The sequence below is a fragment of the Rhinatrema bivittatum genome, chromosome 1 (assembly GCF_901001135.1).
Source record: "Rhinatrema bivittatum chromosome 1, aRhiBiv1.1, whole genome shotgun sequence".
Classification (NCBI taxonomy): Eukaryota; Metazoa; Chordata; class Amphibia; order Gymnophiona; family Rhinatrematidae; genus Rhinatrema; species Rhinatrema bivittatum.
Window position 1 is genome coordinate 376,408,131 of NC_042615.1, and position 72,089 is coordinate 376,480,219.

A 72,089-nucleotide genomic window follows, 5' to 3' on the forward strand; every position below is an offset into this window, starting at 1 on the left:
GAAAAGGAGAACCCCAGGTTTGGTGAAGGTATCCCGAAATATCAAGAGCTTCAGATTTATCAGTATTAATTTTTAGACCAGAAAAGCGCCCATACTGCCGTTGAAGAGACAACACTCTGGGTAGTGCTACTTGAGGACTTGTTAAAAATATTAATATGTCATCAGCAAAGGCGGCTGTTTTAAAATCTTTACCACCCACTCGTAGGCCAGTGACCAAGGGATCGGCCTCTATGTACCTAAGTAGGGGATCTATAGCTAAAATATATAATAAGGGTGACAATGGGCACCCCTGCCGTACTCCTCTCCGTCGTGTAAAAGCTTGGGATACTAGTCCATTAGCCAGGATATGGGAAGATGGATTAGAGTATAATAAAGTAATATAGGAAAGTAGTTCCCCCTGTCGAACGCTTTTTCTGAGTCAAAGCTGACTGCTATGGATGGTATGTTATTCGTCTGGCAATAAGTAACAGCTGCCAGTAATTTGACAATATGAGAACAGGGCGAACGCCCCTTAACAAAACCCACTTGAGATGAAGAAATCAGATCCGGAAGAACAAGGCTCAGTCGGTTCGCTAGTACATTAGCCAGGAGCTTTAAATCACAATTCAACAAAGAAATGGGCCGAAAAGAGGCCGGTTGATGGGGATCCTTTCCTGGCTTGGGTAGTACTGTAATATATGCTTTGTTAAAGTCGGAGGGAAATTTGCCTGTTTCTAAGGCATTCAGGTAAAAAGAGGTCAATGGTCCCGTAACACCCTCTCCCAAAAGTTTGTAAAAGTCATACGTAAAGCCATCCGGACCAGGGGATTTTCCAGATTTACTCTTTTTAATGGCCAGTAATAATTCACGCTCTGTGAGAGGGCTATTAAGGCAGTCTCTCTGACAACCAGTGAGCCTGGGGAGTTCCAGATGTGCAAAAAAATTGTTTTCTTCTAATGAGTCACCTTGCCGGTCCTCAGTGTAAAGTTGTGAATAAAATGTACGAAGGACTTCGCAAATCTCCTCCCCTTTGTTTGCCCATGTACCTACAGGTGTCTTAAGTTTTTCTATATAAGATTTACTATGCCTGGTGCGGACCAGACTTGCCAATGTCTTTCCCGCCTTATTTCCAAAACAAAAAAAAGAGTGTTCCTTAAACTGAAAGGACCTTATCACCCTCTGTTGTAGGTGTGCTTGTAGGGTACCTAGCGTTTTATGATAATGTGCCCAGTTGGCTTGGGAAGGGTCATGTGCCAAGGCCTGTTTGTCTTGTTCTAATTGTTGATCAAGCTCTACAATACGAGCATTGAGGACTTTATTCCTGTGACGTAAAAAGGAAATTATCTCCCCTCTCATGACTGCCTTTCCCGTTTGCCAAAATAAGGCTGGATCGTCCCGGTGCTGGTTGTTGTGGGACTGATATTGATCCCATTTGTCTACTAGATAATCTCTAAACACCGTATTATCCTTAATATAAGTAGGGAATTGCCAGCAGTTACTTTTGGGAACATTATCTTCCCAATTGAGGTCAGCCCAGATTAACGAATGGTCCGATACCCCCGGGGAGTCGATGCCAGCAATGGCAATGAGAGGAAAAAAAGACGCATCTCCCAATATGTAATCTATTCTGGAAAGAGTGCGATGAGCCTTAGATATATGCGTGTAATCTTTTTCCTCCACATGGAGGACTCTCCAATAATCCATAAAGTTTAAATCTCGGCAGAGTTGAGCAATTAATGAAGGTTTAGTGGCACGGCTGTCTTGTGGCGGATGACTCTGCGATTTGTCTAAGAGAGGGTCATGCACACTATTGAAATCCCCAACCAGGAAGCGCTTTCCAGTACCAACTGTATGAAACAAATTCACAATTTTCGCAAAGAAAGCAGAGGAGGGAGAATTGGGACCATAAATATTGCCAAGACAAATATCTTTCCCATTTAGTTTCCCAGTGATTAATATGTACCTCCCTTCAGGATCTGTTAACTCTTTTGTCAATTGAAAGGAAAGACTTTTGTGTATTAGGATGGCCACTCCTGCCTTCTTCCCAAGGGCTGCAGAAAAATAGCACTGTCCAACCTAGTCACGTTTTAATTTTAAGGTTTCCAAGACTGTCAAATGCGTTTCTTGTATACACGCAATGTGTACTTTGGATCGTTTTAGAAATTGTAAGACCTTGGTTCTCTTAATTGGGTGTCCCAACCCATTCACATTCAAACTTGCTAATTTTATGTAATTCCTACCCGTCTCTTCAAGAAATCTACTTGGTTATAGTGTATGGCAAATAATGGATGGCAGGCTCCCCAGCCTAAGCCTACCATCCAGACTTGTAGAGACACAACGAAGCTTCCAGATTTCCCAGGTAACCAGATCAGGATACGTAAACATGAGAAAATGAACATCAAACAACCCACGCTGCCAAAACCACCCCTTCCCCAACCTTCTTGCCCATTCCCCTTAATCCCCCCCCTATCCCTAGACCTCATACTGTCTTCAGTAGAATCCCCGCTAAGCAAGGGAAACATTGGAGGCCGCTACTGATGCGTCGTGCCCTCCACCCCCCCCCCCCCCCGCAACAGCAACAATTTATCTGTTTAATGAAAACATCACAAACACGAGTTAAGCATCTCATTACCAAACAGTGCTCCTGTCCAGCTTTCCCGGTCAACATTCCTATCGAATGCTCTCTCCTCTCATTAAGTCACATTGTCTAGTGAAGAAGCTGAGTTAGATGAAGGAATTATGCATGTAGACCAGCATATGTCCAGTGACTGTTCAGTATCCAACAAGAAATGATTGAGACAGATCAGACTGTGTACGTCCCTCAGCTGAGATCATGAAAGCCGGTTTCTGTGCGCAAGCCACCCGGGCCACGGTTCCATATGCCACCATATCATGCGATCAACCAGTGTCTTTGAGGGTCTGGAATCCGTTCCCCATAGGCATCATATATCAGAAACCATAGGTCAAACACAGTTGGTTGGTAGCCCAATAGTAATAAATCCCGTGGCCAGCCAATGTTTCCCGGAGGCCCCCGCACTGAAGAGTCGGCTCAGAATTGAAGCTGTGTAGGAAACATCCATACTTTAATTCTCATGCGGTGACGCCGTTTCTCTACTATATGTACAGCCCCGAGACTAATCCATTTAGGGGATACCATCAATGGATCGCACGGTCCATGGTCGTGTGATACAGTTCAGCGATCCCGTGGGCGAGACATGCCGTCCTGAAACCCCAGAGAACAGAGGCCCTCTTGCAAGATCCATATCCTTTGGGGAGCAGTCATAGTATATTTGACTAAGCCTCACACTCGAACGCCACTGCAAAGGAAAAAAACAAAGCAAAGAGTCCAAGCTCGCTACCGGTCAAAGTTGCAGCAGTCATCTCGGCGCGTTAGCTTCTTTTCCTAAGCACCCCATTACTTCACTTTATTATGAAGAGAAAACTGTTTCGAGGAGGAGGTACCCACGAGGCTGAGAATGCTGCCGTAGTGAGAATCAGGTAATAATAATCAACAATAAGTAACAATCAGTAACAATCAACATCGGGCAAAAAAGAAAACAGACACTTGCCATTTCTTTACATCTTGGCCATAAATTCCTTCGCTTGCTCCGGAGTAGTAAAAGTATGGTCCTTGTTTTCATACCGGAACTTCAAAGTAGCGGGGTAAGCGAGCTGGAACCGAATGTTTTTGTTAAAAAGGTCTGTGCACAGGGGGCTAAACAGCTTGCGTTTTTGAGCTAAAGCTGCTGAATAATCTTGGTACAGCCTTATTTCCGCATCTTTATATTTCAGCGCTGGTCGTGCTCTATATGCTTGGAAGATTTTCTGCTTCTGTGACCAGTTTAACAGTTTAGCAATTATGAAACGAGGACGTTCATCGCCGTCTCTCCTCCTTCCAAGACGATGCGCGCGTTCTATGTGGAAAGCGCCACCCAGATCCTGTAGGCCCAGGGCCTCCGGCAGCCATGCTTCCAATAAAGATTCCAAATTAGTTTCTCCCACGGATTCTGGGAAGCCGGAAAATCAGATGTTGTTTCTCCTGGCTCTGTTTTCCAGATCATCAATTTTTTCTGATTGCGCTGCTACCGTTGTTTCAAGGGCCTGCACTTGACTCCGCGTGGTAAGAGAGGAGTCTTCCAGCTCTGAGACCCTATTTTCCATTTCCGCCAATCTCGGAGGTAGTTCTGCAAAGGACTCTTTAAGTTCCTTAAGTTGCGTGGATATGTCCACAAACCTCCCATCTAAAGCAGCCACTACCGCATTGGTGACGTTTAGGGTAAGGTCTTTCGATAACGCTGTTGTATTTGGAGTGCCCGGAGGAGTAGGTTTAGTAATCACGTCCGCCATTTTGGGCGCTGCCGGGCCTGTTTTTTCTTTCTCCTTTTTTCCTCCCTTTAAGGGCATACTACTCGCGGTTTTGAGCATAAACGTGTCTATAGACATTAACGAATATTACCCGATGTCGATGGCTTGTCTTGATGTTAGTTTCTAGGAGATGGTTGCTGATTGCAGAGGGGTGAGGCACGGAGCTGGAACAGGAACGTCCGTTCAGCTACATCACATCACGTGACCCCCTGTATAGAGTTTTAACTCAGCTTTCTATATCAGTCTGTTACTTTCTCTGAAATGTGGACACTCAAACACAGACTCATTTTTGTTGCTGCTCATGGGCTCATTTAGATGGTAATTTTTAAACTAGTGCATGGGTGCACATGTGAGTGCATTTGTAAGTCCACGCCCAGGGACATGGTCATTTTATAACTCATGTGCGTATATGCGCATAGGATTTCCAGTGCCACATTCTGATTTAGGAAAATCACACAGATAAATCATTTCCCTAGAAGGCACTTCCTGGTCTCCTGCTTCCATAACTTGGAGTACTCTCCTATGAGACAAATTTCTTTGGTAAAAGCATTCTGAAATGCAGATCACCTGTGATCCACTGTCTAGAAAACAATTCTTTCCACATCATCCACATGCACTGTAGGATTTTCTACTACATCTGGCACCAATTTCCCATATGGCTTCTTCTTCTTTAGTATTTGTCATATGGTTTTGCCCTGCCTCAGTAACCTTAGAATCTCTTAGACCATGCTCTTTCTTATTTTGACTTTGAGCTTCCAGCTTCTACAACATTAATGCTAAGTTTTCTAGTATAGGGCATTTTATAGAGAGATGTCCACTCTCTCCAACATGATAACAAAAGACTTGATGCTCTTTGAATTTTTAACTACTAGCAGCTGGATTTCTTGTATACCGCTGAGGCTCCCTTCTGTTCCAACTGCTTGATTGTAAACGTTAAACTTCAGAAGCTGCAGAACCATTTTTTCCTGCTGCCACTAATTTCTCTAGTTGAGACATTCCCTCTTCCTAAAGGGCTCTTTCTGTCCTCAGTTCACTATAGAATATGCACTGCAACTTTGGCAAGATAGATAGTCCTTGCTTATCACCAGTTATTTTTCTTTTCTCCTTAGCAAATATGCCTTCTTCCCAAATCCTAACTTTTAGTAGTAATTCTGAATAAGAGATCATCTTACCTTAATGCTTATCCAAGTAATCCTGCAGTCTCAGTTGAGTGATCACAATTTCATCCCAACATCCATTTATGAGTTGTTGTACCATCTATAGTTTCTGATTTTGGCCTATTAAACAAGCACTTTCTATTGATTTTTTGACATGTAATCAAATACTAAGAGAGTCCGTCCTGTGCAAGTTGTTGGCTAGACACAAGCTGTGTATCTATAACATCTCCATATGTCTTTTTCAGCTGACTAACACATTTTTCAGCAGAAACAATAACACCCAAAAACAAGGAAGTGTATACTGTTGGTGGCAAAAGATTTTCCATCAGTTTTCTTTTTCTTCCACTAGAGTTCAGTTTGGGGTCTGTCAATACCTGCTGGATCTGCATTTTCTAGAGGTCAAATTCAACCTCCCTGCCCCCCCCCCCCCCCCACACCATAGATTTGGGGTTGTTTAAACCAGAAACACTACAATTTGTAAGAATCAGTATTTAAAGGATTAACATATTGAGTTTTAACCACATGCTCTACAATTGCTTTTTCCACATTAGTAACAATTGGTGTAGAATGAGCAGGTAATTTTGTACAGCTCTAGTTTCAGCTTCAAATCTTGGAGTTTTACATTTCATTTTATTTCACCTGTTTTTATCCTAAATGTTTGGGGTAAGAGCTAAGCCATGTGAAAACCCTTCTTTATTTCCCAATTTGTTAATGACTGCATTATTTTCCTTAATAGCTGTAACAATGTCCTCTGCTTTAGAAAAACAAAGAGGCACTACAACTTGCCATTCACCATTTGACTTGCTGTGAGAAAGATCAGCTAATAATAGAGACACTGCATTTGGATCATCATACTGACAAAAAATTCTTGATAACATTGCATTTTTCAGATGTTATAATTGGCTTACATTTCCATATGGTTTAAGAAAATTATGAATATCATATACTAACAAATCAGCTGAGACCTCATGTACCATTACAGATTTTATTTGATCATAGTTAAAATGCTTACAGGCACCATAAGCCTCTTTTCCATGGTAATTCTCATTATTACTTCACAGGCTATCACTAAAAAATCTGGCAATGTAAAATGTAAAAATAAGTTAAAATATTACAATACCAGTCCCTGCTGTTCGGGTGCCTCTTTTTCTATCAGGTACTTAGAGTTCAATTCAAGGTCTGGCTTGTTTTCATTCTCTCTTTGGTAACTACTTACCAGCTTCTCAGAAAAAAAACAAAAAACAGAGAAAGGGAGACAAAGTTGTTTTCATCAAAGATATTTATGTAGCTTACACTTAAAAGCAAAAGTATTTCTTTATCAACCATGAAAACAAGCTGCCTTGGAGGAAGAAGGACTCATGATCGGAGAGCATCAACCTGGTGCAGCAGGAAAGGATCCTGTAGCAAGGACCTGCTCTCCAGGTGGTGCATTGTCCTTTCGCACCAAGGATGTGTCTCTAAGGCCTACTGCCCAGGAGGGGAGGTTTAAGTCGGCGATCATAGTTGGTGATTCGATTATTAGGAATGTAGATAGCTGGGTGGCTGGTGGGCGTGAGGATCGCCTGGTAACATGTCTACCTGGTGTGAAGGTGGCAAACCTCTCACGTCACCTAGATAGGATTTTAGACAGTGCTGGGGAGGAACCAGCTGTCATGGTACATGTGGGCACCAATGACATAAAAAAATGTGGGAGGGATGTTCTGGAAGCAAAATTTAGGCTCTAAGGCAGAAAGCAAAAATCCAGAACCTCCAGAGTAGCATTCTCTGAAATGGTCCCTGTTCCACGCGCAGGTCACCAGATGCTAGCATTGGCGGCAAGCCGCGACCGGGACCGGGTGTCATGGCCGCCAGCCACAGCCGACCGCGACTGAGGCCGGGCCAACAGGGGCAACAGACTTAGCTTACCCGGGACACTGGGTATGGTCGAGGGTGCCTGCGGGGGCAGGCAGCCCTTTCCTCTTCTTTCTCTCTGCCGCTGCCATTGCTGAATCTGCAGCATGGCTCCGCAGCGATCCAGCTCCTCCCCTTCTGTTCTCAGGAGCCGCGCGCATGGCTGAAGAAAATTCTTAAAGAAGTCATGACAGGAAGTGTCATGGTCTCCCCCGAAGCTCCTCCCCTGACTTCCTGTATTTAAGGCAAGGGCTGAGCATTCAGTCCTTGCCTTGGTATTGAGGTTCCTGCCTGAGTGTGTTCTTGGTTCCTGGTTCTTCGTTCTTCGTCCCACTCTTCTACCCTGCTCCGTGGATTGATTCTTGGCTTCTGATCTCTGGACTGGTGGACGTGTCTTCTCCTGGCTTGATCCTGGTACGGCGTTGGACCCTTCTCCTGGCTTGATCCTGGTACGGTTTTGGACCCCTCTCCTGCTTTGACCCTGGACTGGACTCAGACCCCGCTGGTGTACCAAATCTTGGAATGGCTTTGGACTCTTCTACGACTCCGTCCTCAGAATGCTTCGACCTGCTGGAGGCGCCAGCTGTCTGGAACCCACGACCTGCAGGAGGCGCCTGCATCCAGACCTTCTACAGTCTTCAGAGGAGTCACCTAAGTCCCAGCGGCTGGATCCCTACAGGCTCCTCCTGGGGGGGGTTTGCGTATTTCCAGGGTGAAGTCTTCTAGCAAGCCTCTTCAGTCCAAGCGGCCTCGCCCTTCGACGGTAGCTATCTACCTCGAAACAGTGGTCCACTTCCATAATACCAGAGGCAGGCAGAGCTCTGGAGTCTCAATTCGTGGATGAGACGATGGTGCAAGGAAAAGGGATTCAGATTTGTAAGGAACTGGGGAACCTTTTGGGGAAGGGTGAGTCTCTTCTGAAAGGATGGGCTTTACCTTAACCAGGGTGGAACCAGACTGCTGGTGTTAAACTTTAAAAAGTAGATAGAGCAGCTTTTAAACTAGAACAAAGGGGAAAGCCGACAGTCACTCAGCAGCGCATGGTTCGGAGAGAGGTATCTTCAAAGGATACTAATGATGCATTAGAATTAGGGCATCCTGACAGTGAGGATCCAATAATAAGAAAAGTAGTCCAAGTAGTCCAACTCACCTGAGCTAAAAAATTCTAACTTATCCCTGTCAATTAAAAAGCAGAATGAAAATACAAACAAAAAACAAACTTTGAAATGTTTGTATGCTAATGCCAGAAGTCTAAGAAGTAAGATGGAAGAATTAGAATGTATAGCAGTGAATGATAACATAGACTTAATTGGCATCTTGGAGACATGGTGAAGGGAGGATAAACAATGGGACAGTGCTATATCGGGATAAAAATTATATCACAATGACAGAGATGAGCACCTAGGAGGTGGTATGGCGCTTTATGCCCGGGATGGCATAGAGTCCAACAGGATAAACATCCTGCATGATACTAAATGCACAATCAAATCTTTATGGGTAGAAATCCCTTGTGTGTCGGGGAAGACTATAGTGATAGGGGTATACTACCATCCACCTGGTCAAAATGGTGAGATGGAGAGTGAAATGCTAAGAGAAATTAGGAAGCTAACCAAATTGATAGTGCAGTAATAATGGGAGATTTCAATTACCCCAATATTGACTGGGTAAAAGTATCATCAGAACATGCTAGAGAGATAAAGTTCCTGTATGGAATAAATGACAGCTTTATGGAGCAATTGGTTCAGGAACCGACAAGAGAGGGAGCAATTTTAGATCTAATTCTCAGTGGAGCAAAGGATTTGGTGAGAGAGGTAACAGTCGTGGGGCAGCTTGGCAATAGTGATCATAATATGATCAAATTTGAATTAATGATTGGAAGGGGGGCAGTAAGCAAATCCATGGCTCTTGTGCTAAACTTTCAAAAGGGAAATTTGATAAAATGAGAAAAATAATTATAAAAAAACTGAAAGGAGCAGCTACAAAGGTAAAAAGTGTGCAAGAGGCGTGGTCATTGTTAAAAAATACCATCCTAGAAGCACAGTCTGTTGCGCTCGGGGGTGGACCCTTGTCCTGGAGCAGTGGAGAATGGCTCCCTGGTAGGGATCAGGAAGCACCTGCCCCCAGGAGGCGGAGCACTGGAGGAGACAGAGGCTAGGATGAGCTTCACCACTGGAAGCCCGAGATATTCCCTGGAGGAGCCCTTAGGGACCTGGGCCGCTTGGACTTAGGTGGGCCTTGCAGGATCTCACGGAGAGATGGAAGTACGGTGTTCCCACAGACAGGAGAGGAGCGCGGTCAGGTTCGAGACTGGAGGTCAGATGGAGCAGGAAGGACCAGAACAGTGAGTTGACGACAAGGCTAAGAACAGAGCCAGAATCTAGACGTGGTCAAGCAGGCAGGGGTCAGAATCTGGGGGTCAGTCTGAGGAGTGGTCAACAAAGAAGGGGTCAGGTTCTGGAGGTCAGATGAGGTCATAGGCAGGCTGTGGTCCGAAGGCAGGCAGCAGGCAGACAAGTCAAGGAGCAAGCCGAGGTCAGTACCAGTAAGACAGTCTGGAGGTACTACCTGGGGAGGTGGACAGATGAACAGGAACAGAAGGACAATGGAGAACTAGGATGCAGGAACAAGGCAGGAACAAGACTGGAACAAAAGGATCCTGGAACGAGACTTGGAACAAGACTGGAACAAGGTTTAGATGCAGTGACGATCTAGCAAGACACTAACCCGATTGCCAAGGCAAGGAAGTACAGGCAGGGACTTCCTTATATCAGGGAATCAATCAGGGCACGCCACAGAACTAGGACCCACCCCTGGCCCTACAAGAGCCCGGGCGGTCCGCGCGCATGCATAGGGGTGTGGCCAACGCCAACGAGAACGCCGAGCTCCAGCGTGAGGCCTGATGTGCAGTGGAAGGCCCGGCGACTGCCACTGCAGAACACTGAGGCCTGGAAGCGCTTGCAGCTGCCGCTAGGGAAGCTGACCCGGGACCTGCTGTGGAACCAGAGAGGTGAGCAGGCCCGTGAGTGGGCTGGGCCGGGCACGGACAGGGTGCGTAACACAGTCCAGATGTATTCCACTCATTAAGAAAGGTGGAAAGAAGGCAAAACAATCACCAGCATGGTTAAAAGGGGAGGTGAAAGAAGCTATTTCAGCTAAAAGATCTTTATTCAAAAATTGGAAGAAGGATCCAACAGAAGAAAATAGGATAAAGCATAAGCGTTGGCAAGTTAAATGTAAGACATTGATATAGCAGGCTAAGAGAGAATTTGAAAAGAAGTTGGCCATAGAGGCAAAAACTCAGTAAAAACTTTTTTAAATATATCCGAAGCAGAAAGCCTGTGAGGGAGTCAGTTGGACCGTTAGATGATCGTGGGGGCCCCGATGGATCTATTTTTTTTTTTTTTTATAATGAAATGAAACAAAATAGGAAATTTCATCTAACTTCCTATTTTTTTCCTCCTGAATGCCCATCCCTATTAAGAACAGTAGAAACTTTTTAATTATCCTCCTTACCTTATTTTGCAGTCTCAAAATTTTACACATAAGTCATATCTGTACACTCTAACATGAATATTCTGTGTGTTTTCAATATAATTTGTTTCCAAAATAGATAGTGGTTTTATATCAATGTCAATTAATTCCAGTCTTTCCTCAAGAACAGACTTTATGTACTGCTATTCTATTTCTCAAATCAACTGTCATAGAAACATAGAAACATAGAAATGACGGCAGAAGAAGACCAAACGGCCCATCCAGTCTGCCCAGCAAGCTTTGCATTTTTTTTTCTCTCATACTTATCTGCTTCTCTTTGTTCTTAGTAACCTTTTGGTTCTACTTCCCTTCTACCCCTCACCATTAATGCAGAGAGCAGTGTTGGAACCGCATCTAAGTGAAATATCTAGCTTAATTAGTTAGGGTAGTAACTGCCGCAATAAGCAAGCTACACCCATGCTTATTTGTTTACCCTATGTAATTCAGTCCTTGTTGGACTGAATTACATAGATCTACTTGGTTGGTTGGTTGTCTGTATATAGATCCACTGTCTGTATATAGATCCACTCTTTTGTGACTGAGTCTTAACTTCCTTACAGTAAAATGAATGCTTTCAGTGACATTATTGTAAAAAAATAGTTCTTTCTATAGTCTCATACCTCTATTTACTCTTCCTGTATTCTTCTTCCTCTCAACTGTCCTGTTAATAAACAGTGATTTTTTTTTCTACAGCACAATGTTTCTCAATAGCGAAAAACTAATATTTGTGAAAATGCAAATTTGGTCTCTCCAAAGGAAGTACACGGAGCCTTTTTACTTCCTGTATACATTTCCATTTTTCCTTAGATTTCTATGGCATAGTTAATTTTCAAGATGTGGCACTATTAGCCTTTTGCTTTTAATTGTTTTAATAATCTTTATATTTACTTAAAAGTGTCCCCTCTCATCAAGCTTGGCATTGGTTTATTTATATTTTATATGCCAATTCCCTGCAATAATTTCCACATTTCCTTAAAAAAAAAAAAAAAAAAAAATTAGCAACAGCAATGAGAGCTTCCTTAAGGCCCTTGCTGCTCTTTTTACCTCACCAGAGACTCATTTTATTCTTAATACAGTGTCTGGAGTTGCTCATTGACTTCCGTTCACTTGCTCTGTCTCTTTCTGCCTCTTCTCAATCTGCCTGTGGCAGCAGACATCAGCAGCACAAACTGCTTTCACTTTCAGTCTCTCTCTGCTCTCCAGGATGCAGCATCTTCCATCAGACAGTGGGACTGCATATCCCCCACAGTGCTTGCCACATGCCAAGAATCATCATCAGGCAGTGCTTGCCACATGCCGCCTCCTGGGGGCAGGTGCTTCCTGATGATGATCAATGAAAGGCACCTTGGGAGGGATGAAGCAACCATGGGAGGCAGCTGCCTTCCCTCTCAGTCTTAGTCTATATGCTTAGCTACCTCCATCAGCTAAAACAGCCCTGTGTCAGCCAGGTTTGGGGATACATTTAAAAATACAAAAAGTTTTTTTTCCTAGCCATGGGCACTCAGAAGATCCTGAAAGAGTGAATATTTATGTATATATTTTTAAAAGTACATTTCTACCCTATTTACACCATAGGGTATAATCCTATTTCTCTATGATTCCACTGACATCCCTTGTTCTGCAAAAAAGAATCTCTGTCTACCACATCTGTACTCCATTATCTCAGTTATTTCTGTGAAATACAAAACTTTTTCATCCCTTAGTAGCCAAGGTAGCAATATTACAGTCAGTTTAGGAAGAGGATCTTCCTTTCCTTCAAGTAGTCATTCTCCAAAGAAGTCTGGGTGGGGGGAATGGAAAAGAGGAGGAGAGGGTGTGTACACATATTATAAATGACAGCCCTAGCACTGAGATATTATTGTTGTCAGGTCCAGCTGCAATTTTGGAACAGAAAGATACTTATACAGCAGGCACAGCATGTGTAGTTAAGCAAAGGTCATACTATTTGGAAGAAAAGATAGAGAAAGGAAACGTGACATTTCAGGTTCTCCTCCTGCCACCATCCTCATTATCTGCTAGCAAGGATGACATTGATACTGCCAATATGTCAACCCTCATCTGTAATACTCTTATTTTCTATAAAGTCTAATTGTTAAGGACCTACTATCAGCATTGATCAAACAGGTTTCTCATGGAAAAAATTCAGAGATGAGGTTATGAAATTTAAATTTTACTAATTGCTTGCTTACCAGAAAAACAGTCCAAAGCTGTTATGGAGTCTCAGTTTAGTGGACCCTTGGGCCGACCTGCAGGAGACTGGGAAAGGTAGTCAATGTCTCTAGAATGTGGCAGGCCGGGAGGCAGATGTTCAGGCAGGACGTAGAGGTGTTCTTCACCCTGAAAGCTGGTACTCCCCCGGGAGGAGCCCGTAGGAGCCTAACTGCTGGGACTTAGGTGGCTTCACCCTTGGAAGCCGAAGCCCGCCCGGGAGGAGCCCGTAGGGACCCGGCCGCTGGGACTTAGGTGGGTTGTTGATCAGGACTGAGAGCTGGAACCAGACTAGGACAGTAGATAAGTACTGTAACAGGGCTCGGGTACTGGAACCAGGCAGGAACTGTAGCAAGACTCGGGTACTGGAACCAGGCAGGAACTATAGCAGGCAAGCAGGAACCAAGCAAGTACTGTAGCAGGCAAGCAGGAATGGGGCGAGTAGCAAGACAACTCACTCCGGGGCATGACGCAACAGGGAACCAGGAGGAAAGCCTGTTGCAAGGCAAAGACTGAGTGACCGCGGCGGGCTTATCAAGGCCGCGGCGTCTGACGTCAGGAACTGGGCGGAGTCACCACTGGCGGGAAACGGCCTAGAAAAGGGTCCAAGTGGCGCGCGCGCCTAGAAGCAGGGCATCCATGAGAAGCTTCCCAGCAGTGCAGCCCCCGCGGGGACGCTGCCAAACAGGGCATAAACCAGGCTTCCAGAAGTGGGAGTAGGTCCAGGAGCATGGAGGTAAGGGTCTGGTTGCGGCGCTCGCGGCCAGCTCCGCAACAGTACCTCCCCTCTTACACCCCCTCTTAGCCGGTCCGGGTTTACTTGGGTGGTCCAGATGGAACTGCCGTAATAAGTCTGTCGAGGATGTTACAGGCCGGTTCCCAATAATTATCCTCGGGTCCGCAACCCTCCCAGGCAAGCAAGTACTCCCAGTGGCGTTGATGGAACCGGACATCCAAGACCTCACATACTTAATAAGTAACCTCGTCCAGTACTGAAGGGTCCGATGGTTCAGGAGCCCGGGAGTGGTATCTGGATAAAATAAGAGGCTTCAGCAATGACACATGGAACACGTCATGTATACCCATGGAGGAGGGTAGGCGTAATCAGTATGAGACTGTTCCCACTCGTTCGGCGACTCGAAAAGGCCCACAGAATCTCGGAGCTAGTCTTCAAGACGGAATACGTAGCTGTAGATATTTTGTACTAAGCCAGACGCGGTCTCCTGGGAGGAAGATGGGTGCTGGCTGACGATGCCTATCCGCCCATTTCTTGGCGGACTGGGCGGCTTTACGGATCTTTCCCTGGATAGACGTCCATAAGGAAAGAAGCTGGCGGGCTGAAAGTTGCACTGCCGGGAGTGCACTAGGTTCAGGCGAAGGCAAGGGTGGTCGAAGTTGATTCCCATAGACAACGAGGAAAGGCAAACTTCCAGTAGCAGCATGCGTGTGATTATTATACGAGAACTCCGCCCACGAGAGTAGCTTGGTCCAATTATCTTGTCATTCATTCACGAACGAATGGAGAAAAGTCTTCAAGGTTCGGTTAGTCCGTTCCGTTTGCCCATTACTCTGGGGATGGAATGCAGATGAAAACTAAGTTGCACATTGAAGAGTTTGCAAAGTGCTTTCCAATATCGAGCAATAAACTATGGTCCTCAATCGGAGACTATATCCTGCGGGAGACCGTAAAGTCTAAAGATATGCTGAGCAAAGAGGTTAGCTAGGTCAGGTGCAGAAGGCAACTTTGGCAAGGGGACAAAGTGCACCATCTTGGAGAATCGGTCTACAGTCACCCAAATGACCGAATTACCTCCTGAGACGGGAAGATCCACGACAAAGTTGGTGGAGATGTGTGTCCAAGGCTCCACTGGGATGGGCAAAGGTTGCAAGAGGCCCCTGGGCCTTCCGATGAGCAGCTTTTGAATGGCGCAGGTAGGGCAAGAACCCACAAAAGCTTGGACGTTCTGTCTCACCATCGGCCACCAGTAGAATCGGTTCAACAAGTCTAAGGTCCCTTTACAGCCAGCATGGCCCCCAGTGAGGGAGTCATGGGCCCAAGTGAGAACTGCTTTCCGGGAGCGACGTGGAACAACGGTCTTCCCTTGGGAGGACCCAAGGTTGCTGCAAGGCTCACTTTCACAGGATCCAAAATATACTGAGGAATGTCAGGAGTCTCTTCAACCTCAGAGGAGCGCGAGAGCGAGTCGGCTTGAACATTCTTAGAGCTGGGTTGATAGCGTAAGGTAAAGTCGAACCGATTAAAAAACAGCGACCACTGGACTTGCCTTGGGTTCAGGCGTTGGGCTTGCTTCAAGAATGCTTTTTGTGGTCGGTGTAAATCATAACCAGATAGTTGGCTCCCTCCAACCACTGTCTCCATTCCTCCAGGGCAAGTTTCATGGCTAGCAACTCTTTATCATCAACACAGTAGTTGCTCTCTGCCAGGGAGAATTTCTTTGAGAAATAAGAACAGGGTAACAATTGTCCAGAATAAGAGTACTGGCTCAGCATGGCCCCCACTGCCACATTGGAGGCATCGACCTCCACCACAAAGGGCCTGCTGGGATCGGATGACGAAGGCATGTGTCTAACAAGAACGCTTCCTTAAGGGCCTCGAAGGCTTGGCAGGTGGGAACAGGCCAATCCACCGCGTTGGCCCCCTTTTGGGTGAGGGCAGTCAACGGGGCCACAATACGGGAGTAGTTAGGAATAAAGTGATGGTAGAAATTGGAAAAGCCGAGGAAGTGTTGCAATGCTTTAAGGCCCTTCGGCCGGGGCCAATTCTTAATTGCCACCACTTTCTCGGGATCCATTTGAACGCCTGTTGTAGAGATTATGTAGCCCAGGAACGGCAGGGACGTCTTCTCAAAACTACATTTTTCTAGTTTCGCGTACAGACCATGCTCCCTAAGTATTTGGAGCACTTGACAGACATGCTGACGGTGTGAAGGCAGTAGACTAGCACATCGTCAAGGTAAACAATTAAGCAGGTGTTCAGAAGGTCCCGTAACACCTCATTCATAAGGTGCTGGAACACCGCCGGAGCATTACATAAGCCGAAAGGCATCACAAGATACTCGTAATGCCCGTCTCTGGTATTAAAAGTATAGATGTGCAGTCGTTTATCATGAATTAGGCAATTACAACGAAATTGCCTAATTCGTAGTGGTTCGGGGGCCCCGAAACCCGAAAAGGATTTTGCCCGAACTTCGGGGAAACTTCGTTTTTCGGGTTTGCATGGGGAGAGGGGCACATTTTTGTTTTTTAAATTAAAAACCACCCCAAACCATCCCAAACATTTAAATTAACTATAATACAACCCCCCCCATCCCGATCCCTCCCCAAGACTTACGAACATCCCTGGTGGTCCAGCGGGGTCCCGGGTTCCATTTGCCCTCCGTGCCCGGTGTGCTACTGCAAGCCGTGCTCCTCAAAATGGTGCCGTAGCCTCTGAACTACCATGTCACAGGGGCTACTGGCGCCATTGGTCAGCCCCTGTCACATGGCCATCGGCGCCATCTTGTGCTCCTATCATGTGACAGGAGCTGACCGATGGCGCCAAAAGCCTCTGTGACATAGTATGGGCAAAGGCTATCGGTGCCATTTTGATTACTGGCAGCCGACAACGAAATCGCTCCCGGACCCCCGCTGGACTTCCAGGGATTATTGGAAAGCCTTGGGGGGTCAGGTTTTTTTTTAGCTTCGTTTCCCGTTTCGTTTTTTGGCCCGGTTTCGGGTTTCCTCATTTCATTTTTCAAAAAAACTAAACAAGAAAACCCGAATTTTACCACGAAGTATCCAAGTCAAAAAACGACCCGGTAGAAAAAAACGAAGCACATCTCTAATTAAAAGTGGTTTTCCACTCGTCTGCAGGACAAATTCTGACTAAGTTGTAAGCACCTCGTAAGTCCAACTTTGTGAAAATCTTCCCTCCCTGGAGCCTATTGAGGAGCTCCGGGATTAATGGGAGCGGGTAACGGTCTTGCTTAGTAATGGAATTTAGGCCTCGATAGTCTATACATGGTCTCAGCGAGCCGTCCTTCTTGCTGACAAAGAAGAAGCCTGCCCCTGCAGGTGACTTGGACGGGCGAATGAACCCCTTGGCCAAATTCTCTGAAATATACTCAAACATGGCCCGGGTTTTGGGTAATGATAAGGGATACACCCCTCCTCGGGGGGGCATAGTACCAGATAACAGGTCTATAGCGCAGTCATACAGACGATGCTGCGGAAGGATCTCCACCTTGGTCTTGGAAAATATGCGAGTAAAGTCCTCATAAGGTGCAGGAGGACCTAGGGCAGAGTGCATCAACGGAAGTCCGGGAGTCCTAGGCACTTTCATACAATTAGCTAGGCAAAAAGGGCTCCACTTGACAATCTGTAGAGTATCCCACTGAATCGTGGGCGAGTGCTTCTGTAACCACGGCAACCCTAGCACCACAGGGTGGACAGCCTTATCCAACACTAGGAAGCTATCTCCTCTGAATGGATCGCCCCGGTGCGGACAGTAATGGGTGCCATGGACATCAGGACAGGTCCTGGAAGGAGCGTCCCGTGGATAGAGATAATTTGTAATGGGACCTCCGGTCTATGCGTAGGGATTCGCAACTGGGAGACTAAGTCCTGTAGGATGAAATTATCTCCGGCTCCAGAATCCAGGAACGCAGTCGTCTCAATGGACCCTACAGGGTAACAGGCACAATACATTGAGGAGCTGTAGCACAGCCTAGGAGTAGCTCCTCCTGTCCTCCTAGGCTTTGGCGTTTTCCGCTCGTTCCTGGCAGCGTGCCAAGAAGTCCCTTCTGACCACAATACAAACACAACTTCAATGAATGGCGACGTTGCCTCTCTTCAGCAGAGAGCGGGGTCCGTCCCAGCTGCATGGGTTCGCAAGGTGGGAGCATCTGGATGAGAAGTCTTAGGAGAAGACACAGGTCTCGCTGGCCCAACAGCAGAACTGTGGCGAGAGGAGCGCTGCTCCTTGGTCCGTTGTTGTAGGCGGCACTCAATGCGGGCGGCCATCTCTATCAAGGCATTGAGGTCCTTCGGCAGATCTCGAGCAGCAATCTCACCCTTTATGCGTCCGGAGAGACCCTCCAAGAAGATGGCCTTAAGACTACCATCCTGCCAACCAACTTCTTGGGCTAAAGTGCGAAACTCCATAGCATAATCTGCCAAGGAGCGAGCCCCCTGACAGAGTTGCAGCAGATCAGATGTAGCCGTGGCTACTCGGGCGGGCTCATCAAAGGCCTGTCGGAAGTTCGAGATGAACTGTTGTAAGTTTGTTAGCGAAGGATCATTGTTTTCCCAAAGGGGACAAGCCCATATTAAGGCTTTCCCATCAAGCAGGGACAGGATATACACCACTTTCACCGCATCTGAGGGGAACTGCCGAGGCAACAGAGAGAACCGTACAAAACATTGGTTCAGAAAGCCGCGGCAGGTCCTTAAATCTCCAGTGTAGTGGGAGGGTGCCAGTAGCTGAGTCACAGAAGAGCTGTGTCCCTTGGGAACCCGGCCAGCAGGAGGCAAGGACTCCAGGCGAGAGGATAGCCGTTCCACCATGGCTGCCAGAGTATCAATGCGGCTCTGGTGCTGTAGCATATGCTGGGCTATCCCAAGCAGATCCAAGGGAGCGGGCACAACCGCTGAGTCCATGGCCTTGCAATCTGTTATGGAGTCTCAGTTTAGTGGACCCTTGGGCCGACCTGCAGGAGACTGGGAAAGGTGGTCAATGTCTCTAGAATGTGGCAGGCTGGGAGGCAGATGTTCAGACAGGACGTAGAGGTGTTCTTTACCCTGGAAGCTGGTACTCCCCCAGGAGGAGCCCGTAGGAGCCCACCGCTGGGACTTAGGTGGCTTCACCCTTGGAAGCCGAAGCCCACCCTGGAGGAGCCCATAGGGACCCGGCCGCTGGGACTTAGGTGGGTTGTTGATCAGGACTGAGAACTGGAACCTGACTAGGACAGCAGATAAGTACTGTAACAGGGCTCGGGTACTGGAAACAGGCAGGAACTGTAGCAAGACTCGGGTACTGGAACCAGGCAGGAACTGAAGCAAGACTCGGGTATTGGAACCAGGCAGGAACTGAAGCAAGACTCGGGTACTGGAACTAGGCAGGAACTGTAGCAGGCAAGCAGGAACCAAGCAGGTACTGTAGTAGGCAAGCAGGAACGGGGCGAGTAGCAAGGCAACTCACTCCAGGGCACGACGCAACAGGGAACCAGGAGGTAAACCCGTTGCAAGGCAAAGACTGAGTGTCCGTGGTGGGCTTATCAAGGCCGTGGCGTCTGACGTCAGGAACTGGGCGGAGTCACCACTGGCGGGAAATGGCCTAGAAAAGCGTCCAAGTGGCACACGCGCCTAGAAGCAGGGTGTCCATGGGAAGATTTCCGGTGGCGCGGGCCCGGTGGGGATGCCACCAAACAGGGCGCAAACCAGGCCTCCAGAAGCTGGAGTAGTTCCAGGAGCACGGAGGTAAGAGTCTGGTTGCGGCGCTCGCGGCCAGAACCGCAACACAATGCAACCTCAATAAAAAGTATTTCTTTCAAAAAGCACAGGTCTTCCTGGAGACTCCAGTGCTGCCTTCCAAATCCTAGATACTTCACCAGTCCTCTCAGCAATAGAAGCAGTGCCACAGTCCTAGAGCAGTAGTTATGGTAGCACACAGGTTAATATTGCCACCCATCTGTTTTTCACTTTCTCCTTTCCCTGTTTCTGTGGATAAAATTGTCATCTTCTCAGACCCATCACCCATAAAAGTGTGCAAGAGGCGTGGTCATTGCTAAAAAAAACCATTCTAGAAGCACAGTCCAGATGTATTCCACACATTAAGAAAGGTGGAAAGAAGGCAAAGGGATTACCGGCATGGTTAAAAGGGGAGGTGAAAGAAGCTATTTTAGCCAAAAGATCTTCATTCAAAAATTGGAAGAAGGACCCAACAGAAGAAAATACGATAATGCATAAATGTTGGCAAGTTAAATGTAAGACATTGATAAGACAGGCTAAGAGAGAATTTGAAAAGAAGTTGGCCGTAGAGGCAAAAACTCACAGTAAAAACTTTTTAAAATATATTTATTTCATTTATTTATTTATTTATTTCATTTATTTATTTATTTAAGGTTTTTATATACCGGCATTCATGATAAAATCACATCATGCTGGTTTTCATTAAAACAGTGGTGCATAGAAAGAAAAAACAAACTGGAACTGTAGTGCGGAAGAAAGCAGTTACAAAAAACAGGGATGCTTAAACTGGGAGAGGAAGGAAAAAAGAAAAGGTTAATAGCATTTTAAATATATCCGAAGCAGAAAGCCTGTGAGGGAGTCAGTTGGACCGTTAGATGATCGAGGGGTTAAAGGGGCACTTAGAGAAGATAAGGCCATCGCGGAAAGATTAAATGATTTCTTTGCTTCGGTATTTACTGAAGAGGATGTTGGGGAGGTACCTGTACTGGAGAAGGTTTTCATGGGTAATGATTCAGATGGTCTGAATCAAATCACGGTGAACCTAGAAGATGTGGTAGACCTGATTGACAAACTGAAGAGTAGTAAATCACCTGGACCGGATGGTATACATCCCAGAGATCTGAAGGAACTAAAAAATGAAATTTCAGACCTATTAGTAAATATTTGTAACCTATCATTAAAATAATCCATTGTACCTGAAGACTGTAGGATAGATAATGTGACCCCAATATTTAAAAAGGGCTCCAGGGGCGATCTGGGAAACTACAGACCGGTTAGCCTGACTTCAGTGCCAGGAAAAATAGTGGAAAGTGTTCTAAACATCAAAATCACAGAACATAAAGAAAGACATGGTTTAATGGAACAAAGTCAGCATGGCTTTACCCAGGGCAAGTCTTGCCTCACAAATCTGCTTCACTTTTTTGAAGGAGTTAATAAACATGTGGATAAAGGTGAACCGGTAGATGTAGTATACTTGGTTCAGAAGGCATTGACAAAGTTCCTCATGAAAGGCTTCTAGGAAAAGTAAAAAGTCATGGGATAGGTGGCGATGTCCTGTCATGGATTACAAACTGGCTAAAAGACAGGAAACAGAGAGTAGGATTAAATGGACAATTTTCTCAGTGGAAGGGATTGGGCAGTGGAGTGCCTCAGGGATCTGTATTGGGACCCTTACTTTTCAATATATTTATAAATGATCTGGAAAGAAATACGACGAGTGAGATAATCAAATTTGCAGATGACACAAAATTGTTCAGAGTAGTTAAATCACAAGCAGATTGTGATAAATTGCAGGAAGACCTTGTGAGACTGGAAAATTGGGCATCCAAATGGAAGATGAAATTTAATGTGGATAAGTGCAAGGTGATGCACATAGGGAAAAATAACCCATGCTATAGTTACACAATGTTAGATTCCATATTAGGTGCTACAACCCAAGAAAGAGATCTAGGCGTCATAGTGGATAACACATTGAAATTGTCGGTTCAGTGTGCTGCGGCAGTCAAAAAAGCAAACAGAATGTTGGGAATTATTAGAAAGGGAATGGTGAATGAAATGAAAAATGTCATAATGCCTTTGTATCACTCCATGGTGAGACCCCACCTTGAATAGAATGTGTACAATTCTGGTCGCCGCATCTCAAAAAAGATATAATTGCGATGGAGAAGGTACAGAGAAGGGCTACCAAAATGATAAGGGGAATGGAACAGCTCCCCTATGAGGAAAGACTAAAGAGGTTAGGACTTTTCAGCTTGGAGAAGAGAAGGCTGACGGGGGGATATGATAGAGGTGTTTAAAATCATGAGAGGTCTAGAACGGGTAGATATGAATCGATTATTTACTCTTTCGGATAATAGAAAGATTAGGGGGCACTCCATGAAGTTAGCATGTGGCACATTTAAAACTAATCAGAGAAAGTTCTATTTTACTCAACGCACAATTAAACTCTGGAATTTGCTGCCAGAGGATGTGGTTAGTGCAGTTAGTATAGCTGTGTTTAAAAAAGGATTGGATAAGTTCTTGGAGGAGAAGTCCATTACCTGCTATTAATTAAGTTGACTTAGAAAATAGCCACTGCTATTACTAGCTATGGTAACATGGAATAGACTTAGTTTTTGGGTACTTGCCAGGTTCTTATGGCCTGGATTGGCCACTGTTGGAAACAGGATGCAGGGCTTGATGACCAGTATGGCATGTTCTTTTGTTCTTATAACCTAGGAGTCATCTTCAACTCCCTTCTCTCCTTCTCTATGCAGATCCAAAACTCTGCTAAAATGTGCCATTTATTTCTCGATAAAACAAAATATAAGCATACCCAGTAAATGATTTTTAAAGCACAATCAGTTCATATCTATATATATCAAACACATTTTTGCAAACAATTTTTAAAAATAGAAGGAAAAAGTCTTCAGGTGCCACAAATCTCAAGCCAGAAAGGCTTTTAAAATAAACACTAAATGCACCATCATTAGTAAAAAAAAAAACACTTTTCTTTTTTTATAATTTTTCAAAGTGTACGAATGACCACAAAACAAAGTCGGGGGGGAGGGGCACTTTTATTAAAAAAAACAAAACAAAACAAAATACCCCAACCCTTAAAATTTAATAAATTACAACCCCCACCCTCCTCTATAGGAGGCCCTCCTAGCTATTCGAGGTGAGGTTTAGGTATTAGTGTAGCGGTTAGGGGCCACTTTGACATGCAGAGTGCAAGGTACGAACAGAACAGTGCACTCTTATAAAGATTTGATGACCTTCGTGGTGATGAGATTTGTGCAATGTTCTCTCGACCTAGCCTGATGTTACCCAGGTAGAGAGTCCATCAAGCTAGGTTGAGAGAACATTGCACAAATTTCATCTTTGGGTGAATTTCCTCACTCCAAAGGTCATCAAATCTTCACAAGAGTGCACTTTTCCCCCTGCCTTTGAAGCAGAGAGCAACCCAGAGGTGCTGGTTTGATACCAGATGGAGCAGACACCTCTCCCAGGCTGAGAAATCTACATAAGATTTTCCTGCTGCAAGGAAACAAACTTAACACAGAGACTGTGTGGAAGGTATGGGTCCTTGTTTCCTAGCAGTGTTTAGTTCAGAATGCTACATTGGTACTTGAAGGTGCAAGTAACAGTTGGTTTGGTATGCTAGTCTTTCACTGGTTTTATAACCATAAGATATTTTTCTATTTTTATCTTTTCTGAATCCCTGACCCTTGTTACCTCTGACAAGTGATACGTTTATATTGGTGATATCATTGTCTTAGCTCTAAAGAAATCTCTAATAAAATTTCCATTATCTAAGACAAACAGAATGGTTTGTTTTATGATAAACTTGGACAGCTCTAGTCATATATATATGTATGTGTTATTATACATAGTCAGTTTACCATACAATCAAAAAATCCAAGATGTATTTCCTCCAACATGGCCCATTTTTCACTGGATGGCTATTTCAAGGAGGCTTATTCACACAATATGAAGATATAGTCCTCCATCAGAGGTTCATAAGGCCCATAGTTTTCTAATCACTAAGCTCAAAGAACCAATTGTTTCCTAAAAAATCAAGCAAATTAGTTTTAGGAAGCATATTACACTCACATGTAATATGCTTGCTAAAATGGCTTCTGTTCTCCAATCAGATCCCAGCTGGGATTAAGGTGGTAACTGTTAATATTCTACCACATACTACAAAAAATATTTATCAGCAACCAATGTTCATTTTATGGAAAAAAAAATTACTTTGTAAGTGAAACATTATTAAATGTTCATTAAAAAAGCTTTTCATTCTACTTAATAGTTAAAACCCTCTAGTTGGATAAATTGCCATTCAAAATTCCATGCTGTTCTTTCCAGAGTAGCACCTGAGAGATGTCTCCTACCCATGGCAATGCCATCACTTCCAAAGTAAGGAACCATAATTCCTCTACCTGAAGATTCATTGAAGCCATGATCAAACAGTGGCATTAATATGGGAGTTACGAAAGCAACTGAGATGTTCTATGATCCTAATTTTAACTTTTTTTTGTACTTCCAATATAGAATAAATCACATGGCAGGTAATCATATAGATAACCTGAGCAGTATTATGGTCATTAACATATTTTAATGTCCTGTGTAAAGATAAATGAGGATGTTGTATTGTTGAAATCTCCAAGCCATAAATGCATATTGACAGTTGCAGAACAGGAGGGTACATTAATTTCAGTTCTTGTGTTTGAAAATACTAGATACATCCAAACATTAAAGGCAAACCAAAGTGAGAGATGATGCCAATGTTGCAAAATAATCTTGCAAATACTGTAGAACTTATTTGAAAACTGGAGTTTACAAACTAAAGGGGAGGACTCATCTTGTGACCTTGATGTTAGTAACAAGTGCCAATGAGCATAAAATACTTCCTAGAAATGCCAATAGCCAATTGTTTATCATATAGCTCGATATCCATAACTAAAAATGTACCATTCATTTTTCTCTGTAATCTTGGAATGTGAGTTTATACTGATTTAACCATTTCAAATATATTTATGAGTTAGGAATAGATCCCATCCAAAACATGAATCCATCATCAATGTAATCTTTTCCATTATTGAAAACCCTTTCTAAAGGCACAATCATACATGAAATGTTCTTCAAAGTTATCTACATATAAATTAGCAATATCCTAGTCTCAACAGTAGTTTATTTAAATTGATTATAAACACACTTACTACCCCTAAATATAATTTTTGTCAAGGCAATTTCTGCTAGATCACAGAAAATGTTAAAAGGCATAGGAAAAATGTTACATTCCATATATGACAAATGACATGAACAACCAAATCCTATAGGATATTACTGCAAAACGACTTTGATGTCAAATGTGAAAAAAAATATTGGATATCAGAGATATAGTATATTGCATTAAATATCCTGAATCTAGGCGTCATAGTAGATAATACATTGAAATTGTCGGCTCAGTGTGCTGCAGCAGTCAAAAAAGCAAATAGAATATTAGGAATTATTAGGAAGGGAATGGTTAATAAAACGGAAAATGTCATAATGCCTCTATATCGCTCCATGGTGAGACCACACCTTGAATACTGTGTACAGTTCTGGTCGCCGTATCTCAAAAAAGATATAGTTGCAATGGAGAAGGTATAGAGAAGGGCAACCAAAATGATAAAGGGGATGGAACAGCTCCCCTATGAGGAAAGGCTGAAGAGGTTGGGGCTTTTCAGCTTGGAGAAGAGACGGCTGAGGGGGGATATGATAGAGGTCTTTAAGATCATGAGAGGTCTTGAACGAGTAGATGTGACTCGGTTATTTACACTTTCGAATAATAGAAGGACTAGGGGGCATTCCATGAAGTTAGCAAGTAGCACATTTAAGACTAATCGGAGAAAATTCTTTTTCACTCAACGCACAATAAAGCTCTGGAATTTGTTGCCAGAGGATGTGGTTAGTGCAGTTAGTGTAGCTGGGTTCAAAAAAGGTTTGGATAAGTTCTTGGAAGAGAAGTCCATTAACTGCTATTGATCAAGTTTACTTAGGGAATAGCCACTGCTATTCATTGCATCAGTAGCATGGGATCTTCTTGGTGTTTGGGTAATTGCCAGGTTCTTGTGGCCTGGTTTGGCCTCTGTTGGAAACAGGATGCTGGGCTTGATGGACCCATGGTCTGACCCAGCATGGCAATTTCTTATGTTCTTATGTTCTTAATGTAGAAGAGATTTTCAACTTTAAGGATGTCAATTTATTTTGTTTCATTTCTGTGTATGATTAAATGTTTTTCAAATATAAATTCATTTTGGGATAGATTTTAAAACCGCGGCACGCGTAAATCCCGGGATTATGCACATGGCCGGGCCTTAAGCGTGCCGGGCCAATTTTCAAATGGCCTGGCCATGGGCGTAAACCCTGGGATGCGTGTAAGTCCTGGGGCTTGAAAAAGGGGCGGTCTGGGGGTGGGGCGGGACTAGAGATGCCCGGCACAATAGCCATTTGCTGCTGAGCCAGGGGATCGCGTACCAGCAGGGTGCTGGTGCACACAACTTGCTCCTGCTCCGAGGCAGGAGCAAAAGGTAAAATAACAAAATTTGGGGTAGTTAGGATAGGCATAGGGGAAAGGAAGTTAGGATAGAGGGTTGGGAAGTTCCCTCCCAGGCTGCTCCTTAATTGAAGCAGACTGGTAGGGAACTAGGCAAGGCCCCGATGCATCGCCATGCATAATTGCATAAGTAGACCCCCCCCCCTTGTGTGCGCCGACTCGGCATTTTATAACGTGTACATCCATGTGTGCACGCCGGGTAGTGTGCGCACATGGACGCTCGCTCATAGGTTTTGAAAATCTACCCCTTTATGTGTGCAAATATGACTTTTCACACCCAAAGTAACAAAACAAAATGAAAAATGCAATGACAAAAAGGAAACACATTTTCTTCTATGCACATCCCTGATCAAAGTGAGCAGTTTAATGAAAACAAAATTACACATTCAGAGATTGTCTTCAATAAGACAAAATACATGAAATGAAATGAAATAAGATAGTCTGGTGTTGAAAAGAGGTTTCATGAATCTTAAGGAATGCATAGATTACTGGCACTCTAGGGTGGTCATTGTAAAAGAAGTAAAGTTCCTATTCCAAAATGAAACGAAGAGATATATCTTCTAACAAGACCGTATAACTCGATTTTCTTACTTTTAATGTAGAATCTTCATCCCAAAGTTTGCAGGAAGTTCCATCTACTAACTTTCTCTTGTTTGCAAAATGATGTCCTCGACCTTAATGGCCTGCATTTTGCAATTATGTCTAAGCTGCTTCCAAGCCACAACCTGTTGCATATTCATATTTGCAGTATGGCCTTTGGATTAGTTTAATCTGCTCATTACTGAGTGGATTTAACTATATGCCCGGTTTTTCTGACATTTTACTTTTTGAATAGGAACCAGAATATAAATTGCTCCTAAGATGCATAGCAGATTTGTATTTTCTGAGATAATGCATATAGCACTTAAATGTAATTTATAAATAACACTTTATTAGGAATTGTTATGTGGCACTTTATAATGTGTTTATTGCTTAACTCTAATTTATTATTTTGGTTTGATGTCTGTATTGTTGTTAGAAATAAAATCATAATTATATAGACAATTATTTGTTCAATTTGCTAACTTTAATTAGAGATTTTAATACATAGTTGTTGGTTGTTTAAAAATTCACACTGCTGTCACTACTGATTACTTTTAAACTGTCCTATGCCAGCATTTGTTAAATATAAATTAATTTTAAAAGGGTTTGCATCATACTGATTGAATGTCATCAGATAAACCCAATAAAACAAACATAAAAAGAGGTCTATGTTCAGGAAGCTGCATATACTTGCCTAAAGTTATCTTGTACTTGCAGCTGGATAACCTAAAAATCTAACCAGCCTTCAAACAATATCTGGTTAAGTAGAGCTATCAAAAAAACACAAAACAAAAAAGAAGTAAAGAGTAAGAATGTGGAGAGGAAAAAAAATTATTTTCATTTTCAGTTTTTTTCCCCAAGAATTTTGGTTCATGGATTGCTTGATTCATTTCATTTGTGTGAAAAATAAAAAAAACCCCAAACTGCCAAAATATTAAAACTAGGCCTCCTTCCCACCCTCCTGGAAAAAAGCTGAGGCCGAGATCCCCACCAGACTCCCACTTACCCAGTTTAGTGGTGATCCACAGGCTATGACTAGGTTAAAGCCTTGGACTTCCATAACCTGAGGTTGCGGTAGATTGCCCCGGCCTCAGCCTATTCAAGACTAATGCCTTGGCCTAGGCCAGAGCCGAGACCCAGGCGCAATGATGCAACCTGACCTGGAGGCTGGGTCCTGATGCTGGAGCCTTGGCCCAGACCCAGGCCTGATGCCACAACCCACCCCGGAGGCTGGGTCCTGATACCAAGGCCTAGGCCCGACTCAGGCTCAATGCCGGGGCCTCGGCCTGGAGAATGGGTCCATATACCTGTGCCTAGGTACAGGGTCAGGTCCAGTCCTTGAAGCCTAGGCCTTCATAGCTCCTCTTCTCTGTCCTCTTCTTTTTTTGTCTCTCCAATGCCAAATGACAGCATCCGCTGTGGTCACACCGGGTCTGAATGCTCCTGGCATTGGGAACTGATCTTCGGTTCATGCCATAGCATCTGCCATGGGTCTGAGCCCTGGCCTAGGCCAAATCCACAGCATTGGGACCCAGCCTTCATCAAATTACCTGACAGATCAGGTAATTGATTTATTTTATTAATATTACAGGGTCTCTGCTGAGGCCACATCTTCATCCCATGCCTCTGCCAAGACCCTGGCATCACACTTGGGCATAGCCCATGACCCCTGCTTTGAGCCTCGACGTTTAGCCTAGGTGAGGCACTAGCTTCAGGCCTAGACCTAGGCCTGATGCATTGATTTAAAACAAATGAATGAATATGGTTCATTTCATTTGGGGTGGGGGGAGAGGGGGTTTGGTTCGGGCCCCCCGAATGAAGCTAATTAGCTTTATTCTTCATGTTTTGCACTCTCATTTTAAATGAGTTCACATCCCTAATAAAGGTGATTGTGGCCTGATTCTCTCCCCTTCCCATCACTAATTTCACATATTGTCCTGTCAGTGCATGTAACACCTCTCCCCCCCCACCCACTGTTCAGTCATTACCTAAATCCCATTGCTCAGTCACCTAAATTTAAAAAATGTTCTAGGGTCTGCAGGTGGGGCCCTCCTTCCACAATTCTATTAATATAATGAAATTGTGCTGAGATCGGACCCTCCCATCCACCTGCAGACCTAATGTCCTATGCGGCAGCCCACACCTCCCTCATATCCTTCTGTACCCCTCATAATCATAAAAGTTCCTGGCAGGATTGGTATTTACTTACCTGCTCCTGGCACTCTGGTGCTGCTTCTGTCACAAGCAGCATTGGAAACATTAACTATGCAGTTTGCACTTCCAGCACTCTTTCTTTTAAAAGTATTGGCTCAATATTATTCAGAAACTTGCCATTTGTCAGGCCGCACTGACCAGTTATACTGTAACACCCAGAACAGAGGCAATGCTGGATTCAGGGAGAGCAGGCTTCTTCATGTGTGGGCTGTGCAGGACCAGCCTTTCTGTCCAGCCTGCCAGCTCCATCTCAGGTTGAGCCTTGCGTGTGTGGTGGGCAGTAGGAATTCACTGGAGGTGCAGGCAAGGGGGGGGGGGGGGGGCTAGAAGGCATCACTAAGATAGAGTAGGGCTGGAGCAGGGATAAAAGGTGGCCATAAGGTAGGACAAACAAACAAGAAAGCCAGCACAGACAGTAACCAGACAAGGACAAGAACGAACAAACAATAAGACAAATAGCACAGAGAATTATAAGGCTACTATAGTGGCCTAATCAGGACAGCAAACAAAACAAGGATACAAGGCAAGAACTATGGACGGCCACAACAAGGACCAAGATTAGATCCAAGCTGAAGCGAGGTAGTATGAGTGAGGCAGACTTTCATGGTTGTGGCACTGCTGATTCAGAGAGCCTTCAAAGCATAAGATTGTTTAGCTTAAACCATGGCCCACTGAGCATCCTTGCAAGTAGGAAGGACACACAGCAGCCAGTAGGGGTGTGCATTCGGATTGACCGCATTAGTAAAACGCAACTCATATTTTTTTTTTACTTAAAAAATTGATTCGACATAAACGATCGGATTTCCCACATATCGAACATAGATATGTTCGATATGTGGGAAATCGCGATTGTTGAGCCAAAATAAAAATTTAAACCCCCTCACCCTCCTTAATCCCCCCCCCAGACTTACCACAACTCCCTGGTGATCGAGCGAGGAGTGAGGACGCCATTTCTGCAATCCTTGGCGAGAAGCATGTGACGTCGGCGGCACGTCGAGTGACGCCGGCGTCACGTGATTCCCGGCTCGTTCGCGCCGGACGGCTCGTTCGGCCCAAAAAGAACTTTTGGCCAGCTTGGGGGGGTCAGGAGGCCCCCCCAAGCTGGCCAAAAGTTCTTTTTGGGCCGAACGAGCCGTCCGGCGCAAACGAGCCGGGAATCACGTGGCGCCGCGTCACTCAGACGCGACGTCACGTGATTCCCGGCAAGTTCGCGCCGGACGGCTCGTTCGGCCCAAAAAGAACTTTTGGCCAGCTTGAGGGGGTCAGGAGGCCCCCCCAAGCTGGCCAAAAGTTCTTTTTGGGCCGAACGAGCCGTCCGGCGCGAACTCGCCGGGAATCACGTGACGCCGCGTCACTCGACGTGCCACCGACGTCACATGCTTCTCGCCAAGGATTGCAGAAATGACGTCCTCACTCCTCGCTCGATCACCAGGGAGTTGTGGTAAGTCTGGGGGGGGGATTAAGGAGGGTGAGGGGGTTTAAATTTTTTTTTTGCACATATGTACATATACCCAACTCATTGGATTTTTTTTATGTCCATATTGGCCGCAAGTGGGACCCCCTTTCGGACATAAAAAATATGAACATAAAATTTTGCTCTGCACATCCCTAGCAGCCAGTACCCTCACTTTATGCCCCTAAAAAGGGCAGATACAAGACATCCCTAGGAGCATCTCCTTCCCCCAGATCCCACCTGAAGGAGAGGTTTTGGGCATCTGGTTCAGGGCCTGGAACAGAGTCAGAGTACACCTGGAGCAGAGTACCTAGTCTGGAGTCAGAATCTACTTGGATCAGAGAAGTGCCTGGATATGAGTCAGTGTCTGCCTGGAGCAGAGCAGTACCTGGATCGGAGTTGGAGTTCGCTTGGAGCAGATCAGTGACTGGATTAAAGTCAAAGTCTGCCTGGGGTGGAGAAGTGCTTCAATTGGGGTCATAGTCGACTTGGAGTGGAGCAGTACCTGGACCAGAATCTACCTGGAATGGAGCAGTGCCTAGATCAGGGTTTGCCTGGAGCAGTGCAAGATCTGAAGTGGATTCCAGAAGCAATTTCTACAGGCTGCAAGACCTGGAGTGGAATCTGGAAGAGGTATATGCAAGACTCCAAGACCTAAATGGAATGGGGAAGTGGTGACTGCAAGGCTCCAAGACCTAGAGGGGAATACGGAAGTGGTGTCTGCAGAGCTGTAAGACCTGGAGTGGAATCCATAAGAGGTGTCTGCTGAACTGCTGGTAATGGATCTGGATTCACTGAAGCTGATTGGGAGACAGCCACTTCTAACTGAACTGGATTCTCTGGAGCTGGTTATGAGGCAACTACTGCTGCTGGCTGGACCAGATATAGAGCTGACAGACCACTGTTGGCTGGAGCTGCTCTTCTGGAGCAAATCTGGCGACAGCTGTTAGTTGGACTGGATTAACTGAAGCTGACTGAGAGATAGCTACTACTACTGGCTGGACTGGTTTCTCTGAAGCTAGCTGAGAAGCAGCTGCTGCCACTTCTGGACTGGGTCCTCTGGAGCTGCTGGCTGTACTGAAGGCTTCAGGGTTGGACTTGGAGAAGCTGACTGGACTGAAGGCCATAAGGCTGAAATTGGAGCAATTGACTGGACCAGAGGCTCTGGAGCCAGGCTAGAAGCAGCTAACTGGAACAAAGCACAGAAGCAGAACTGGAACCAGCTGGCTGGAACACAGGCACAGAAGCAGAGCTGGAACTGGCTAGCTGAAACACAGGCACAGGAACAAGATTGCAAGTGACTGGCTGGAATAACAGCTCAGAAGCAGGATCTGGCCTGGGTTCTGGGACAGATTCAAGTTTGACTAATACTGATTTATTGAGGCTATGCTGACTTGACTGAAGCTGGAATTGTAGCAGGCTTAGGAGAAGCTAAGGTTGATACAGGTTTAACCAGGGAAGAATCAGCCAAAAAGACTGTGTGCAAAACAACACAGACTATCTTTCTTACTGCTATAGCAGGTTTTATTAATACAAGATTTGAATCAGTTGGCTGCATTGGAGTCTGTTCTTTGGGGCAGGAATCAGTTGGTTGAATTAGAGTCACCGAAGATGAAGTGAAAGCAGCTAACTGGATTGGAAGTCACAGAACCTGAAGGTAAGACACCCCTGGCTAATGCTGAAACAGGCTTGGCTGGAGGCTTAACTAGAGAAGAATTGGAAAAAAAAAGTCTGGGAAAGCAGTGGGAGCTGCTTTTCCTGGTGCTAGGGCAGGCTCCTTAACGCAGTACTGGAAAAACAGCTTCTAGGGCTGATACCAAAGCTGAATTCAAGACATGGCACACACATTTTACTCTAGATTGTCTATTTCTGACTAGGAGCTTCTTACAAACCCAAAAAGGAGTTGCAGGAGTTACTGGAGCCAGAGCCAGATTGAAGGCATCACAAACAGGACAAATAGCAATAGATTGCCTATTTCTGTGTAACCATACCATAAGAGGGTAAAGACATTTATTGTTGTTTTTTTCTGATCTGAGTTCTGAGACTGTGCAAAGCATTGCTGGGATGTGGCTTTCTTTCTTTCCTCTCTGTGTGTTTGCCTGGGGAAGGAGTTGTTGTGGCTCAAAGTTAAGAACCTGAAGCTGTGTGACAAGATTCTCTAAGTGACAGACTGCAGGGAATAACAAAATAACCAAGCAGCATTTTGTTATCAGTGCTGGCAGGAAAATAACACCTCCAGCTGACTTAGAAGCCTCCAGGGAGGTGGGGGAGAATCAGTTATGAAGTTTTATTTCTGTCTTCAAATCCAGTTACAGAAGGTGGGCAGGACTGAAGTAAAATTATTTCCACAGTAAGAGCAAGGCTGAAGATTCTGATTGTTCAGCTTGCTAGATCAGACCTACCAAATCTAAGATGCATAGGAACTCCATGCAGAGAGTTATGCTAATGATTAGCACCCTCGAGATAGGTTTTGCAAGTGGAGAGATGAGAGACAGAGAGAGAAGGGCAGATTGTTATGGCTCCTTTTATAGGGCTCTTTTATTTGTCTGAAAGGTTGAAATCCAGAGGGAATGGTTGAAATCCAGAGGGAATGCTCAAAGTAGAGGTTGTGTGACTGAAAGGAAGGAATGAGATTGTGATTTAAAAAGATACAAAAAATTTCATTGGCTTAGTTCAGTTAGATTATTGTAGTGAGAAAATTTACTGAATATGAGAAATTGATGTGTATAAAAACACTGTGTTAATATTCTTTTTACTTGTTAACTGAAAAGTGTAAATAAACTTTTCAGACTGACCTCACTGAACTTTTGCTGCATAAATTGATAGAACCTGAGAGTTAATTGACTGCTGAAGTACTACAGCACAAGTACTTAACTCAGATTCTGGTCTGAGAATGACAGTGCAATTTAAGTGACTATTCAGTGTTTCATATGAAACAGAAATAGATATTTCTGGGTCAGTTCTAAATTCAAAACCTCTGAGAACAGTAATATATCAGAGGAAAGGAACTATTAGTAAATTTAAACTATTTTTCTCTTAGGAGCTCTGGGTGAGCCAGTGTGTGTGAAAATATTGTTGAGCCAACCTGAAGCAAATCATTTCCCCTCCTTGTGAGTTTAGGGTGCTACTGATTATCCTTTATTTTACATACCAAGTTAGACCAGTTCAATAAGACATCAAAGATACCACATTTAGAAATATTATTTAAATACATCTTCGGAAGAGGGGTCACAAATAGTGTATTCAGGGGACACATGCTTTGATTTATTTAAACATTAACAACCAACCATCAAGGAAACTCCCCAATTCGTGGTAATGTGTGATTGCTATTTGTGAGGAAACCACTCTGTGATTCCCTCCTTTAATAGCTACCAGCTTTATTCTTCAAATATTTTATTTTCTTTTCCTTATTTTTTATTTTTTGATTCAACAATGTACTTCTTGTTCATCAATAAACTGTATGTTTCGTTTTAAATAAGTGTCCTCCCCCTGGCGGTCAGCTCGACCTTATTTAGCGTTCTCGCTCCTTTTTGTAAATACTTATCGGTTCTGAATGAACTCCTGCCACTTCTATGAGGTTGAAGCCGCTAAATAAGGTCGAGCTGACCGCCAGGGGGAGGACACTTACTTAAAACGAAACACACAGTTTATTGATGAACAAGAAGTACATTGTTGAATAAAAAAATAAAATAAAAAATAAGGAAAAGAAAAGAAAATATTTGAAGAATAAAGCCAGTAGCTATTAAATGAGGGAATCACAGAGTGGTTTCCTCACATATAGCAACCGTACATTACCATGAATCGGGGAGTTTCCTTGATGGTTGGTTGTTAATGTTGATAGTGGAAGGAAACAGACGTTTGCTTGGTGATTGATTTATTTAAAGTCAGGTATACTGCATAGGAGTGAAAATAGGGAAACAGTGCTATTACTGGTATTTTTTTCTTAGTGAAGCAAAGAGAACATTAAAGAGAAAAATTAAAAACCAACAAACATATTTACCTTCTTTGTCGTATCACACCTGAGGAAAGAAAGTTTTGAAAGGATCTTTTTCTTTTATAACTAACTTTGGAAAGAGTCACTCACACACAGATATGTGTGGAGTGAGGAAAAGTACATATATATATATATATATATATATATATACACATATCAATTATACTTACCTGATAATAGTTTCCTATTAGCAAGTACCTGCACCAGACAGGGAATAAGAAATCCTAAAAAGGGATAATCAAACAATGATTGCATTCTGTTGCTCAGTGCAGAAAATAAATGCTGCATTTTTCACTTTTTTTTACCCAATCTGCCGCTATTTGGCTGTCTGTGCAACTCCTGTTCTAGTCTTTCTCAGATAGCTATTCACCTCAGTCTCCTTTTTGCAAACCTTTCATTTTATATTTCTAATTTCCTTTCAATCAGCCATTCATTGTACAATCATCTACATGAACACCAATACTTTTTCATTTCCTAATTTAGACCTAGATTTATCATTTTGCTATAAATTTTGCATGAATAATGCCCATGATAAAAAAAAAGGGGGGTGTGGTTAGGGACATTTTTGAGAAACTGCAACAAGCATTATTTTACTGCTTCACATAGGTATTTTATTGCAATGCACATTACATTTATTGCAGCTGTGATAGTTTCAGTTTGCATGCTGAGAAGTGCCCAGACAGGCATTTCCATGTCTTGGGCTCTCTGAGAGAGAAAGACTCTTTATAAGGCTTACATATAAGTAAACGTTTTATACCACTGTAGGAGGGTCAACTAGTAATGCGAGTTGAGGTTTTGATGTGGCCTGGGGTTTCAGGGGGGGGGGGGGGGGGGGGGGGACAGTTTTACATGCACAGTCAGAGGTACGAACAACACAATACATGCCAATGAAGCTTTGATGTGATTTGGAGTGAGGAAAAGTACATAAAGATGAGATTTGTAAAATATACTCTCGACCTTGCTTAGGCTGCTATCTCTCTCCCTGCCCAAATTTGATTGCAAATCTCATTTCAGGCAATGATGATAATGTGTGTTACACTACTGCACTCAATGTTAAACACCCCTTATTTTCATAAACTCCTCCCTTTTCACTAAATTTAAAAAATATGCATACACATCTCGCAATGTGTTATTTAGCAAATGGCGCTATGGCATTATCATGGCATTAGGGCCCTAACACAATTTGAGAAATGACTGTAATATTTTGTTCATTCATATTATTTTGACTGCATGACTGATAAAGGATAATAAGGATCACATGTATTGTTATGCCAATGCCCATCTTTAAACTCCATGGAAAGTGGGTTTAATTGTTTGTTTTTTTTCTCAGATATTCAGGTCATCCTGAGCTGGATATTTTGAACATATTTATTTATATTCACCAAACACCTCAAATATGTTTTGCCATAATTGTTTCTAAACGCCAAATTTAGTGAATTACACTCTAAATCTGTACAATGAGCATGTTAATCTTTTCATTCAGTGCTATGAAAAGGTTAACTCAGCGAATCCAATTCTGTTACCAACCCAGCGAATCCAGTTCTGTTACCAACTCAGCGAATCCAATTCTGTTACCACATTCAGGGATAGGCAACCTCTAGACCTTGTGGTCACCAATCTGCTTGCTTTTTGGGGGGTATCCTTAATGAATATGCATGATATAGATTTGCATGCTTACTGTTTCAAATCTATGCTGATCTATCTCATGCTTCATTAAGGATATCTTGAAAACTCAAAAAGGATCGGTGCCCCTGAGGACTGGAGGTTGCCTAACCCTGCTTATGTTACTTGAAAAAAAAAAAATGATGACTGTAACTCCCAGATGACAGGTACAGTTTCAGAAAACTAGGACAAGTTTAAGGTTTCTCTGATTTAAATGCCAAAAAATAAAAAATCATTTGCAACAAAATATTTATGCTTTGCAATGCCCTAGCATCCTATAGACCACATCTCTACTATGTACGTTTGAAGCCCAGTGCAGACTATCACCTTTGTAAAAACATATCCATGACCAAGCACCTTGTGATGTTTTACTCTTGCCCTTCCATCTGAGCTTCTCTATCACTAAATATTTCTCCTTGAAGAATTGTTTCAATTTCTTTATCTACTGCAAACCCCTCCCCCCAACCCCCCCCCCCCCCCCCCGAGTAACGAATGCAGAAATCTTTTCCCAGCTCAGTGAAAAGTCTTCTTATAGCATAAATGGTGTAAATATATGTGACCAGTAGAGGGAACAAGAAGACCCTGAGAATTTATGTGGAGAGTTGTTGGATCCAATTTGAGCTGGATTTTGTTAACTGCTAAGAGAGGCTGTGTATTGATTTTTCTTTTCTTTTCAATTATTTTGTCATTTGTTTCATTTTGTTTAGTTTCTTTTGACATTAAAAAAAAACAACAACAAATAAAATGAGAAACAAAAATAAATATTATCCCTAGGTCCCTATCTATACTCCCCCCTCATAATTTCTAAATTTAAAAAAGCACTTTAGCTTGTGTCTGGCCTTAACCCCCCCCCACACACACACCTTTCCCATGTCAAGCTCCATCTATGGGTCTTCACAGGACAGTAGCGATCCTCGGCTTCTCCTGCCCCAGTAGTGCCATTTCTCATGATAGTGCTGAGCAACCCAAAGCCAGCACCATTCTCTTGTATGGCAAAATTTCAAAATGGCTTCAGTCTCAGGATCTGCTGGTACCATTAGGAGAAACCAAACACCAGTAGGGCAAGAGTGAATGGGGGATTGCATCTGCCCTGTGAAGAACCACAGATGGGGGGAAGAGATGGGGAGAGAAGGGGAGCCTTGAGGAGTGGCCACAAGATTGGTCAGAGGTGTTATTTCAAAGGTGTAGTAGTAGGAGGGATTGGCTGGGTCTGACAAAATTAGTTTTGCAAAGAAAGCAAATGAAAATGACCAAATTTCATTTGGCTTTCTTTTGTTTTATTTTCAAAATGAAACAGAACATTTTGTGAGGCAGGGCTTTATGCTAAGCCTTGCAACTATTGAGTATGGATATTGGAGATGTTCTGCATGGGTAAGTGCCATGACCCCTTTTCTGGGGTTCTTTCAAATGACTGATAATGTTTCTGAATGTTTGCTTAAAAAGTTAGGTTTCATGGAAAAGAACTGATAAGACAGTAACCTTGAGCAATCACCAGATGTCAGAGTATATGGCAGAACTTGATGTATGTTAACTAATGGGAAGCTTATGAATGAAATTTATATTCACTGTTTTATTTTGTGACTCCTTTAAGTAGGTAAGTAGGTTCCACTAGAAAGAGTATTCTGTGGATTATATAGGCCTCTGTTAAAGGTTTGGTTGGAAGAGATTGGGGGGGACCCACAAGACATCTGGGGTGCCCATAGTGCATCTCAAGAAGAGAGCTCTGCAGGGGCTTTTCCCCTCAAGCGAAAAGGCCTGAGGTTGGAGTGGTGTTTCTCCCCAAGAGGAAGCAACTAGAAGATCAAGCTTAGGTCTCAAAATGTACAGATCTGAGGTTCCACCATCTATGGAAGATCAAGAAGTGGAGAGGTGCACAGTGATGTGAGCTTTGGAAGCCATGGAATCCCTTGCAAATATCCTAAGGAGAATTCTGAAGTCTGTCTGGGAAGGATACAGAGCTACCTTGTGTGGTGAGGAGACTCGTACTGTTTCAATTCAGTGAATACTGATATAACTAAAATTGACATGAACATTAAGAGGAATGTGAATAACATTTTACTAGTGTGGAGAGTTGGGGAATGCATTTTGTATTTCTTTACATAAAAAAATAAGTGCATAGCTGAAAGAAAACTTTTCTTTAATAATTATTGTGGTGTTGCTGAACTGCTGCAGCCTTGATCAAATCATTGTTTTTTAAAAACATTTTGCTGTCTCTGAATACCAGAAACCTCCAAAATAAAAATGTTGTTTGTTGAAGTTGTCTTTTTGTGTGAGACCTTCCTTTTCTCATGGTTTGAGTTCATTGGAATCCGGCATCAGTTTTGAAGGAAAGTGGGGAGACGTCAGAGGTAATAACACAGGGGAGACAGATGGGTTTAGGTTTCCCTTTTCAGCTTATTAAGAATAAGTATTGCCATTGCCTTTGCCTTTGTCAGGTCCACTAGTTTTAGTTTAGTTTAATAAAACTTGATATACTGCCTTACAGCATCTGTTTGATCCTTAATCTTGTAAACCCACAGAAATACTGGTGCTCCGCTCATAAACAGGTACTAGGCACCTCTCAAATTTTATGGGCCCCTTTAGGGAGTTACATTCATTAACATTTTCTGTTTTATTTCAAATGAAAGCAAATCCCCATTATTAAAAAAAGACAGTATTCTTGCTATTATTGCTCCAAGAAAGCTTGTAATTCTGAATTTAATCATGCCAGAGGACTCTGGAAGTTATGTTAAGGTCTATTGTGCTTCACCTTACCAGTATTCTGGATTGGCTGTTTCACAAAAAAAAGCCCCTCATCAACAGTAAGATAGAATTGTGATTAAACTGAAACTGCGCTATTAAGAATTTGTAGTTTTATTTTCTAACTCTTTTTTTTTTCAGCATATTACAATGAAATACATCATGGAGGAAGGTATGCAATTTAGAGTAAAAGGATGAAAAATTACAAAAAGGAGCATTAGAGAGACAAGAACCAAAGAAACATGTTAGGCAGCCAATAGAGCAATCATAAACAAATACATTTTACTCGAGTCCATAAAAAGTATGATAAATATCCCAGTCTTTGTCATTTTGGAAACCTTCACCTTATAAGTCATAACACAATCTTTCAATAATTTGGTCTCACCAATAACCTGTAATGGGACTGAGCAACCAAAATGTGGCAGTAGTAAACCCAGCCACTAGTAGGAGCTGGCTAACTAAGGTTCTGTACTTTGGAGGAATCAACAATCAAGCATCCCTTCCAGCAGCCCAAAAGGCTCAGCAAAGGTTCTACATGTACAGTGACACCCAAGATGTCTGCAATTTCTTGCATTAACTGAGGCCAGAACTAGCAAATCCCCTGGTAGTGCCACCACATGTGCATGTATGTACTTATCTCCCCCATCCTCTCCAGCAAGAGGCAACTGAGTCAAAAATAAATTAAGAATAAAAAATGGGAGTATTGTGTAGTAACTTATCCATAAGTTCTTCTTGCATACCATAAATAGAGATAGGGAGAAAAGCTTTAAAATGTGCATGAGCTGAAATTTTATATCCTGTGTGCACGTATACACACATGATATATAATAAGCCTGGCGCATGTATGTGTGCTCCTAATTTTAAGCATGCACATGAATAGCAGGGAAATGAATACATTTAGATGCACAAGTTAGGGAATTTTATAAAATGCACATGTCCAGGAAATGAACAGTTTAACTAGTTTACTCACCAGTTTGCCCTGCCTATAGATATATCCTCAAGACCCCCCTGGTTCTTTAGCCTGTACTCCCCCCAGTTGAGCCAGACTCCTCAGGCAGTTCATATATGACTAGAAAGAGTTTTATTCAGACTTAATCCACATCAGTATCAGAAGTAACTTTACCCTGAAATGGACAAGGATGCATGCTCATGCATGTAACTACATATGCACATATCTCTTGGCCCCCATCCCGGAATACCCATACCCCACCCACGTTCTCCTCCTTTTTTTCCTGATGCGAGATATTTGCGCATTGGTACTTGTGTGCATATTAGGCAGCTCTTCAAAACGAAGGAGCACACAAGGGAAACATGTGCATGCCTCTCCCAAAGCATCATCACTTTTTAAAATCACCTTATAGTGTACAGATAGCCAAATATTTTCCCAGTTTCAGAGTTTAAAGCAAACAGATCTGCATTACATGTATCCATTAATGATTGTAGTTTTGTCCCCAAACCTACCCCCTAAATATACTCTAGTACATAACCACTATACTCTTAGCCGAGGTATCTTCCATTCTGTTCAGTGGCCTCACGGGCATAGTCAGGTCAAAACAATCACTTTGTGCCTGTCTTTATTGTAGCTACTGTGTGAGCTAGCACTTAAACCAAACTTCTGACCAAACATTTGAAAGTTTTGAAACCTATTATTCTTCCAAAGCTAGATGACAAAACTGAGACCTTTGTCCCTCCTACTTCTTATCAGCAGGAATGAAAGTACATCCCGATATGCAAGGGTTCTCATATAGGAAAATGGGAGATAAAGCCTCATGCTCTCTATCTTAAAACCTACTAACCTGCCTCCAGATCTGCAGAATATGTCAAGAATAGGGATGTATCTCCACATCCTTTAGCTAATAGAAGAATCTGGGTAGAAAAAAGTGAGCGCTGTTAGATTGACACCATCTGTTTGCTCCTTTTCTATGTTTTCAAAGAGATTGGTTTGGTTGCCCAGTATAACAAGGTAGCCCAGACACCCATGGGCTCCTATCCACCCCCATCGCAGCCCCTCTTGACTTCCCATTTACACACAAGGAAAATGCAACACACAATTTGGATGCAAAGGCTGCAGCCGTTCATTAGAATCCCTAACATGGGAGTCTAAATAGGTGCCGAGTCCGTTCAATAATGTTTACAAAATTGCAGCTGGGCAGGTGTCAATACCCTAATATCTGCCCAAGTGGAACCACGGGGTCTTGTGCTCAGAGAACCCCTGGAACAGGCATCGTGACTGCCAAGCACCGGATGGGATCATGGCTTGGACTACCACAAAGCAGGCCCCCTGCCATAGCCCATCTGCTGGCAGGGATCCCAGCCCGACTGCCACTAAACAAATCTTGCCAGAGCCCCTTTCCCATATATCAGCCTTCGATCCGTCAAGGCCCCGAGCACAGGCCTGACATTGATCATCTGTGGCAAACCACTAGGCCTCTCATGTACATATTGGCACCTCCCAGCTACCTTCTAATGCTGGGGGATGCCAATATGCACTTTGATGGCATAGAGTCCAGCAAGATAAAGATCCTGTATGAGACTAAATGCACAATCAAATCTTTATGGGTAGAAATCCCTTGTGTGCTGGGGAAAAGTATAGTGATAGGAGTATACTACCATCCACCTGGCCAAGATGGTGAGATGGACAGTGAAATGCTAAGAGAAATTAGGGAAGCTAACCAAATTGGTAGTGCAGTAATAATGGGAGATTTCAATGTAACATTGGGACATGATAGAGAGATAAAATTCCTGGATGGAATAAATGACAGTTTTATGGAGCAATTGGTTCAGGAACCGATGAGAGTGGGAACAATTTTAGATCTAATTCTCAGTGGAGCACGGGATTTGGTGAGAGAGGTAATGGTGGTGGGGCCGCTTGACAACAGTGATCACAATATGATCAAATGTGAATTGACTGGAAGAGGGACAGTAAGCAAATCCACGGATCTTGTGCTAAACTTTCAAAAGGGAAACTTTGATAAAATGAGAAAAATAGTTAGAAAAAAATTGAAAGGAACAGCTACAAAGGTAAAAAGTGTGCAAGAGGCATGGACATTGTTAAAAAATACCATCCTAGAAGAACAGTCCAGATGTATTCCACACATTAAGATAGATGGAAGGAAGGCAAAACAATTACCAACATGGTTAAAAGGTGAGGTGAAAGAGGCTATTTTAGCCAAAAGATCTTCCTTCAAAAATTGGAAGAAGGATCCAACAGAAGCAAATAGGATAAAGCATAAGCACTGTCAAGTTAAATGGAAGACATTGATAAGACAGGCTAAGAGATAATTTGAAAAGAAGTTGGATGTAGAGGCAAAAACTCACAGTAAAAACTTTTTAAAATATATTCAAAGCAGGAAGCCTGCGAGGGAGTCAGTTGGACTGTTAGATGATCAAGGGGTTAAAAGGGCACTTAGAGAAGATAAGGCCATTTTGGAAAGATTAAACAATTTCTTTGCTTTGGTGTTTACTGAAGAAGATACTGGGGAGATACTCACTCTGGAGAAGGTTTTTATGGGTAATGATTCAGATGGACTGAACCAAATCATGGTAAACCTAGAAGATGTGGTGGGCCTGATTGAAAAACTGAAGTCATAAATCACTTGGACCAGATGGTATACACCCCAGGGTTCTGAAAGAACTAAAAAATGAAATTTTAGATCTATTTGTAAAAATTGTAATCTATCATTAAAATCATCCATTGTACCTGAAGACTGGTGCGTGGCTAATGTAACCCCAATATTTCAAAAGGGTTCTAGGGGTAATCTGGGAAACTACAGACAAGTTAGCTTGACCTCAGTGCCAGGAAAAATAGTGGAAAGTGTTCTAAAGATCAAAATCACAGAACAAATAGAAAGGCATGGTTTAATGGTACAAAGTCAGCATGGCTTTCCCAAGGCAAGTCTTGCCTCACAAATCTGCTTCACTTTTTTGAAGGGCTTAATAAACATTTATTTATTTATTTATTTATTTATTTATTTATTTATCGGTTTTTTATACCGATTTTCCTGCATAAAATGCATATCAAACCGGTTTACAATGAAACAGAATAAGCAGGAAGTAAAATTCCTTAGTCTAATACATTTAAACGTCAATAATGAAATAATTTTAAACAAAGCAAAAAGCTAAATAACATTAATAAAAGTTAAATTATTAACATAAACATAAATATAATTATATTAGAAGATATGTAGATAAAGGTGAACTGGTAGATGTATGCTATGCTTTTGGGCCTACCTGCCAACTCTACAAGACCTTTGCAACTACTCCAAAACTCTGCTGCTAGACTCTTAACTGGCACTAAAAAATCTGAGCACATTACCCCCATACTGAAGGACCTCCACTGGTTACCCATCAGATACCGAATTCAACATAAAGCTTTATCTCTAATACACAAGATACTTTATAACAACAAGGTTGAATGGCTGACATCGGCCTTACACTTCCATATTCCTTTAAGAATGACAAGATCAACCGGTACTGGGATCCTGCCAATACCATCTCCTAAAATTGTACATTTGAATACTGTTCTCAAAAGAGCAGTATTGATTGCCGGGCCTAAATTGTGGAACTCCCTGCCACAAGATCTAAAGATGGAACCAAATGTAAACATTTTTAAGAAAGGCTTAAATACATGGCTGTTCCAGCAAGCCTTCCAATAACCTACCCTGACTTATATGTTCTTTTAATATTTATTACTTTGCTTCTTACTAGTTTTTAGAATTTTTAAATCTTTTAGTTTTCATCTGTTATGATTTTTATTTTAATAATATTATGAAACTATGTTTTTATAACTTTTCTTTTATTCTTTGAAATGCAAATGTTTTTAAATGGATATTTGCCTCCAATTGTAAACCGGTATGTTATGTGCACATGAATGTCGGTTTATAAACACCAATAAATAAATAAATAAATACAATTATATTACAGTGTCTAGACATGTTTTCAAGATAATTATGTTTTTCCAAAATTGAGAAATAATTTCTTTGCATTTTCTGAACTTTAACACTCAAGGAAGTAAGTGAAGTCTCTAAATATGTGATTTTTATTTTAGACATCTATATGCACAGTTTTGTCCTGTGCCATCTCAACTAACTGTACTGCTTTCTCTACAATAACCCCAGTCTAGAGTCCAACTTACCTGAAATTTTGTCAGCTAACTTTTCCATAAGATTTATTCATTTTGTATGTTTTATATTATTTTGTATTGGAAATGTATTTTATTTATTCTAAAATGTTATATATATAAAATTTGTAAACCACCTAGTTTGATGATAGGTGGTATAGAAAAAATGAGAAAATAAAAATAAATAAATAGACTTTTAATTTATATCGTGTGCTCACCAGAGTTTGTCAGTTCAGGCCCATCATCATCATCAGAGACCCTCTTCTCCATGTGCAGTTGCTTGTCCATGCCAAACTTTTTCATACTTTCTTTTTACCATTCTGGTTGGCTCAAAGCAAGGAATCAAACAATTATTATACTCTTTAGAGGCAGATATTGTGTGTGCAGAAATTCTAACTCATAACAGGATTGGTGATAAATATTAATTTTGGTAAGAATGTAGTCATACATCTAACTTTCTGCTCAGAGCAAAATGGGAAGTCCAAGAATTTGTACTTCTATGTCAGAGAGTGAAGCTGAAATTAATTTGCTGACCAGAACCTAATGGGGGCACTTTAGATTGATGAAAGATTGTTGGAGTTCATTGCAAGTAGAGAGAAGGTCTACTTCCAAAGGGACAGATGAGATAGGTGCTAGTCTGGGATGCAAGCATGCCATGCAACCACTACCAGCCTGCTGCAGAGATAGTCTTCCATACTCCATGCATGGTCATATCATAGAAGGAGGACTAGCTGGTCACATCAACAGAGGAAGACTTTTGCCAAGTCGGTTATGTCAATGGAGCTGACTCCCCATTTAGCTACCTGGAGCACTGTTTCTCCTCACAGTGGTCCTCTCTCTAGTGTAATCTGCAAAACAGAATTAAATACCAGTAAGTGCTATGTCTGAAGACTTTTAAGGTATAGTCAGATCCCAAAGTAATAAATGTGTGCAAAGTTTTGTCTTTTACCACATATTTTGTAATTGTACTCCATGTTCTCAATTTATGGTAATTTCAATTTTCCTTCTCTCCCCTCTGCATCTATATTCTCAGCTCTTTTTTTGAATTCTTATGCACCAGAAATCTCTTCCACTCCCCCTACTTGCAAGTGGTCTGTGACACTCGAATGCCCATCCTCGACATGGTCACCATGTCGAGGATGGGCCACAAATGATTCCTTTATACTTAAGCAAATGGCCCTGTTTGAAAATTTTGAGGGCAGCCTCTAAGGTGACAGTTGGCTCATAGGTAAGAGCAATGCTTTTTTATGGCTATGTGTTTCGGGCAAATGGCAATGACACGGGGGGCTATTGGGGATGTGACAACTTTGGTTAGGTGACAAGTGACTTGTACAGTTAGGTCTACCAGCCTTTGAGCCAGGTCCTGTCTTTCTTTCTCCATGCTAGAGAGGCCTATTAGTGTGGCCAGCCCAAACAATGAACTTGCCAGAAAGCTCTGTGTGTGACCAAGCTCTACACACTTTCTTCTGGTTCACTTTAATCAAATGGGTTAACACATTTGCCCATTTGGAGCTGTTGAAATGTCACTTGTTGACCCAACCTTTTAGTGTGCACTGTGCAGGGATTCCCAGATCAAGTGTGCCCTTTTAGTAATCAGACAGCCAGGATGTCAGCCTCAGTTTGTCTTGACCATCACACGGATTCAACAGAAGCTGAGAGCTGTGCATTTAGAGCCTATTATAGTCACTGTGTGTTATAACTTGTAGGTGTGTGGACCCTTGGGCCGAGGTGAGAGGTGGTACCACCCACACAGAGGAGCCCTGTGAGCCTCACCGTCGGGAGGCGTGGTCTCAGCAGATGTCAGACACAACTGTGGAACAGAGACTTTATTATAGAGGTAGAAAGGCACAGCCCACGGAGTGGGGGGTGCAGAAGAAAGTAACTAGATCAGAGCAGAGGGTATACCCAGAGGGAATACCTCAGACATGGAGATCTGGTAGTGGTCCCCTGAGCAGGGTATGCTAAAGAAGTCTCTCTGTAGTGGTGATGCGCTAGTGGCCTGCAGTGCAGGGTACACCAAGGGATTCCTCATTTGGAGATTGTATGGTAGTGACCCGAGGTACAGGAACACGGTGAGGGTCCTGTAGCAATGATGCAGTAGTGGCCTGAAGCGCAGGGTACACCGGAATAGTTCCTCACTTAGAGATGACACGGTAATGGCCGGAGGCACAGGGTACACCGGAGAGGGTCCCTCAATAAGGCTGGTAGTAGTAGTGGTCCGTGGAGTCAAGGTACTCACAAAGTGGTGGTTCCAGAAGAGGTCCTGGGAAACAGGAATAGACCGCAATCCAAGGCAGAAGGCCCTCCGAGAAGCAGATAGCCAGAGACGAGGAAAGGTCCCCGAGGAGCGGGTACCCAGAGCGTCTCACGCCAAAGTCTAGCAGCTGGAACAGGAAGTCTGGAAGGAAGAAGTAGATTCAGCAACGAGGGAACTCCTTGCTAACTCATCAATAGTCAGGGCCAGTCAGCTTAAGTACAGCAGAATGAGCATGTAATCCGGAGGGGACGCCCCCGAGGTTCCTGCCATGATGTGTTTAAGACTGGCATGTGCGCACGCACGCCTATGTGATCCCAAAGGCCAGATGGCAGTCGGCAGCGCCCACGCTGTCCCAGGAATTCCAGGAAGGTTGGCTGTAGCTAATGGAGGCCGCCATTCTCCCCAAAGGTGAAAAGGCAGCAAAGAAAGAGGTGAGCATCAGCAGTCGCAGCCATCTGCGACCGATGAGCGTAACATTACCCCCCTTCTTAGGGCCCCTCCCCAGGTGTTTTGGCTTCCTAGGATGAGAAATGTTGAACTGTTTAATCAGTTCCTTGTCGAGGATGTTGGTTGCGGGCTCCCAACTATTCAACTCAGGACCAAATCCTTCCCATGAGATGAGGTACTCCCAATGCCTTCCACACTTCCTAAAAAGCACGAAGGAAGGCGATCTATAATAGCCGTCAGGATGAAAGAAAAGAAATAGATGCCTGTAGTCTTAAAACAATCCTTTATTGCAGTGGAGACACAAGGGTAGCCCGACTCTGGCCGAGTTTCGCCGTTTCAAAACGGCTGCCTCAGGGGCTTACAATAATCTTCTTGAATTCATTAGTTATATATCGACTAAGAATATAATGTGATCATATAAAGAGCTGTATGATCTCTTATGTTGCGTCTTGAAGCATTCGCGATAGCAGAACTCCACTAGCAAAGGCAAACATGTTTGGTGTTGTTGCCACTGGATAAAGGTAAATCAACAATGAAATCCGTGGCTATATGTGTCCACAGCTCGCTAGGTGCCGGAAGTGGTTGAAGAAGCCCCCAAGGGTGGCCCGCCGGTGCCTTTTGATGAGCACAGGTAGGGCACGATTCTACGTATGCATGGATGTCTTTCTTCATGGTTGTCCACCAATAGTACCTTTGCAGAGTAGAAAGCGTTCTAGCTTGTCCGGGATGGCCTGCGAGCAGAGAGTCATGTGCCCATCTGAGAATCTTTTTTCTGAGTGATTGGGGAACCACCATCTTCCCAGCTGGAACCGTGTGTGTAGCGGAGAGGAATACCCTTGTAGGGTCGATGATGTGCTGTGAGGTATCTGGAACATCTTCTGTGGTAAATGAACGGGAGAATGCATCGGCTCAGGTGTTTTTATCAGCTGGCCTGTATCGCAAGAGAAAATTGAACCAGGTAAAAAATAAAGACCAGCGGTCCTGCCTGTGATTTAGGTGTTGAGCATGATGTAAGTATTTGAGGTTCTTGTGGTCAGTGTAAACCGTGATTTGGTGTTGTGCTCCCTCGAGACATGGGCGCCATTCCTCGAAGGCTAATTTAATCACCAAAAATTCCTTGTTCCCAATTCCATAATTTCTCTCTGCAGGGGAGAAGCATTGGGAAAAGAATGAGCATGGGTGTAAGGTGTGATTGGCTGAGTGTTGGCTGAGAACTGCATCAACACTGACATCAGAGGCATCCACTTCAACGATGAAGGGTCATCGAGGATCCGGGTGGCTTAAGCATGGTTCTTGCAGGAACGCCTCCTTGAGTTCTTAAAAAGCAGTCATGGCTTCAGGAGACCACTGGGAGGAATTAGCTCCCTTTTGAGTCATAGCTGTAAGTGGAGTGGTCAGAATTGAATAATGGTGGATGAACAACCTGCAGTAGTTAGTGAAACCCAAGAATCTTCGCAGTGCCTTAAGACCAGTGGGTTGCAGCCAATCCCGAACACTCTTGGTTTTATGTGTGTCCATCTGGAATCCCTGGCTAGAGACCACATAGCCTAGAAAGGGAACAGACTCCTGGTGAATAGAGCATTTTTCCAGTTTGGCATATAACTGGTTGTCCCTCAATCTTTGTAAGACGTTGGCGACATCCGAATGATGGCTCTGAAGGTCTTGCAAGAAAACCAAAATTTCATCCAGGTATACCACTACGCAGCTATAAAGCTTGTCCCTGAATATTTCGTTCATCAAATTTTGAAATACTGCGGGGCGTTGTAGAGGCTAAACGGCATTACTAAATATTCAAAATAGCCATCACAGGTATTAAATGCCGTTTTCCATTTGTCACCCCGGCGAATCCTGACCAAGTTATATGCACCTCTGAGGTGCAATTTAGTGAATATTTTGGCCCCTTGGAGCCTATCAAAAAGTTCAGAGATTAATGGCAATGGGTAGCGGTCCTTCAGGGTGATCTCATTTAAGCCGCGGTAATCTATGCATGGCTGAAGGGAACCATCCTTCTTTCCCACAAAAAAGAACCCGGCTCCAGCCAGAGTCTTAGAAGGCTGGATGAAGCCTTTTGACAAATTCTCTTTAATATATTCGGACATGGTCTTGGTTTCTATCAGAGAAAGTGAGTACACCCTTCCTCTGGTAGGTTCAGGGTTGGGTAACAAGTTTATGGCACAATCAAATGAGCGGTGAGGCGGTAGAGTGTCCGCAGCTTTTTTGGAGAATACATCTCAAAAGGAGGAGTACTGCAGAGGAAGACCCGGAAGAGATGTGGTGGTGGTCAGGCAAGGCATAGAATTCACAACCTCTAAACACTTTCCATGGCAGGACTTGCCCCATTGGGACAGTTGTAAGGTGCTCCAGTCAAATTGTGGTGTGTGCAATTGTAACCATGGCATTCCAAGCACCACGGGATGTATAGCCTTATCTAAGACCAAGAAGGAAATGGTCTCCATGTGCAGTGACCCAGTGCAAAATTGGATTGGTCTGGTGGAGTAGGTAACTTCACCTGGTAATGGCTCGCCGTGAATTGATGACAGAAGCAATGGCATAGGTGTCTGGATGGTGGGGATTCGTAGGTGCTCCACAAGTTGTCTGAGTATAAAGTTCCCACTGGCCCCTGAGTCGACCAGAGCTAGAGTGTGGAATTCTAGTGCATCTGAGTTAATGGAGACAGGAAGTGTTAGCAGAGGAGCTAGCACTGTGAGGCCTAGGAGGAGTCCTCCGGCAGATCCTAGGTCTGGGAGTTTCCTGGATAGAGTAGACAGGAGGGTACCGCATGACCTGGCTGGCCACAGTACATGCAAAGATCTGATCTTTGCCAATGACGTCTCTCCTTAGCAGATAGATGGCTGTCACCCATTTGCATAGGTTCCTCCTCTTCGATACTTGGTGCAGGAGCAGTCTAGGTGGTGGATGTTAGAGGAGTATGTGGAACTCCTGACGACATCCTCTTGGATCCCCTAGCCTCATGCGACCGCTCACGCAGACGACGATCAATGCGACCAGCCAGGTCGATGAGGGAGTCCAAGGTCTCGGGACGTTCACGTGCTGCTAGTTTGTGTTTGATGCATGAACTTAGCCCTTCCAGGAATATAGCATGTAGGCAGCTCAGATCCCAGTATAATTCTGAGGACAAAGTTCTAAATTCAATGACATATTCAGCCAGTGATCTGGAACATAGAAACATAGAAACATAGAAACATAGAAATGACGGCAGAAGAAGACCAAACGGCCTATCTAGTCTGCCCAGCAAGCTACGCACTTTATCCATTTTTTCCCCCTTTTTTTCTCTCCCACCTGTTACTATTGGCTTCCAGTACCCTCCAGCCCTAATTCCCCTCCACCCCACCACCAATTTAGAGAGCAGCGCCGTATCTGCATCCAAGTGAACGTCCAGCTCAATTAGGGGTAGCAACTGCTGTAACAAGCAACTGCTGTAACAAGCAGGCCACACCCTTACCCCATACTCTTACCCACCCCTGTTTTTGTTTTTTTGTTTTTTGTTTTATTTTTGGAGATAGCAGCCCTCCATCCTTCCGCTCCCTGAAGGTGGAACACCAACTACTGGCCACTGGCATCCCGCTCCGTGAATGCCACTGTGGCTACTGCCACTCCGTGCAGTGTTTGAATGCCTCTGTGGCTACTGCCGCTCCGTGCAGTGTTTGAATGCCTCCTCTTTATTCACGCCCTCTAGACTTGATGGATCCACAGTGTTTATCCCACGCCCCTTTGAAGTTGTTCACAGTTTTAGACTTCACCACTTCCTCCGGAAGGGCATACCAGGCATCCACCACCCTTTCCGTGAAGAAATACTTCCTGACATTGGTTCTTAGTCTTCCTCCCTGGAGCCTCAGCTCATGACCTCTGGTTCTGCTGATTTTTTTCTGACGGAAAAGGTTTGTCGTTGTCTTTGGATCATTAACGTTTTTCAAGTATCTGAAAGTCTGAATCATATCACCCCTGCTCCTCCTTTCCTCCAGGGAGTACATATTTAGATTGTTCAATCTCTCCTCGTATGTCATCCGATGAAGACCCTCCACCTTCCTGGTCACCTTTCTCTCTACCGCCTCCATCTTGTCCTTGTCTCTTTGTAGATACGGTCTCCAGAACTGAACACAGTACTCCAGGTGAGGCCTCACCAAGGACCTGTACAAGGGGATAATCACTTCCCTTTTCTTACTCGATATTCCTCTCTCTATGCAGCCCAGCATTCTTCTGGCTTTTGCTATCGCCTTGTCGCATTGTTTCGCAGACTTCATATCGTTAGACACTATCACCCCAAGGTCTCTCTCCTGCTCCGTGCACATCAGCCCTTCTCCCCCCATTGAATACAGTTCATTCGGATTTCCACTCCCCATATGCATGACTCTGCACTTCTTGGCATTGAATCTCAGCTGCCATATCTTCGACCATTCTTCCAGCTTCCTTAAATCCTGTCTCATTCTCTCCACTCCTTCCGGCATGTCCACTCTGTTGCAGATCCTAGTGTCATCCGCAAAAAGACAAACCTTACCTTCTATCCCGTCCGCAATGTCGCTCACAAATATATTGAACAGGACTGGTCCCAACACCGATCCTTGCGGTACACCACTTAAAACCTCCCTCTCTTCAGAGAGAGCTCCATTTACCATCACACATTGTCTTCTGTCCGTCAACCAGTTTGCAATCCAAGTCACCACCTTGGCACTCACTCCTAAGCTTCTCATTTTATTCACCAGTCTCCTGTGTGGGACCGTATCAAAAGCTTTGCTGAAATCCAAGTACATGACATCGAGTGCTCTTCCTTGATCCAATTCCTTGGTTACCCAGTCAAAAATGTCAATCAGATTTGTCTGACAGGATCTTCCCCTGGTGAATCCATGCTGCCTCTGGTCCAGCAATTCTCCCGACTGTAGATAGTTCACTATTCTCTCTTTCAACAGTGACTCCATTACTTTTCCCACCACTGAAGTGAGGCTAACCGGTCTGTAGTTACCAGCCTCCTCTCTGTTCCCACTCTTGTGAAGTGGAACCACCACCGCTCTTCTCTAATCACTCGGCACCACTCCCGTTTCTAGGGATCTATTGAACAGGTCACACAGCGGACCCGCCAGCACATCTCTGAGCTCCCTCAGTATCCTGGGATGAACCTCATCAGGTCCCATGGCTTTGTCTACTTTCAGTTTCCCCAGCTCTTCCCATACATTTTCTACTGTAAATGGAGTTACATCTACTCCACTCCCCTCCAGTATCTTGTTAACTAGGGACGGTCCTTCTCCAGGGTCCTCCTTCGTGAACACAGAACAGAAGTATTTGTTTAATATTTCTGCCATTTCTTCGTCTCTCTCCACACAATGATCCTTTCCACCTTTCAATTTCACTATACTACTTTGAACTTTTCTCTTTCCACTGATGTATCTGAAAAATGTTTTGTCACCTCTCTTTACTTCTTTGGCAATCCTCTCTTCTGCTTGACTTTTTGCTCTCTTGATTAATTTCTTCGTCTCCCTCAGTTCTACCAGATATTCTTTGGGATCTTTTGTATTTCTTGAACGCTGTTCTTTTAGCCTTTATTTTGTCAGCCACCTCCTTTGAGAACCAGATAGGTTTCATTTTTCTTTTGCTTTTCTTTACTTTTCTAACATATAGATTAGTTGACTTGGCAATTGCTCCTTTTAGATTGGTCCACTGTTGATCCACATCTCTCATATTCTCCCAGCCTTTTAGTTCTTCCTCCAGGTACTTCCCCATTTCATCAAAGTTTGTGTTTTTGAACTGCAGAACTTGGGTTTTTGTGCTTCTTTTCCTTATCTTTTTTGTGATATTAAACCATACCGTTTGATGATCACTGGTGCTGAGGTGGGCGCCCACCTGGACATCAGAGATATTATCTCCATTAGTGAGCACTAAGTCAAGTATTGCTCCTTCTCTTGTGGGTTCCATAACCATTTGTTTGAACAAAGCTACTTGCAGGGCATCCACTATTTCTCTACTATTATTAGATTCTGCAGATGGGATTCTCCAGTCTACATCTGGCATATTAAAGTCTCCAATGATCACCACTTCTCCCTTCTTTCCTATCCTGTGGATGTCACTAACCAGATCTCTGTCCAGCTCATCTTGTTGGTTTGGAGGCCTGTAAACCACTCCAATAAAAATGGATGCCCCATCATCTTTTTTTAGGTTGGCCCATAATGCTTCTTCATTGCCCCATCTTCCTTGCAGCTCCGATGCTTGGATATTGTTTTTGACGTAAAGAGCCACTCCTCCCCCTTTCCTGTCCTCTCTGTCTTTCCTTAACAAGTTATAGCCTGGTATTGCCGTATCCCAGTCATGAGATTCCGTAAACCACGTTTCCGTGACAGCAACAACGTCCAAGTCTGCCTCCACCATTAGGGCTTGCAGATCTGGGATTTTATTGCCCAAACTACGAGTATTTGTGCTCATAGCTTTCCAGCTTTCTTCATTCAGGTTACTGCTGTTTCTGGACTCCTTTTGTGACCTCTTTAGTTGAGTTTTGTTATCCACTTTTCCCTTTGCTTTTGTGCAAGGGAAAGGATTAGTGCCTCTGATGGCAGAGTCATCTATCACAGTGAGTCTTTTCCTTTGGTTTCTGATCTGGAATTTCTGTATGCATTGGGGTTTTTCTCTCTTTTCAGATAACATTTCAATCTTTTCCTCAAGAACTTCTTCAGTATTTAATACAGAGAAGGCATTTTGTACTTGTTGCACTTGATACAGTGTGTGTCTCCGGATCACAGGTCTAATTCTACCCGAGCCCGAACCTTGTTGTAGATACAAATGTGCGGATCCAGCGAAGGTCTTGTGACCGGGGTCATCAAATACGGAGCAAAATAGGGTAAGGAAGCCTGTTAAGTCATTGAGAATTGGGTCCAATCGCTCCCAAAGGGGTGATGCCCAGGCCAAAGCTTTCCCGTGCAGGAGGGATAAGATGTAAGTAGTTTTGGACACTACATCGGGAAAATATGCAGCTTGCAAAGAAAAGTGCATGCTGCACTGGTTCAAAAAGTCCCTACATAACAAGGGGTGACCTGCAAAGCGAAGGGCACAGGAGACCGGAACGGCAATGCATGGGAAGCAGAACTTGGCTTGGCAGGCATCAAGGTAAAGTCCAGTCGAGAGTTTAATTGATTGATGGCATTAGCAAGAGTCTCTAATAACTTCTGATGCTCTGAAATTTGCTGGGGCACGCCAGGGATGGCCTGAATCACTGAGACCTGTGCTGGGTCCATGGAGTTATCAATCTGTTATGACATTTAGGTGTGTGGACCCTTGGGCCGAGATGAGAGGTGGTACTACCCAAAGGGAGTAGACCTGTGAGCCTTACCGTCGGGAGGCATGGTCTCAGCAGATGTCAGACACAGCTGTGGATCAGAGTCTTCATAGAGATAGAAAGGCATAGCCCACGGAGCGGGGGGGGGGGGGGGAGGGAAGTAACTAGATCAGAGCAGAGGGTATACCCAGAGGAAATACCTCAGATATGGAGATCCGGTAGTGGCCCCCAGAGCAGGGTATGCCAAAGAAGTCTCTCTGTAATGGTGATGCAGTAGTGGCCTGCAGTGCAGGGTACACCGAGGGATTCCACACTTGGAGATTGTATGGTAGTGACCCGAGGTATGGGGACACGGTGAGGGTCCTGTAGTGATGATGCGGTAGTGGCCTGCAGTGCAGGGTACACCGGAGTAGTTCCTCATTTAGAGATGACACGGTAATGGCTCAAGGCATGGGGTACACCGAAGAGGGTCCCACAATAAGGCTGGTAGTAGTAGTGGTCCATGGAGTCAAGGTACTCACAGAGTGGTGGTTGCATAAGAGGTCCTGGGAAACAGGAACAGACCACAATCCAAGGCAGAAGGCCCTCCAAGAAGCAGATAGCCAGAGATGAGGAAAGGCCCCCGAGGAGCGGGTACCCAGAGCATCTCATGCCAAAGTGTAGCAGCTGGAACAGGAAGTCCGTAAGGAAGAAGCGGATTCAGCAACGAGGGAACTCCTTGCTAACTTATTTATTTAAGGTTTTTCTATACTGACCTTCGTTGTTGGACATCAGATCGGTTTACAGATAACATGGGATCAGCAACAATGCTTGACAGTGTAACCAATATAACAATTTTACAGGGTAACTATTTAACAAGAGTAACTATAATGACATTTTTAAAAGTTTACAGGCGGCGGCCATCTTTAAAGATGGCAGCGGCCATCTTTAAAGATGGCGCTTGCCAGCCAGTGTTCCTACCATGTGACAGGGGCCGGCCAATGGCACGGATACCCTTCATATGGTAAGGGCAAAGGGCCATCGGCGCCATCTTTATGAGTGGCAGCCGACGGCCTGAGAACGGGAGATAGCTCCCGGGACCACCAGGTAATTTTAAAGTGATTTGGGGGGATCGGGAGGGTGGGGGAAGCTAAGGGGTCGTTTTTAAAGGGTTGGGTGGTTTTTCTTTTTATCGGGCCATTAGTGCCATTTTGAGTGGCAGCCAAAATGGCGCCGATGGACCGAGAGCGGGAGATCGGTCCCCGCGTCCCCACTGGACCACCAGGTACTCGTAAAATGTTTGGGGGGGGGGGTTCTGGAGGGTGGGGGAAGGTAAGGGATTAGATTTATAGGGTTGGGGTGGGTTTAGGGGTTGTTTTGGTGTGCCGGTTTTCCCCGCCCTCCCCGATTTACAGTTTTTCACGATAAATCGGGGGAATTTCTATTGTATCGCGACTCTTAATGATTTTTGACGATTTAAAAAATATCTGACGATTTTTTTAAATCGTCAAAAAACGATTCACACCCCTAGTAATTATAGCATGGGTTATTTTTCCCTATATGCATCACCTTGCACTTATCCACATTAAATTTCATCTGTCATTTGGATGCCCAATTTTCCAGTCTCACAAGGTCTTCCTGTAATTTATCATAATCTGCTTGTGATTTAACTACTCTGAACAATTTTGTGTCATCTGCAAATTTGATTATCTCACTCGTCATATTTCTTTCCAGATCATTTATAAATATATTGAAAAGTAAGGGTCCCAATACAGATCCCTGAGGCACTCCACTGTCAACTCCCTTCCACTGAGAAAATTGTCCATTTAATCCTACTCTCTGTTTCCTGTCTTTTAGCCAGTTTGCAATTCATGAAAGGACATCGCCACCTATCCCATGACTTTTTACTTTTCCTAGAAACCTCTCATGAAGAACTTTGTCATACGCCTTCTGAAAATCCAAGTATACTATATCTACCGGTTCACCTTTATCCACATGTTTATTAACTCCTTCAAAAAAGTGAAGCAGATTTGTGAGGCAAGACTTGCCCTGGGTAAAGCCATGCTGACTTTGTTCCATTAAACCATGTCTTTCTATATGTTCTGTGATTTTGAAGTTTAGAACACTTTCCACTATTTTTCCTGGCACTGAAGTCAGGCTAACCGGTCTGTAGTTTCCCGGATCACCCCTGGAGCCCTTTTTAAATATTGGGGTTACATTTGCTATCCTCCAGTCTTCAGGTACAATGGATGATTTTAATGATAAGTTACAAATTTTTACTAATAGGTCTGAAATTTCATTTTGTAGGGACATAAGGCCTGGAAAGACAGGTACAGCATTAGAGGTCAAGCCCTTTTAGGGACGTGAGGCCTGGACAGACAGGCACAGCATTCGAGGATAGAAATCGAGCCCTCGTAGGGACATAAAGTCTGGACGGACAGGCAGCAGGCACAGCATTCGAGGATAGAGGTCAAGCCCTCGTAGGGGCGTAAAGCCTGGACAGACAGGCAGCAGGCACAGCATTCGAGGATAGAGGTCAAGCCCTCATAGGGGCATAAATCCTAGATGGACAGGCACAGCACTAGAGGTAAAGCCTTTTTAGGGACATAAGGCCTCGACATACATGCACAGCATTTGAGGTCAAGCCCTTTTAGGGACATAAGGCCTGGATGGACAGACACAGCATTCGAGGTCAAACCCTTGTAGAGATGTAAAGCCTGGATGGACAGGCACAGCATTCGAGGATAGAAGTCAAGCCCTCATAGAGGCATAATGCCTTGATGTACAGGCACAGCATTCGAGGATAGATGTCAAGCCCTCGTAGGGACATAAAGCCCGGACAGACATGCAGCAGGCACAGCATACAAGGATAGAGGTCAAGCCCTCATAGGGTGTAACGCCTGGATGGACAGGTACAGCATTCAAGCATAGAAGTCAAGCCTCATAGGGACATAAATCCTAGACGGACAGGCACAGCATTCGAGGATAGATGTCAAGACCTCATAGGGACATAAAACCTGGACGGACTTGCAGCAGGCACAGCATACAAGGATAGAGGTCAAGCCCTCGTAGGTGCGTAAAGCCTGGATGGACAGGCAGCAGGCACATCATTCGAGGATAGAGGTCAAGCCCTTGTAGGGGTGTAAAGCCTGGATGGACTGGCACAGCATTAGAGGTAAAGCCCTTTTAGGGACATAATGCCTGAACAGACAGGCACAGCATTCGAGGACAAGCCATTTTAGGGACATAAGGCCTGGATGGACAGACACAGCATTCGAGGTCATACCCTTGTAGAGACATAAAGCCTGGACAGACAGGCACAGCATTTGAGAATAGAAGTCAAGACCTTGTAGGGACATAAGCCATGACGGACAGGCACAGCATTTGAGGATAGAAGTCAAGCCCTCATAGGGACATAAAGCCTAGACGGACAGGCAACAGGCACAGCATTCGAGGATAGAGTTCAAGCCCTCATAGGGGTGTAAAGCCTGGATGGAAAGGCTTCAGGCACAGCATTCGAGGATAGAGGTCAAGCCCTCATAGAGGCATAAAGCCTGGATGGACAGGCAGCAGGCACAGCATTTGAGGATAGAGGTCAAGCCCTCGTAGGGGCGTAAAGCCTGGACAGACAAGCACAGCATTCGAGGATAGAAGTCAAGCTCTCGTAGGGACATAAATCCTGGTTGGACAGGGACAGCATTCGAGGTCAAGCCCATGTAGTGACGTAAGGCCTGGATGGACAGGCACAGCATTAGAGGTTTTCCTTTGTGCAGGTATGTTGTGGTTTGATCTGTCATTTCTTCTTGAACTAGTTCACTGCCAGAAGAAAATGGCATCTTTTTCATTTCTGAAAGATAATTCAACAGAGGATGCTTTTAGCGCAATAGAGACTGCTATTTGTCAAGCAAGAACTGATCTGGAGATATTTGTGAATACCCAGAAGCTATTAACTGTACTTATGCACTTCAGCTGATAACAAAGGAACATGAAGAGCTCTCAGAAATAAGAAAACAGCTGCTCAAGTCCAAATCTACAATATCAACCTATGTTGTCTTTGTAGTTTACACAGTGCCTCTGTAAACTATGGGAAGACAGAGGTTGAACTAGAGTGCAATTACTACCAGTTTGCTATAGTACTAGAAACATTACTGTTGGCACCTAAGAAAGATTTCAGGAAAATGGCCCATATTATGAAGGTCATGAAAACTGTTGAGCATATGAAATATGCAAGCTCCAAACATTTTAAGTCAGCTTTTTATGTTCTTACATTCCAAATTTTGCAAAACAGGAAAAAGAATATTCTGGAAAGAAGTGATGCACATGAAACTGAAATTAGAAATACTAGAACTAAACTCAGACAGGCACAGCATTTGAGGTCAGCCCTTGTAGGGACGTATGACCTAGACAGTGGATGGACAGGCACAGCGTTTGAGGTCAGGCCCTTTTAGGGATGTACGGCCTGGACAGTGGATGAACAGGTACAGCATTTGAGGTCAGGCCCTTATAGGGACATACGGCCTGGACAGTGGACAGACAGGCACAGCGTTTCAGGTCTGGTACATGTGATGATATTATCTGTAGCATAGGAGGCAGTTGGAGCTGCTGCAAGGCTTTCAATTGCTTTTATTCATCTTGCCATTCACAGGGAAAATTTGGAAACCCAAGCAAAGGCAGGTTTATTTTAAAAAACAATAGCATTTCCATCAACACTGGTGCCAGCCTTGAGCAGTGAGGACTCATGATATCCCCTGTCAATGTAAATACACGTTCACTGGGCACACTGGTTGGTGGACATGACAGATATCGCTGAGCCATTTTGGCTAGGTGTGGACAGACAACAGACTTGTAAGCCCAAAATGCCAGCGAATCTGTCTGCATGTCCTCTGTGGACTCTGAGAGATACCATCTCACTGACAGTTGTGCTGGTGTCTACTTTGCTTGGGTTGGCTGAGAATCACTCATGCCAGCTGCTTTCTCTCTAGCCCATAGCACAAAAGATGAATCTTTATGGGAAACATGCCTTTCGCTTACTGAAGTGGAGGAAGAGGAGGTACTAGCTGTCATTGACAGAGTGCTGCTCATGCTTGGGCTAGCACAACTCTCTGAAGTGCCCGCCACTGTTTCCTCCTCTGCTTCTTGCCTAATCTGTCTCTGCCTATGGTCCTGCTGTTAGCAAAAGTCACAAACGTTTGCTAACAGCAGGATCTTCACAAATGAGAGACAATTGGACTGTAGGGCGAGTTTCCCTTTCACATGGAGATCACAGACTGTGGCGAACATGTATATCTGCTCTTCTGTTAAGGGCCCTAATCTCTCTTGTACCTGCTCCTGCAAAATGTCAAGACAATGCAGCACCTCAGCTGTCATTCCCTGTTCCTGTTTAAAGCCCTCCAAATTTTCCTCCAGAAAATTAACTATAGGTATGATGTCAGCCAAGGTGGCACTTCTGGAACTCAGCTCCTCCATGATATCCTTGACGGGCTGCAGAATTTTTACCAGCTGACTCATGACTAATCAATCATGATGCCCTAGAGAATTCTGCATACCTATGTTCATTGAACCAGAAAGTTTATGAAGGGGTGTCTGCAGTTCCACTAACCTCTGCAGCGTCATAAAGGTGGAAGATGAGATTTGGGCAAGGTTCTCTCAGCCTAGCTTGATGGATTCTCTACCTGGGTAACATCAAGCTAGCTTGAGAGAACCTTGCCCAAATCTCATCTTGGAGTGAGTTTCCTCACTCCAAAGGCCAGCAAATCTTCACAAGAGACCACTGTTCTGTTCGTAGGTATCACGTAGAATGTCAAAGTGGCCCCTAACCCCGTACACTCTTACCTAATTCCCACCTCGAGTTACTAGGTGGGCCTACCATAGGGATACAAATACCTACCTACCTATGGACCATGATATTATGGCCAGTCTCTCTCTCTCTCTCTCTCTCTCTCTCTCTCTCTCTCTCTCTCTCTCTCCAGCTGAAATCATCCCTGTGGGAGACATGGCAATGAAACCTTATCACACAGCCTAACACATTTGAAAGAGGTGTAGTTAAAATCAGCATTACAGCTGTGCAATAGCTCTTTGCAGACAGGCTAACCCAGCCCACTCTCCACCCCTAACTCCTCCTATTTTCAGAATTTGCATCGCACCGTGCGTTAATGGGGCTTTTCGCATGCGAAAACACCTTATCGCATTTTGAAAATTGACCCCCTTAAGCTTTCTTTTTTTTTTGTGGAAAAATAACATTGTCTACTTACAACAGCTTTTATGCCACATGATTTAATGGGGAAAATGTTAAAGAAACATGAAAATATTTATGAATAAATGCATAACTAAAATCGTAAATTTCAAACACACCCCAATGTCCAGCCTCTGTCTTTAATGGCAGTATGTTGTGAACATGTCAAACTTTGCTGGGTTTGGGGGGGGGGGTTGCCTTTTATGTGGAAATTTTCCCATTAAGAACAGTATGCAGTATTGTGAATTTGGGAATTTAATATTAGTGAATTTTCCCTTCCATGTGTTTCACATTAATGTGGGAATCTACAGTCCTATACACTTTCTGCCATGCTACATGTTTGGTTCTCTTGTTTGAGTCATTGGCTTCAACATCCTGGCAAATGGCATTGATACAAGGCTTTTGTTTGTTTTAGTCTGGGCTTTCTCTGTCCATCTGCATTTCTACTACCTTCTTGCCAGCATAACTTTCATTTCTTCCTTCCATGTGTTCAAACTATGCTAATCTTCTCTCTCTCATTTTTTTCTCATGAATCTATTCCAAAATTACATCAGAAGGCTGATATTCAAAAAAAGCTGAGATTCTAAATTAGGCATCTAAGATCTAGATTCATCAAATCACAGTAAATATAGCAGAAATATGGCATGGTAGCATCCCATAATAAGATGGGCATGGTTAGGGAAATTAATAAAATAAGGCACCTTGTATGTAAATATCATGTCATGTGATATTCTTTCACATTGTGCAACACACTACCATATTACACGCCATTTAATGCCTCGCACGTTATTTTAAGGGATGTGCATCATTTTATGTATGGCACATTACTTTCTTTGTTTAAATATTTAACAGCTTCCTGCAGCTGCCTTTTTGAGGTATGTCAGGCATTGGAGAGAGAGGAGAGGAGGTGAGTTGGTTAGTGGATAGTTGGAGTTTATTTTTTTCTAGTGATTACTTGAGTGACTTGTCCTGTTTAGTGTTCTCATCTGTTTTCCTTTACCTTTGTCTCTTATCTTTATTTGTATGTGGAAGTTTGTGTGCATTTGTCTTGTTTGTCCTTTTGTGTGGAAGAGAGGAGTGGTAGAGGAGTGGTGAGTAGAGGACAGGTGGAGTGGTGGAAGAATGGCATGGAGAAGAGTGGTGGGGAGTGGTGGGAGAGAAGTAGCAGGGAGAGGAGTCATGGGGAGTCATGTGGAGAGGAGTGGTGGAGGAGTGGTGAGGAGCAGGAGCGGATGGAGTATGCATGGGGTAGTGAGAGAAGAAAATAGAGATGTGAGGAAAGGAGGGAGAGGAGGAGGAGGGAGGAGAGGAGGAGGAGGGCAGTAGTGGTAGGAAAAAGAGGAGTAGGGATAGTAGGAATAGAGATGAGGGAAGGGATATGAGGAGGCAGGAAGAGGAAGGGACTAAGCAGGTGAATGTAGCAGGAGGAAGACGACGGGGTAGGGCTGGACAGAGAGGGCAGTGGAGAGTTGTCAGGGCAGGTGCAGGAGGGAGGGAAGGGAGGGGAGTGAGAGTGAGAGTAATGAAAGTGACACCTCTTCAGCAGTAGAAGTAGCAACCCAATCTTCTGGCTGCCAGGAAGCAGCTCGGCTATATCTACGCACCTACAAGTTCAGCATGGAGGTTAGGAGGGTCCCCCAAGACTTGCCAAAAGTCCCTGGTGGTCCAGTGGGGGTCCGGGAGCGATCTCCTGCACTCGGGCTGTTGGCTGCCATTAATCAAAATGGCACCGATAGCCTTTCACCTTACTATGTCACAGGGGCTAGCCGGCTGTCCATTGCTCCTACCATGTGACAGGGGCCGACCAATGGCACCGGTAGCCTCTGTGACATAGTAAGGTCAAAGGCTATCGGTGCCATTTTGAATACCGGCAGCCAATGGTGTGAGTGCAGGGGATGGCTCCTGGACCCCCCGCTGGACCACCAGGGAGTTTTGGTAAGTCTTCGGGGGGTCAGGAGGGTGGGGTTTTGTTTAAATTTGCTCCTTTAGACAGCCGAATAATTTGGTGAAGATTCGTTGTATTCGTGGGGAATCATGATACGTTTCGCTTCCCCACAAATACAACAAATATGGCCCTATATATTGCGGATTACCAATACGTTGCAAACGAATGCACAACCCTACTGTCTGGACCCTCTCTTGTCATCATATTGTAATGCTGGTATCAGCTCTAACATTAGAGCTGTACTGTAGCTATTCGGTTGCCACTTCCACTTTCTAGATTCTTTGCTGTAATCATGATTTTCTTAAGGGATCAATGTATATACGTTGTGTATATACAATGTATATATATGTGCACATTATTTATCACTTGCTTCCATGACCTTATAATAATATATGTCAATAACGGACATAAATAACACACTACTACTACTACTACTTAACATTTCTAAAGCGATACACGACATACACAGCACTGTACAAACATTACAAAATACAGTTCCTTCTCAATAGAGCTTACAATCTAATAAGGTAAACATACTGAGCAACAGACTTGGATTATTTCATAAAGAAAATTAGTTAACAAGACTAAAAGCAGGCAATCAGGCATTAGATTTAAAAGCGGTTTCAAAAAGGTGGGTCTTTAGATGGGATTTAAACATGGCAAGAGAGGGAGCATGACACACCAGTTCAGGAAGACTATTCCAAGCACACAATGCAGCCAAGTGGAAAGTACGGAGTCAGGAATTGGCACTAGAAGAGAAGGGCATAGATTGGAGTGACTTCTCCGATGAGTGAAGTGCATGAGGAAGGGTGTAGAGAGAGATAAGAGGAGAGGTAGTGAGGTGTTGCAGAGTGAAGGCATTTGTAGGTGAGAAGGAGGAGCTAAACCTATATGTGTAATACATAGGGAGCCAATGCAGTGACTTCAGAGGAGGGATTATGTGAGAGTAGTGACTTTAGTGAAAGATATGTCATACAACTGAACTTAGGACAGATTAGAAGTGGAGAGAGATGACTTGCTGGGAGACCTGTGAGGAGCAGGTTGCAATAATCTAAGTGGGAGGAAATGAGAGAATAGGTAAGGGTTCTGGTAGTGTGCTCAGAAAGGAAACACAGAGGTAAGATTTTTCATACACATCTACTGATCAACAATCCAAGGCAGTGCTGGGGTGGTAGGGAGTCCGTCGAATGTCTGTCTGCTTCCAAGCTACAGCAGACCCCATCGCTTTCTGCTCTTAGGCAGTGGAGACTCTCTACCCTCCACACCTCCATCACTCCTTAGTTGTCACACAGTAGGCTGTATGAGCTTTATACAGAGGCCACTTTCTGGAATGAGACAGCGTTCTAGCAGGCTGCAAGTACACTGAGGTCCACACTCTTGAGGCTGTGTAGTAGACAAATGATCCGGCTACAGTTAGCAGCAAAACCTGTCCTCTATATTCATCCAGAAAAAAGTGCCACCTAATCTATTTGCCCTAAACTTATGCAGATACATACGGCCGGGTAAATATAGGCCTAACCAGTCAGTATGTAAATATGGCAGAGAAAGCCTGTGACATTGTGATGGCAAAGGCGATCAGCGCCATTTTGAATACTGGCAGCAGATCGCCTTTGCCCTCACTATGTCACAGGGGCCGACCGTCGGTACCTGTGACATAGTGAGGGCAAAGGCGATCGGCGCCATTTTGAGTACTGGCATCGGACTGCCGGCGTGCAAGAGGTCGCTCCCGGACCCCCGCTGGACTTTTGGCAAGTCTTGTGGGGGTCAGGAGGCCCCCCCAAGGTGGCCAAAAGTCCCTGAGGGTCCAACGTGGGTCCCGTAGCGACCTCCTGCACTCCAGCCGTCCGATGCCAATACTCAAAATGGCACCGATAGCCTTTGCCCATACAATGTCACAGGGGCTACCGGTGTCATTGGTCAGTCCCTGTCACATGGTAGGAGCAAAGATGGCGCCGATGACCATGTGACAGGGGCTGACCAATGGCACCGGTAGCCCCTGTGACAAAGGCTATCAGCGCAATGATGAAACCGGCACCGAGGGTTGGAGAGTGCAGGGGATGGTTCCCAGACTCCCCGCTGGACCACCAGGGAGTTTTGTAAGTCTTGGGGGGGTCAAGAGGGTGGGCGGTTGTAGTTAATTTTAATTTTAGCTGGGACACGAATAGAAATCGCCGTATTAACGCATTGGGGCGCCATACGGCCAAATGCAACATATCTGCTGCCCGACAAATCCAAATCACGAATGCAACGTATTGCGTCCCTCTGCACATCCCTACCCAATACCATTACAAATAGACCCACAAAAGATACTGGATGGGAGAGCATCAGGTGCGGGAAGGGGGAGGTGTAATCTACAGGCAAATAATGACTTAGGTGGCTAGAATGAAGCTGGATAAGTAGCTGCATATGACTTATTAGTCATTTATAGAGTGTTAACTTTTCAGTTGGCCAACAAAATGGCTTTTAATGATGGACCTTAGGATATATAATGTAGTAGTATAGTTGGTGTATAGTATACCCACATAACATGTACACAGCTGTCTCTGATGCAGGCAAGATATACATGCTTTCAATGTGTTTCATAGCAGAGGATACCACACACAATAGTAGTTGTGATGTGTGTTCACTTCTGCTATATTGCAACACACTGAAAGCTGTAGCTACAGGTGTGCTATTCCCAAACTGCATACTTGCATTGAACAAGAGAAGCTAGGGCTATTTGACCTCAGTAGACAGATACTGGGAGCAGGAAGAAAGGAGTGGTTGACTTTGGCAGCACAGTTGTAAGGCCTCCCAAAACCAATACATTTCCCACTCAGCTATCACTTTGTCTCAGACGTATATAGGTGACTGCCTTTGTGGCACAGTGGCCCAGCTACATTTTGAGAGTTGTCACAGTGGCCCAGCTACATTTGAAAGTTGTCACCTTCTACATCACCTTCTACATCATGTGAAGGTGTGCCAATTACAGATAGATATCAACTCATCTGGCAAATTGGCACTGCATATCTGAGCTCTTATGCTGCCAATGTTCTCAACCCCCTCTCGGCTGAATGAAGAAACAGTGTCAGGCCAAGGTGGAAGATTAGCTTACAAAGCGTGAGGCCATTTTCTCCCCTCCTACACATTACCATATCTGTAGCATCCATTCTAAAGCATGGAAGAACAGGATAGCTTGTGGCAAAAACAAGTATGTGCTAATTGGGTGCATACACAGTGCATGTTCTGGTGTATGCTTTGGTGTGGTAAGGAAAAAAAACTACAAGCCCTACATCACCCCCAGACACAGATATAGACAGAGATTAGCACTGCATATTACTTATTGAGACACACACAGACACACACATCTGTTAGGATATTGTTGTTTACAGACTTCCTCTAGCATGTTGGTAACCTCCTGAAGCCCTAATTGTCTATCCCTGTCCTGTTCATCATCAACCATCAATGTGCCAAGCTTAACCCTACATGCTAATGAGGTAATTATAGTCATTACTGCTCATAGAAGATTGTCTACATTGGACAGCATGACAGACATCTGTTGGAAAGATATATGTTCTCTGTTTTCTTTGTTACAGACATGGGTACCTCTAGGCCTCAGGTGCCAAAAAATGCATGTCCTTCTACAAAACAACACTGAAAGTGTAGAAAACATCAAGCTTACCACATGATACCTCTGGGAACAGTTTGACTATACATTTTTCACAGGCTTGTTGGCTCGTGAGGTCATCAGCTGACAAAACCTTCTCATACCTTAATGCTGTGCACAGAGCTGATGATTGATAGTCTATCAGGACACTTGCTTTGGTCTCAGGATCCACAAAGTCTAAAATGCTCAAACACAACAGGAGACACATCCTAGAGGACAGAAACTCTTCTATGTTGGCCACAAATCATGGCATAAAAAGTCATAGCAGCCTGAAAAGCCCTGAAAGGTTATGACTTTGCTTGGAAAATTACCATTCTGATAGCATGTCTCCCATTGTGTCCTCAGCCTATGTACTTTAAGAGTGGCCACATGAAGGTTATGAACTCTAACTGATACTAGCAATCAGAGCAAATAAACTACTCTGCAGAATTTCTATGTATCTTCTTAAAGCAGGAGAATTTGACTAGCCCTGAGCTGGACAGGCAAAGGAATTTGCTGCTCCCCGACTTCTTAATATTTCCCAATGGCTACCTGTGACATGACAGGGTAGGTTAATAGCTTCTAACACAGCTTTACCTTAAGTTCAATGAGACTAACTTTTGTTTGTCATCACACAATAAACTTAGACCTATCAATGTCAGAGGTAACTTTCTACATCATGTGAAGGTGTGACACCATCCTATTCCCAATACAAACTTCATATAGTCAGTCCTGAATCCTTCAATAGCCTCTCTGTGCAACTAACATAACCAACATGACAGACCAAGGGCCAAGTCTATCACTATCTGTATATGAGAGTTAACTGTTTATCCACGTGTAGCAGGGCCCAGCTGTGCATGGTCATGTGCAACCCCTATAAAATATGTGAGCTTGCAATGACCTGTGAGAAGTTTGGGATTGCCACAATATTGAACATATGCTTCCAAAAAGGCTCTAAATGAAGGCTTGCTAAGTGAGCACTCAGATGTCAGCACTGCCTTGGAAAGTGAGAGACTGTGCTTGATGATTGTAGCTGTCAACTTGTAGCTTCAGGCTGTGCCTTTAAGCTGCTGAGCTACTTGTGAATTATTTCACTTTTTAAGTACCTGGGCCCAATGTCATAGGCCCTGCTGGAGTTCCATTATACCTATGTGAATATCTTGCTAACATGTGAGGACTAGGACTAGGACAATGTGCAAGGCATAGCCAAGACTAGCAAGAAGGTGCGAGCTATGCCAAGCAATGCACACTGTGTTGGCAGTCCTACACAAATGCTATGATGAAACTTGACTGTTTTTAACTCACAATCAATATGAATACATTAGAACAGCCACTTCTCTTGACTGTTAGGTTTATTTGGTGTTTATTTTGTCTACTACTGTAAATTGCATCTGTTGTTCAATTATTGCTATGTTGCTTAACTAGGACTTAGTGGTTTCTGTTACACACTGACCCACACAGAGGACTGGTGAGTAAATTAAAGATACAGATGTGAGATGCCAGAAACACTTCTCTGGGTTCTTATCTATGCAATGGGAAGGACTAGATGATGACTAAAAGGCAAAGTAGCACTGTATGACACTTTGCTAAAGTTGGCTGCCAGTCCGAGTGGTCTCCCCGGCATGTGCAGGGGGATATGGGGGATCCTCAGCAAGATATGGAACAAGGTCAACTGGGATGCCATAATGTAGAGCAAGATTATGAGAGACAGCGGACAAGCACTATCTCTTCTACTCTGGGTGGGGCATACATGAAAGCCCCCCCCCCCCCACCCCATTTTGTCCAAACCTCAAAATCTACTTTGGAGAACTCAGAAGGTATGTTGAATGTTGCAGTGGGTAGAATATAAGGCCTCATTGTACCTCGTTTCTACCAGAGTGTTGAGAATAATAACAGGTGTGAGAACCCAGGTCCTGCAACCATATCACGAATCTCCTGCGGCAGAGAGAGAATGGCTGCATCACTCACATCACCATAACTTTGTTATATCGCTGCCAACCCACAGCAAGCTATTACACACTGGAAGCTAAGTTATAGCTTGACATGAGCCTTAAAAGGCTATTTGAAAACCCAAAGTCCAAGCCACTTTTTTTTTAAACATTATGGGGCGGATTTTCAGAGCCCTGCTCGCCTAAATCCGCCAAATCCAGGCGGATTTAGGCGAGCAGGGCCCTGCGCGCTGGTGAGCCTATTTTACATAGGCCTACCGGCACGCACAGAGCCCCGGGACTCGCGTAAGTCCCAGGGTTCTCCGGGGGGGGCGTGTCGGGGGCGTGTCGGGGGGACGGGCCCGGTCGTCGCGGCGTTTAGGGGGCGTGTCGGCAGCGTTTTGGGGGCGGTATGGGGGCATGGCTACGGCCCGGGGCGGTCCGGGGGCGTGGCCGCGCCCTCCGTACCCGCCCCCAGGTTGCGTCCCGGCACACAAGAGGCCCGCTGGCGCGCGGGGATTTACGCCTCCCTCTGGGAGGCGTAAATCCCCCGACAAAGGTAAGGGGGGGGGCTTAGACAGGGCCGGGTGGGTGGGTTAGGTAGGGGAAGGGAGGGGAAGGTGAGGGGAGGGCAAAAGGAAGTTCCCTCCGAGGCCGCTCCGATTTCGGAGCGGCCTCGGAGGGAACGGGGGTAGGCTGCGCGGCTCGGCGCGCGCCGGCTATACAAAATCAATAGCCTTGCGCGCGCCGATCCAGGTTTTTAGCAGATACGCGCAGCTCCGCGCATATCTACTAAAATCCAGCTTACTTTTGCTTGCGCCTGATGCGCCAGCAAAAGTAGGCCAATTTGCGCTATTTGAAAATCTACCCCTATATGTACTCTGTAGTAGAGATGTGAATCGTGTGCCCGATCGTCTTAATGATTGGGTTCGGCTAGAGGGGGGAAAAAATCTGATCGTGGGTGATGTGAATCGGAATTGGTTCTGATTCACATTGTTATTGTTTTTTTAGTGAGGCCCGACCCTTTAAAATTAACCCCTTACCTTCCCCCACCCTCCCGAACCCCCCCAAAGCTTTTTACGAGTACCTGGTGGTCCAGTGGTGGCGCGGGAACCGATCTCCCGCTCTCGGTCCATCGGCGCCATTTTGGCTGCCACTCAAAAATGGCGCCGATGGCCCGATAAAAAAAAAACCCACCCGACCCTTTAAAAATGACCCCTTAGCTTCCCCCACCCTCCCGAGCCCCCCAAAACATTTTAAATTTACCTGGTGGTCTAGTGGTGGTCCCGGGAGCGATCTCCCATTCTCGGGCCGTCGGCTGCCACTCATAAAGATGGCGCCGATGGCCCTTTGCCCTTACCATGTGACAGGGTATCCGTGCCATTGGCCGGCTCCTGTCACATGGTAGGAGCACTGGATGGCTGGTGCCATCTTTAAAGATGGCGGCGGCCATCTTTACGACGGTGGCGGCCATCTTTAAATATGGCGGTGGCCATCTTTACAGATGGCGGTGGCCATCTTTAAATACGGCGGCAGCCATCTTTACAATGGCGGTGGCCATCTTTAAAGATGGCGCCGGCCAGCCAGTGCTCCTACCATGTGACAGGGGCCGGCCAATGGCACGGATACCCTGTCATATGGTAAGGGCAAAGGGCCATCGGCGCCATCTTTATGAGTGGCAGCCGATGGCCCTTTGCCTGGAAACCACTTGCACTTTGATGAAATGGAAGAGCTTTCTGTTGTGGTAGATCTCCTTCCTGAGCCAGGGTAAAGGGTGGGGGTGATGGCTATGTGAGTGCAGTCAATAACTCCCAGAACATTTGGAAAGTTGGCAATGGCATAAAAGCCTCTCTTCAAGTCCAGTAAGTCCTATCTTTTATGAGGGAATCTGATGTAATGATTAATGTGGCCATGTATAGCTGTATTGACCTGGATCTGACCCATTGCTTTGGGTCTGACCACACCTTGTTTTTTGCCTGCCCCATCCTCTACCCTGTCTCTGGTATCTTCTATATGCTGCCTGCTCTGACCTCTGGCCTGTTCTCGGTATCTTTTGTCTGCCCAGACCATGGTCTGGCTTTGGAGTCTTGCCTGCCTGACCGCTCCAAGGAACCACCTAAGGCCTGCTGGCTACGAGAACTCAAAAACAACCTGCGGGGAGGTGGCTGGCATATGTGAAGATCCACTCTGTCCCACTGTAAGGTGTGTCCACTAGCTGTCGCTGTGGACCAAATGGGTCTGCCCACTAGGTTGCAGCAACCACCTCACAGCACCAGGGGTCCACTGATACCAAACCTGTTACAATTCCTAACATATCTTCTCTGCCCTAAATTCACTCCCATAGATACCCACGTTTTAAGGTCCTAAACTAGGAACCTAAATTTATGGACTCAGCCCTAGACAATTTTCAAAAGGGCCAATTGAGGCTTCTAACTTTTAAACTTAGGATCCATAAACCATTTGAAAACTGGTTTCTAACTTTCAACATGGATTTATCTGCATAAGTATGCACTGAAAATTATCCCATCACATTTACTCACATACAATTATGTCTGCTAAAGTGTCTGCACACATTTTTCATAAAAATGTACCTGCATATGGTCGAATTTTAAAAAGTATGACCGTCACGTTCAAAGGGGCAATCAGGCACACATATATGCGTGTGTGTGGGCACGTGGCCAGATATGCAGCAATTTTATATCCTATACACATGTTATACAATAACCCTAGCATGCAAATGAGTGTCTCTAATTATATAAGTGTGCATGCACATCCACAAAATTTTGGGTTTGAAACGTTCAAGTGAGAAAATATTATAACAGGCACGCATCAACGCCATAACCAGTTTCATCAGTTCATACACAAGTTTTCCCAGTCTACAGCTAGGTCCTCCAGCCTCCCCTGGTTCTATATTTTGCACTCCCTCCTGTTAACACTTTACAGATGCCTAGAAATAGTTTTATTAAGACTTACACCTCCTCCATAGTAGAAGTAAGTTTGAACACAAATAAACCTAGGCATGCACCCAGTTGCATAGGTACTTGTGCGCTCATCTCTTGCCTCGCCCTGGAACGCCCATGTTCTGCCCATGCCATGCCCACATTCCACCCCTTTTTTTCCTGATGCAAGGTATTCATGCATCATAACTTGTAAGCGCATATGGGTGGCTTTTAAAATAGGGTGGACGAGTGCATGTCCTACATGCGGGCCTCTCTCTTGATTTTGGCGTGTGCCCACCCTTATATGCATAATTCCAATACCTCCCTATCTCCACCCCGAGCAATACCTCTGGTCAATCTGGGTAAGTTTACATGCGAACATGACATATACATGTAAGTTTACCCACTTATTAGACAAGCAATTTTGTAAAAGGCCATTTCTTTGATAAAATACTCTATCCTTGGTCAACTGCACATGGTGCAATTTCTTTCTTATTTTTGTGTATCCTGATCATATGTCTGCACTTCTGCTTTATTTCTTTTGGGTGTAGCATATAAACATTGTGAGCATATAAACATTGTGAGCATACAAATATGTTATTACAAGCTTGTATTGCATTTAATTATTCAGAAATGAAGTATTAGCAATAGAAAAAGTTCTGGTCAACTGTTATACTTTTGTCAGAACATGGACATATGTCGACCAAATAACAATTCTTGCCTTAGCTGTTTATTTAAAGATACCAAATGCCACAGTATTCTGTTATTAACCTTACTAAAAAAACAGCTTGCTGTAGGTGCAATTTCCAGTCATTTCACATAGTGAAAAGCACCAATGATGCAGAAAAAAAGTAATCAAAGATTCATGGCTCATTATCAAAGATGAACAAATTCACTATTAAATGCAGATGAACCAAAGACAGATTGGTATTGTATGACTCGCCAAGCCCTTCTAATGTTTGCTCCTGTGGAGCTTTTTTTATTTCTTTGGGTAAGAAAATTGCATCCTGGAAGATCAAAGTTAAAAAAAGAATTGAGGTAATACAAATTTACAGTAAAATAGTATATAGAAGAAAGGATTACAGAAATCTAATTATTACTGTGAAAGTACTATTGCCTCACCCACCAAAACTGAATCAAATCTGAATCAAAGGAATATAATTATTAGTTAATCCAATTTTATGGCTGAATTTTTGTTTACTTAGTAGGCTACTATATGGTACAGATGTTTGACATCAGATGCATTGTTTTATTTCATTCTGTTAATCTTCATTTGGCATTTAATATCTTATTGTATTTAATATGTATTGTATTTTGTTCTCATGTTTTATGTTCTATGTATTTATTTGAACCTGTTTATGGTTAGTCTGTATGAGGGGGGAAATGTTTTCTCTTATTGTCCCTCCTTAGCTGCATTATCAGGCCGATTCAGTCAAAGTCACTCTCCTGTGTGCGCGATTCAGTATTTAAATGAGGACCCATGGTAAAAAGAGGCGTTAGGGACACTAGTGTGTCCCTAA